We start from the raw sequence: 70,354 nt of genomic DNA, 5'->3' as shown, positions 1-70,354 counted from the left end.
GGCTACGCATTCCTATAGACTTAAAAAGGTACTAATTCCAACAGCAGCCACTCTTCCCTGCATGATGCACTTATCAAGACTATCCACATAACTGGTATTTTGCATGTCCTGATTAATTTGCAACATGCTTTTCTCTTCCAATTTGCAAGTACCAACCATGACGTGTCTCTTGAATAGGGCACAGCTACGATCTTCTGCATTTCGAAGCATTAACTTGTCTTTCTTTGTAGGAAGTATCAGACTCCGGGAATGTATTGTCTGTGGCATCCACCTCATTTTTCTCCTCCTTACTATCTCACTCTTCTCATGGTCTTTTGTGTCTCAGAAAAGATTGTCTTTAACTGGATTTTATTAACTTTTGTAATGCCCATGTCTCAGGACAACCACCAAAGAGACCACTGAGAGCCAGATGTTCTGAAATGCAAAAGCAAGGCCTTATTCAGGCGGGCCCCCGGACCTTGTCCTATGCACCCATACAGCCGGAGCTTAGGAGGACACCCTGAGCTGAATTTTTATAGGGCTTTTAAAGGCAAAGACCACAGATTTACATCAACACAGCAATCAGCTATTTGAGTGAGATGAGGTGGGGGTTAGAAACATTCAGGGCAATGGAAGCTAACAAGAGGTTCCTGTGCCAGTAGAGTCCTAATTAGCTCTCTGAGGGTAGTTTTATGGCATAGAAAACAAATGCCATCCCATGAATTTACGCGAGTTCTGATTAATTTTAACACAGACAGGTCAGTTCCTGGGACTTAATGTCACCACAGTTCTGCTTCTTTAATTTATGTGCGCTTTTGGGTCACTCACAGTTTATATAAACAACAAGATGGTTGCTGCTTCAGAATGTGGGTGCTTTTTAGCTCCTCCCTTTGAGTAGTCATGCAAAGGGGTTGCCATTCACCACGTCAGTGTGTAAGCACAATGCATCTCGATCAGTGTCACCCCTTCCATCATTCTCTCCATCCCTCCAGACTCAAGAGTAGCACAGAGGTGCACAGACGTGGGGGAAATGGCAAGCCGGAACTCTGGTGTTATTTCCCTTTGACCAGATTTTACTGGCCAAGTAGAGGCCAACAGCAGAGGAGTCTCCTCACGCCCTGCTGGCTGGAGTTCTTCCTTTGAGTGATGACCTCTCTCCACAACAGCCTGGACTTAGCTGGTGTTTTTGCCCCTAGCAGAAGCACTGTGACCACAGCCACAGCGCCCCCTCAGTCTCGCCCCACCATACTCCAGTCAGGCATGGAAGCATGTTCATGGGGTCCCTGCACTCCTGTGGTAGGTTGGCGGTGCTCATCAGGGAGGTGCTCCACTCTGGGCTTCAAGGGACGAGGGAGGTGACCCCAGTGTCCACACCGGGGCCCCAAATACTCATCTCTGTGCAGATGTATTTTTGTATTATTTTCTAAGAAGACAGAAAATAAATATCTGCCTCAGAATTGGGCAACAGACCAAAGGATGAGAGGAAAAGCCCAGCCTGATGAGCACAGGAATTTACTCAGCCTTTCTGCACAGCGTCCGGTGGAAGTTGCCACCCCAGCTCCCACCTTCTCTTATTTTATGCAAGCATGTGTGGCAGCCAGCAGAGGGCAGAATGAGTCAGACGCAGAAGGAGCTGTGTGCATGACGGTGCTTTCTCCTAGTCCTCACCCCGCATGCCACGGTCTGTGGACCCCTGTCCCATTGTGGCTGGCTGAGTGTTGCTGCAGTCTGTCATTCATGGAACTGTGGCCCTACTCTGCCCAGCATTCGGAGAACTGCTCTTTTTTCTTTTTTCTTCCTTTCTTTCTTTCTTTCTTTCTTTCCTTCCTTCCTTCCTTCCTTCCTTCCTTCCTTCCTTCCTTCCTTCTTTCTTGGAGGAGAACTCAGGGCATGGAACTCGCTTGGTTTCCTTGTCTAGTTGGCATTCTACTGACTGCATGACCATCCAGTATTTAAATAATTATTTTGGATTAGTCTCAAGGACTTTTCTACCTGAGCTGGCTTTGAACCACAATCCCCTTATCTCGGCCTCCTTAGTTATCAGGACTAAGGCATGGGGCACTGACACTCGGCTCTACCCACCCCCACCCCCTTATAACAATTCCAGCAGGTTTCACTGTTCTATGTTCACATATGCATACAAACTAGTTGGACCATCCTCATCCCCATCCCCCTCCCCCCTGCTAGTCCCCCTCCTCAGAGCCTGCTTTACTTTCTTCAAAGCATACCAGATATTGATCGTGGAAGTTCATTCTTGTTATTTGTGCTAGTTGTTTCTAGTGAAAGCTGCTGTAAATAGGAAATCCACGAATGCTGGATCACTGCTCTTAGTAGTTCCTGTCACTATCTGGTGACACATTCATCAACTGATCAATAAGGAACCTTGCTTCATTGTTAATTAACTAATAGCCTATGAAAGGTATTTTACCATATTTTGTCAACCAATCCACATTAAACATGTACCAACCAAGAGCACAGCCTTTCATGTGTGAATCAAGCAGACCTAGCCCGGGTACCACCCTGCAGCTACAGCACTTTAGCAGTGCAGTCGGGCCCTACATTAAACAGTGAAATAGACAATTACAGTACTATGGTATTTAAACCACAGGAACAACAGATGTTAATACTTGGTGAGCAAACCAGACAGAACATCAATTTGCTCAGCCTTGCTCAGAAGTGTACACCTTGGAGGACTCACAGTCTTTTTTGAATCACATGATAAAAATGTCATGATTCGCTAGATGCCTATAACCTGAGCTACCCAGGAAGCCGGGATCTGAGGACTGAAGCTGGAAGCCAGGCTGTTCCTTTAAGAAGGGATACCACTGAGATACCTGACCTTTAAAAAAAAGCTTGTGTGCGAGTGTGTTGCTTTAAAATAACCTTTCTGTAGCTAACTTGAGGAAGATCTTAAATCAGAAACAGGAGAAGAAGAGAAGTAGGCAGCTGGGGTTTAGAATTTGGTGAGACTTGGCCTAGACTATTTCCATAATATCCCCTATGGAACGGAATTGGTGTCTTTTTTCAAAGACTAGACTTTCCTTAATCACCTTGAATGTACCTAGACATATTTAACTAGCACCTATTGGAAACCAACCCTGCAAAGGGCTTCTGGAAAGCAAGTGTGAGTAGACCACAGGTTCCCTCCTGAGGCCTCAGGGAAGCCATAGGTTCTGTTCCAAGAGAACTCTCACCGCAGCCATCACTCTGGACAGGATGATTCCAAGGACAGATTGTCTTTGGGGTAAAGTGAGAAGTCTGAGGTTGGCAGTGAAATCAGAGAAGGCTTCTGGGAGGAGGTCACACACATCACACCACAAATACCCCGAGACAGTTCCAATTCAAACTGTGTGGCCTTCTACTGTTGATCTGTTTATTATCAATTCATTTTGGTGACACCTCGTGAGAGAAGTGGACATTCTTTCCTCCTCTTCAATCATGCTTGGTAGAAACAAAGAGAAGAGCTTGCCAAGTACTAACCCCACACAGCTTGCTTTCCTGAGGACGCATGCTGCTATGCCGCACAGGGCTGGGTCTTTACAGTGTGCTTTTGTTTAGGCAGTTTGCATAGGATCTTTCTTCAGGTTACTTCCCAAGACCAGGTCAGTGGGACAAGGATACTCAACATTCTGGGTCCAACCTTTCTCACCATATGAAATTTCTAGCCCGGGCAGGGGCGGGAGTGTCATTATCTTTTTGATTCTATTTCTTACTCTCAGCCAGAGGTATAGCCAGACCTGAATCTTGTTAGAAGCAAGAGAAGTGGATTGCTAGAACTCTATAGCAAAAACCACTACAGACAATAAGCCACGATCATGCAGGGCTAGGGCCCCAGCAAACCTTTCAGGGCTGTCCTCACCTCCAGTACCATACTCAGTGCTTTGGACATTAAAAAGCAATTCAAGGCCAACCAAAATTTTTCCAGCTATTGTCGGATTTCTTTTCCGATAATAGAAAAATTTCGTATGTGTACGTGTGAGAGACAGAGGCAGAGAGAGACAGACAGAGGCAGAGAGAAAGTGAATGAGGGAGGAGAGGCAGAATCCCAAACGCAGCCTGGAACCTAGCTGTGGGGGGCTAACTGATAGGGAGACCTTTCTGGAAAGCAGCATGCTCTCAGGTATGCAGTGTCAGGTGACTCACCACCATGGACAGTGCCCCTAGGTCTTCCACCACCATTGGCTGCCCAATAAAACAGCACTGCAGATCTAAAAGCCCTGCAGGCAGACAGGTTCAGGGAGGAAAAAAAAAATCAGAAGAGTTGTTGTGTGTGTGTGAATGTATTTTAAAGCAAAGCACATGGTTGAAGAGCTGAATGTTAGAGAAGAGATGAGAATGTGTATGTTACAGTGTAAGCACCTGTCTGTGGCCAGTATTTACCTGTATTCTGGATACAGCTGACCCCCTGCCCCTGGGGACAGCGTCTGGGAGGATGACAAGGAGTGGACCTGAAGTTAAGCAGCAGACAGCCCATGAGGGGTTGCAGGGCAGTGAAACAAGCTTTGGGCTCCAACCGCCCTTCTCACTGGGTTGGTTTCTCTGATCTACAAAGATGAAACATATCTCCTGATGTACAGTTTTCAGTATAAAGATCCTTCACACCTTTTGCTGTTGTTGTTGTTGTTGTTGTTGTTCATGGGGCTTGAACTCTGGGGCTGGGCACTGTCCCCAGGCTCTTCAGCTCAAGGCTACAGCCCTACCCCTGGAGCCACAGCAACACCACTTCTGGTTTTCTGGAGGTTAATTGGAAATAAGAATCTCATGGACTTAAATGCCCAGGCTGACTTTGAACTGTGATTCTCAGATCCCAGCCTCCTGAGTAGTCAGGATGACAGGCGTGAGCTACCATGCCTGGTTCTTTCACATTTTTCATTCATGCATCTATTTCTGGGTATTTTATTGTAAATGATGTGTGTGTGTGTGTGTGTGTGTGTGTGTGAGAGAGAGAGAGAGAGAGAGAGAGAGAGAGAGAGAGAGAGAGAGAGAGAGAGAGAGAGAGAAAGAGAGAGAGGCTGCTCTGGATTGCAACCTTCCTATTTAAGCTTCCTTCATAGCCAGAATGATAGGTGCATTCCTCCATACTCAGTTTTGTCTGTTGAGCTGGGATCTTATGGACTTTTGCTTTTGCACATTCTAGCCTGGAACTGTGAGCCTCCTGATTTCCATCTGCTAAGTAGCTAGGATTAAGACATGGGCCACAGCACCTGTTTTTTTCTTCTGTTCTTATGATGATTATTACAACATTTTCATTTTTATTAAACATTTTAAATCTCAAGATTAGAGGGCTGGGAGTTTGGCCTAGTGGTAGAGTGCTTGCCTAGCATGCATGAAGGCCCCGGGTTTGATTCCTCAGTATCACATACATAGAAAAAGCTGGAAGTAGTACTGTGGTTCAAGTGGTGGAGCTCTAGCCTTGAGAAAACCCAAGAACAGTGCTCAGGCCCTGAGTCTAGGACTAGCAAAAAAAAAATTAGAAAAAATACATGTAAATAAGTATCAAAATACCTTCCAAAAACATAGTGGGAAAGCATATGATAAATGTGACAACTATACATGAATAGAAAAATTATGATTCAATGTATGTTGGTTTAAGGCATATGCTTAGTGAAAAAATACATTTCCCCATATATATGGTCTGGTTAGAGTTGGTCAAAGACATGCACCATATATAGAATGTATAAGTAATCATTAACCTTGGCACATAAGAAGGTGCCAATGTGAGAAGATTATCAGGGTCAGAAATAATAATAGACAAATACAGAGACAACCGGTAGGCCTTAACTAGCCTTCACTTTCTCCTATTCAGAATCCAGTTTGTTGTACTTACTTGTAGTCCTGCTTAGCATCTATGCCTCAAATCCAGCACCAGGCATGTTGCTGTGGGCCTGCATAGACACAGGTTGCAATCACCCAACAGCAGCGCTTTTGCCAGACTTTGCCGTGAACTTTCCCTTTGTGGCCCCACCTCTCTGTCTACACCCACGGGTCCCATGGTGTGACACTTCTGGTGCTCCAGGTGAGCAGACAAGATCCCCTTCTTTTTCCTCCATCACTCTCTCCCTTCATAGTACAAGAAGTGTCTGTCTTTCCAACACAGTTATGACACAGAGAACCGAATGGTGCACAGAGATTTTATATTGTTAGATTGTATAGCTCAGAATTAATACACAAATGAAAGAATCTTCAGTTTCCAGAAAAGAGTGCTTTATAATAAAAGAAAAGAAAGGCAAAAAATGATTTAGACAGAAAGAAAACACTGCTCTGTTAGAAGGATAACAAACTCAGAGAGGTTTGGTATGAAATTGAGCGCCAGGAAAGAGATCTAGAAAATCTGTCTTCAACATGTGGTGGCCTGACAGTTGCACAAGTCATTGTCATGATACATGTAACACACTATTCAATTTATATATTCTATTTATGCATACGTACCACCTATGTATGTAACTTTATAGCTGCTACGGAGAGAAGCCATTGTCTTACACGTGCTAAATAAATACTCTGTCACTAAGCTATCCCTTTGGCCTTCCCTTTATCATGAAGTTATAAAGGTTCTGATCATGAAATCTTTGTGCCTAAGAATAATACAGGCACAAAAATGTTACAATATGAATGAATGTTTATCGACCAGTAGTGTATTCCATAGAGAATGCACCAGGCCTCAGGAGACATTACTGCGGGAGAGTGAGGATCATATACCATAACGGAATGTATCCTGTCATTGTTGTTTTGCTTTGTTTCACAAACATCAGGGCTGTGCTCGTAATAGGTAAGTGCCCAACCACTGAGCCACAGCCTCAGCTTCTCCTATGATTCTTTCATTTTGCTTGAGCAATAAGCTTTAACAAGGATTTGCAAAGTCCTTGAAAAGTAATACTTTATTTCAAGGCCCAAGTTGGCCTCAAACTGTGATTCTCCGCTCTCAGTCTCCTGAGTAGCTTGGATTATAGGCTTGAACCTTTGACACTTGATTCTGGAGGGTTCTGTCTTAACAGATATTAAATGGACAAATTTATATCAGTGTAATATATATATATAACTCAATCATTAAGTGTGTTTTGGGGGGCTTTGGGGAACATTTTTTATTCAACATGCAACTGATCTATCATTCCATAGATCCAATTGTGTGAAAACTCGTTTATAGTTAATTTTTTATTTATTTTATTTTTTGGTATCTTTTTATTACATTTATTGTATTGAGGGGTTACAGTTACATTCATTGGGTAGTGGCTATATTACTCCTTAAACACCAATACCCCTTCCCATGCTTTTTTTCCACTTTCCCTCACTTGGTTTAAGAGTGAGCAGGCAAATCATTGAACTAGAATACAACCTCAGGAACATGTCCAAGTGTTTTCAGAAATTTACTGTATCATAGTCTTGATCACTGCAGAAATAGTGTATTAGAGTGAATGACCAATGATTTAGGAACAACCATTTTCTGTCTGGTGTTTTCCACAAAAATAAAGTTTTAAATGTGGACTATAAAAGCAGCTGTTGGAACTTACTCAATGTACTTGATTGGATTAGGAGAGTCTGAGCATTAGTCACAATCCCAAGTACGCATTCCATGTGAAATTCTTCTCCACACTTTGGTTGGCCATTATTCTTAAAATATTGTACTTGTAAGTTATCAGAATCAAAAAAGAATGCCTGTGTCAAGCCCAACAGAAAAGAAAAGGAGGAATTGCAAGCAGGCAGGCAGGCAGAAAGTAAGGAGGAAAGGAAGGAAGGATGGGGAGAAGAAAGAAAGAAATAAAGGAAGGAAGGGAGGGAGGGAGGGTGGGAACTGGCAAGCAGGGGACTTGGAAGGGTCTTATGGTTGCCTGATAGTTACTATGTACTATCACAAGAGACTGCTAAATCCACAGTGTTGAACAAAGGCCATTGCCATTTTTCCTTGAACATTTCCCCCTCCCTCAGCCCTTTCCAATTTACAGTTTACTATGGCACATGTAATCCCTCTGCAGTGAGACTCCAAAATAAACTGTCTGCTTGCTGTTTAATGTGACAATGCTAACTGGTTGAACCTTTGTTTTATGTTTCAAAACTATCAGATAGATATGCTGTGTTCATTTGGCCCTGAAATGCATTCTCTTTCTACCCTAAACTTAGAAATTTAGAAGATTTTTCCCATTAATGGGCTTTATCATAGGTGTTTTATTCTATCACAAATCATTACATTTTACACATTAGGAGGCTTTAGGTTCTAAGAAGTTGTGGTTCAAGTTTAAATATATATATATATATTATGTAATATTACTGTCATAAAGGAAAAGGAAATCACGTCATTTGCAGGAAAATGGACGGAACTGGAATTCATTTTGAGCAACATAAAGCCAAGTTCGAAAAGTCACATACTGTGTTTGCATTCATCAGCCTAAAATGTCAATGATGGTGGTGGTGGTGTTGATGATGATGATTATGACAATGACGACGACGACGACGACGACGGATGAATGTTGGGGAAGGGGGGTCATCAAGAGGGGGAGAGGAAAGAGAAAAGAGTGACAAGAAGAGGATAGAAGCATCCCATATCCACATCTGTCCCCATCTATGTGTAGCCACATCTGTATCTACATGGACACAGCATAATGAGATTCACCAAGCACTGTTGGGGAAAAAAATAATAAAACAAGGAGGAGCATGCTGGATTTCCTTCTGGCATTTCGCAAATACAGTATGTTTGGCCTAGAGCTTTCTGTCTCCTCCTAAAATGATTTGTAAGCCATCCCATCATTTGCCATTTCATTGTTTAGACTAGAAACAGATGCAGCCATCTGTTACTCACCTCACTAATAGCCTTGTCACAGTATTTATGCACACATTTCTTCTCACACTCCAGATGTTACAAAGTCTCCCTTAGAAATCACTGGTAAGAGAACAAGAGGAAAGTCCTCCCTTCTCCCTGCCATAGCCTCTGGAAGACATGTGCTCTGACCCATCTCGACATTTTGTGGGCTGCATCACCTGAGAACAGTGAGTACCTCCGGGGGAATAATTCAGCTAAAATCGCTCTCTGTAACTTGATATAAAAAGTATCATCCTAGCCAACATGCAAATATTCCATTGTGAAAGCAATAGTAGTAAAATTTTAGGAGGGCTTTTTGATGGAGTCCCAAATAAAGACAATCCATTGAATGTATTTTCTTCTACTCTGATAGTTTGCTTGGAAATTTTAAGTCTCCTAATAAGCAACCCATTTCAAACTTTCAGCCTGGACTGCGTGACTGCTTACCATTTTGGCAGTGTGGAAACATGTGTGTCCATCCACTAGGCAGACCCCTCCGGGAGTGTGGGTGGGTTTGGGCTCGGCACCCTTCTTACATGTTTATCCACTTCAGTGCTTTTTGAACCATCAACAAATGAATGGTGCTTCTCTCAGTCTCCTTTGGGACTTTGTCCTAGCGGTTTTGACAGACATAATGGCTGTTGGGACACTCTCTCCCCTGGGATATGGGGATACCTGCTGCAATCACACCCCGCCCCCATCCAAAAGTGGCAAAGGAGGGAAAAGGCACATGGACCAAGTATTCACTGAGTACAGACGGAGACCAGCAGAGGGCTCAGACCCTAGAAGCCAGTCCCTGCAGCCCACTGGGAAGACCCCCTAAGAGAGTGAAACATTGCACACTGCAGCTCTCTAATTACACTATGAAGTAAATCACTTATTTGAGGTAACAAGAGAGTTACCATAGTTCAAGACAATAAAAGAAGCTTCCCTTATTTCTAGAATCGGGGCAGTCAAACAATTACTATAGATCTCAGCTTTGCTATTCTCTCACAGTAGGGGATTTGGTGGGCCTGGGTCCACAAGGCTGGGGCTGCACTGGGAGAGGCTTCACAAATGGACATGCCCTGAACTATAGGAAGAAACAAGCCAGCCTGTGGCTTCATGGTGGGGTGGCAGTGAGTGATCAAAACTTCAAGGGGCATGAAACATGGCCTACTGATAGAGTGTTTGCTTAGCATGCACAAGGCCCTGGCTTCAATTCCTTGGTACCACATACACGGAAAATATCAGAAATGGCACTATGGCTCAAACTGTAGAGTGCCAGTCTTGAGGACACCCCAAGGACAGTGCACAGGCCCTGAGTGTAAGCCCAGGACTGGCAAAACAGCAACAACAAAACACCAAAAAAAAAAACAAAAAACAACAACCCCAAAATGTAGACTTCAGGCTCCAGCAAGTTAGTGAATGAGCCATAGGAAACTGATATTGAGCTAGCAGTTGGAGTGGAGAGGATCTTACATATTAGTTCATGTATGGAATCCAGTCAGAGCAAAACTTGGTCTCAAAATAAAACAAAACAGAACAAACCAGTGCAGTAGCTCGTGCCTTTAATTCTAGGGACTCTGGAGGTTAAAGGCCAGTCAGGCATAAAGTTAGTGAGATCCTCTTTCTACCAAGAAAGCTGAGCCCGGTCAGATAAATGTGAGACCAGTTGGGAAAGTAGCTGCAGCAAATATGCACGGGACCGTGGCTCAAGTGGTGGAATGCCTGCCTTGTACGGGTGTGAGGCCCTGAGCTCAAAATCCAGCACTGCCAAACAGACAAAGGAAAACCACAGCGGCAGAGCGGGCGTCGTTTTGGTGTCCAACTGCCACACCCACCCTGGCCATGGCCCAGGACGCAGAGGGCTTCCCCAAGTCATCTGAGCAAGGGTCAAGTGAAGCAAGGGAGGTGAGCAGCTCATGGACAGTTGTGCAGACAGCAGGGACAGCATGTCCGGTGCAGGCCAGGGCCTGCTGGGGCTCAGGGCAGCCATGGGAGCCGTCCAGAACCTTGGGATGGAAATCTGTGCCTGGGTGTGTGCCGGCCCTCGGCGTCCGGGGCACTGTGTCCACTGCATGGAGGGATGAGCAGAGCTTCCACCACATGACAAGGCCAAACCGTGCCATCTTCCCTCCGTTGTCTTCCTTTCCAGACACCCTGAACCAGAACATCCAACAGTCTTGGACATTTTTTACAAAGAGAGCAATAGACATGATCATGGCTATTTTTAAAGCCAGCCAGACTCAGGCAGGAAACCGCACTCCATTTATTAGCTTGGGGTCGCAAACTCCAGCGCCAAGTTAGACTCGCGTGCGCATTGGGTCAGCGGTGAGAAATGCAGGCAGGCTGTGCACCCACCATCCTCCTTGGGCTCTGTCCTCCGCACCTCCAGAGGACCCCGAGGGTCAGCCCACGGCTTCCCTCGCCCTGGGACCTAGGGGCGCCCAGGTCTCTGGAGGAAGAGACACAGTATGGAGGAGGGAGAGCTAGGCCTCTCCAGCTGAGTAGAAGATGCGGCTGGGACAGGCTTCACATGTGGTGTGGAGTGTGGGGAGGGGGTGACTCTGTGAGGTGGGGGGGACACTTCCTGCGGTGCAGAGGCACCAGCCAGCCAATCGGACCAGGACAACACCCTGGGGGGGGGCAGGGAGACAAGGGGCCCTCCAGCACAGAGAATAAAGGGGTGAAGAGGGGGAGGAGGGGGGGAGGAGGGGAAAGGGGGAAATAAAGGGGGGAGGGGAGGAAGGGGGAAGGGGCTGCAGGCATCTGGCTCCAGGACCCCTCCTTGCACCAGGAGTCTGTTTGGCTGTCTCTTTCTCACTGTAACTTTCACTGTTGCTTTACATTTCAAACAACCCTTCTCTGCTTTAAACGGGTTCTGGCCCTTTAATTCTTTCATAGAGCTATAAAACAGACCAAATCCCAACCAGATGACATAGATGTACATGGCATTGGTGCCAGCCACAGATCTGAAGGCTGCTTCTTTTTTTCCAAGTTCTGGGATTTGAACTCAGAGCCTGAGCGCTGTCCTTGGGCTTTCTCAAGGCTAGAGCTCTACCACTTGAGCCACACAACCACTTCTGGTGTTTCTAGGTATGCAGTACTGAGGAACTGAATCCAGGTGTGCCTGCATGCTAGGTAAGCACTCCACAACTCGAGGGGTGGGGGGTGGAAGGTCTTTAAACTCCTTCCAGGAAGTCACCATGCTCTGAAGCTAAGTGGAGCCAAAACTAAGCATTCTGCCAGTGGCTAGCACTGTCCTCTCGAGCGGTGCCTCTGGAACACTGTCCAGAGCTCAGCTGGTGCAATGCCATGGCCACGGTGAGTGGTCTCCAGGGGAGGCCTGGAGTGCCTGGACAGCAGGGACAGCAGACACAGAACTCCTGTGCTCAGCATGTGGCCGTCTGGTGCCTTCCCACCCAATCAGTTGTGATACGTGGCTGTGGCCATGTCGTGTGGAGTGACTACAGCGCAGGAGGTGGAATTCAGAAGGCATAGTCCAGCAGGAAGGTGTCTTATTCACAGTCAGCAGCCAGTTGGAGTACAGTGAGTGTGGTTATCTCTACTTCTGGGGGCACACGAGTCTCTGGAAAGGTCTGGGCTGGTCAGGCTTTGGGCCCAGCCTCCATCTGTCTGTGTCTAGAAGTAGGGCCTGTGCCTTCCAGGCTGCTGGCGGACGCATGCACAGAGCCTTGCTGTCATGGGGAAAGAATGCGCAGGTCTGTAAACTTGCTATTTTTAGGCCTCTGTGGACTTGGGCCAGTTCCCTGGTGTAGTAATACCCACATATTTTATTGAATAGGGCTTTGAAAAATTACAACACATGCCTCAAACGTACTCAGAAAGACAAGCAGGTTAAAAATGTCACACAATGAATTCACCAACACGGATGACCAAGCCCCAGACTCTCTTGGTCTTTTCATGTTCTCAGGCTGCCTGCTGGCCCCTTTACCATTCTGGCCCACAGTGGCCATGGGTCGGGTCTGCCTGGGGTGGTCCCAGGCATGGGAACTCAAGTGTGGCATTCTTCCCCTATAGCTTATGAGCCTGTTCTCATCTCTGGTTCTGATTTGCTATGTATAGAAACACACAACAAGTGCTCATTTAAGCAATGATGAGAGGTAAAGATGTCTCAATTCAAGTCTTGGCTTGGACAAAAGAACTGACTCCAAAGGGTTGAGTAGAGAATAGAGAACACTTAGCAAAATAGGAAAATCAATTGGCTCCTTAGAGTTGAGGAGAGGAGAGCTATTCCCTTCCATTAGTGGGAAAACTAGAACTGAAACTGAGACCACAGAACAGTGAGAAGCTCCACTGGTTGCCTTTCTACCTCACTCAGAAGAAGAGATGATGAGAGGTTTGGAGGAAACTCTAGCTTCTTCAAGAGTCCCAGAGAAATAGCAGTTGCTCAGACACCTGGAGGATGGGTATGAGGAGCAGTCACTCTTGTAATTATGTCGTGTGAAGTCATTCCATCTTCATGTAGTCAGGAGGAGTTAGAGGATGACACTCATCCTGCAGATGAGAGAAGAGAGGCCAGAGAGGTTAATTAGCTCAGCAAGGCCACCTGGCTCCAGACAGGGCCATAGGCTCCTTCTAATTAAGTCTGAGGCTAGGAAAGGGCTGTAGGCTCTGAGAGAGGCGGAAAGCAGAGGAAGCATTCTGAAATGTTCCCTGAGCTGGAAAGCCAGATGTATCCCCTATGCCTGCCTATTTGGCTACAGCCATAGTGTACCCGGTCCTGGCAGTGAGGTGGTCCCTGGGCTGTCACTGAGATGTGGCCTAGGGTGGAGAGAGGTGCAGGACAGTGGGACTGACCCACAAATGTTCAGGGGCAGCGGCGTGGGTGGGGTCAAGCTGAGTCCGTGGGCAGAGTAACCTGGGGTCAGTGTCACGTGTTCCCTAGCACTTTGGGGCCCACTGTGGTCCAGCTCAGGGGTGGCTCATGATCAGAGCAAGAGCTGCATGGTGCTCCTGGGCTTTCCTCTCTCCCTCTGCCATGCTGAAGTTCCTGCTGATGGAGCCCTGATGGACAGTTTTATCTCCTACACATTTTGTGGCAGAGCCAACACTTGGCTAGCCAGACCCTTTCCTTTAGTCCTGGGCTCTGACTAGACTACGTTCTTCAGTCTTCCTCATTCTAGGCAGGAGCACAAAGCCTGAGTCAGGTGCAAAGGAAGTGTAGGCACCTTGGTGTCTGGGCCTGACCTGCTCCTTCCCTCCCTTGTTGGCCTTCTGCAGAGCAAGCAGAGAAGCCCCAGGCCCAAAGGAATAGTCCTTCCACGGGAAGTTCATGACTCGGGGCCCCAGCCCTTCTTTCAAAGCGCTGTCCCATCTCAAATGCACAACTGGCATGTGAATGAGAAGCAACCTCAACATGTTACGGCAGGTGCAGACTCCAGTTTATATGGTTTTTGTTTCATTTTCCTTTTTGCCAGTCCTGGGTCTTGGACTCAGGGCCTGAGCATTGTCCTTGGGTTTCCTCAAGGCTGGTGCTCTACCACTTGAGCTACAGCACCACTTCTAGCTTTTTCTGTGTATGTGCTACCAAGAAATGGAATCCAGGGCTTCATGCATGTGAGGCAAGCACTCTACCACCAGGTCACGCTCCCAGCCCAAGTTTATGTTCCTTTGAATCTTCTCTATGGTTACTACTGATTTTCAACTTCTGTCAAGAGGCCCCATCCTATTCCTTCATCCTCACCTTCAAAACACTCCCTCTTAAGCCCAGCTTGTTAAAGCGGAGTGGGATTCTTAAAGCACGGCTCTTGGTGTAGCTCTGAGTGGCTTGCAGAGTGCTACGCCACGACAGTAGGTTTTCCCATGCCTGGCCATCACTGCCTGCCTCGTGGGAGTTCTGCTGTTCACTGGGGCCTCGGCCACTGAGAAGCCAGGTCAAGCGTGAGGGACTCAAGACCAGGTCAGCTCGGACATCCCAGGTCACTGGCCACCCATGCCCGTGGCCCCCTAGATCTTTTATAACTGGGTCAAAATAACCCGTTCTTGTGTAGGTTGGAAAGTGCTCCAATCTACAGCCACCCAGAACCTCATGCCATGACTTTCCTCAGAAGTGGTCTTTATAGATGCCCCTAGGAGGTGAAATGGTCCTAGGTGTAGGGTGGACTGCACACCCCGTGGCTGGGGTCTGTATGAGGAAACGGCAGGTCTCAGAGGACATGAGGAGCTCCGGGCAGCCCAGGCCTGGTGTCCACGCCCAGGCTTCCTGCATGTGACCAGCTCCTCCCATCAGAGAATCTGGGCACTGGTGGCGCATACCTGCAATCCCAGCTACTCTGGACCCTGAGATCTAGCAGACTGTCATTATAACTCAGCCTGGCCAGAAAAGTCAGGGAAACTCTCCAGGAATAACCAGGATAGAGCAGGTTCATGTGCTCTGCACGGGAGGTTCACTCTTGGGATCCGAGGGCTGAGGTTTGAAGGCGGCCTGGGCAGGAAAGGCTGGGAGATTCTTACCTCTAATAAACTACTCAGAAAAACCTGGAAGTGGCGCTGTGGCTCAAGCAGTAAAGCACTGGCCTTGAGAAAGGCGAAGGTCAGGGAGGGGACTCAGGCCCAAAACAAAACAACAACAACTAAAACAAAGCAGGCTCAACAACAACACAAACAAAACAACAACAGCAACTAAAACAAAGCAGGCTTATGTGCTAGAATGCCAGTGCCAAAAGCAAGTAAGCTGAGCAAGTGGGAAACCATGAGTTCAAACAGCGGTACAACATATATATACACGTGTGTGTGTGTGTGTGTGTACTGCTGACCCAGATACAGTAATGTATACTTGTAATCTCAATATGTGGGAGGCCAAAACTAGAGGATTGTGAGTGAAGGCCAGTTACATAGCAAAATACATATTCCTATTTAAAATATTTCAAATACAAAACTAACAAAGCCCGTACCCTACTTAGCAAATACCACTTGGTGCTGATACATCAGAGCTGAGGTAGTGGAGCACAGGTCTGGAAGAAGCAAACAAGGACAAACTGGGTGGTTGTCCTGGAGGGTGGCCAGGGCACTGCCACATTTGTGCCCACTGACCACAAGGGCCACAGAGACCCAGAGCTGGTACAGCAGAGGATAGGCACTCTTCTGTGGACCTTCCATTCTAATGAGGCTCACGGTACCTCCCCTCCTAAATGGAGGCTAGCGGGGAGAATTCTGTCTGCTCAGATAATCCTGACTGCTTGTGGAAGTGGCATTACTTAGAAGCAGTGTCTTCATAGCCATCACCTGGTGTGGACAAGAGTTGTCTGGGTATGTCTGCGTCCACTACAATCCTCACAGGAAAAAGCCATGTGGCAAGGGGTAGAGACCAGCGTGGCTTGTCTACAAACCAAGAAATGCCAAGATCAGAAACCTCAGAAAAATACAAGGAGTGGTGCCTCCCTGAAAGCATTCTGAGAGAACATGGCTGTACCCACTCTGGAACCAGGAAGGATTAAAGGTGGCCTTTGAACCACCCAATTTGTGGAATTTTATTATATAGCCCCAGGAAAAGAACAGACATCAATGCTAAGAGAAAGTGAAGAAAGATGTAGGATTTTTAGAATGAAGTCTGCAACACCAAGAGAGCTACCCATTGGGAAGCCACTAAGATGTGAAACAGGGAGGGTAGAAAGGAAGCCACGTGGGTGTCTGGAGGAAGAGCAAGTCAGGCAGCTAGAAGAGAAAGCACAAAGGTCTGGGGAGCAACAGTACGCTCCTGTGTTTGAGGTTGGTTCAGGTTGGGTTAGGTAGTGGAAGAATTGGAAGAGAACTGGTAAGGTCTTACAGGGAGAACAAGGCTGTTTTATATTTTTCAGGGTGAGAAGAGTGCCACCAGAGAGCTTTGAACAGCAGACTGGATTTGATGGTTTTCTTTTTTTCCTCCCGCAAACAACATCTCAAAAAAAAATTTAGTAATAATATCTCAAAAAAAAAAAATCACTCGATGCTCCGGGCACAGTGGCTCACGTCTGTAATCCTAACTACTCAGGAAGCTGAGACCTGAGGATTGCGGTTCAAAGCCAGCCTGCGTACTAAAGTCCAAGAGACTCACCTCCAATTAGCCACTAGAAAAGGGAAAGTGGGGCTGAGGCTCAAGGAGAAGGGCGGTAGACTTGAGCTGAAGAAGAGCTCAGGGTCAGCGGCCAGGCCAGGAGTTCAAATCCCATGACTGACCAAAAGAAAAAAATCACTCAGTGCTGAAAGGGGGCCAGGAACGGATTGCAAGAAAAAAAAGCAGCTGGGCGGGTGGGGAGAAGACTTTAAAACAGGCTAGTGACGGTGCTAGTGGGAAAGGGAGAAAGGAAGGGGAGAGAAGTCTGGCAGCACAGCCAAGACGACTGCCATGGTCATCAAGGTCCAGAGGAAACGAGCCCGGTCTCACTTCAAGGATTCTGGCCCGTGGAAGCCAAGAGTTGTTGCAAAACAAGGATGGATCTGTCTGCCTCTGACATTTGATGTAACTCACTTAACGCACGTGCTCCGACCCTGGGGTCGGCGCCCCGGTGCTTCCCGAGGGGGACCGGGGTCCAGGGAAGGGCTCGTTCCCGTGCGCAGACGTGGGCGCGCAGCGGGGCTCCCCGCGGGGTGGCTCCCCGGGGCCCCCGGAAGGCCTCGGTCCCGCGCGCAGGCGCGCAGTGGGGATCCCCGCGGGGAGGCGCCCCGGGGCCCGGGCCGGGGTCCCCGGAAGGCGTCGGTCCCGCGCGCAGACGCAAGCGCGCAGCGGGGCTGCCCGCGGGGAGGCGCCCGGGGCCCGGGCCGCGCACACCCGGCGCGCGCTCGCGCCACGTGACGGTCAGGTGTCCACCCCGGAACTCCCGGGGCGGCCGGCCTCGGGCCCGGAGACCGGTGATGCCGAGTGCAGCCCAGGATACCGGCACTGGGCAGTGCGTCGACTCCTGCGGAACGGAACGGCCGCGAGCAGACGGGGCAGGAAGGAGGCGCCGGGACTCCGCCCTTCCCGGCCCCGACGCCCTTGGGCGGCCGTGCGGACCCGGGAGAGCGCAGCGGGCCCGGCCGGCCGCCGGGGAGAGCTGGGACAGCCTCTTCCCTCCCGGAGCCCGGCCCTTCCCAACCCGCCGGCATCCCACGCCGGCGCCCGGCGCGCCACGGAAACTTCCACCCGGCGGCTCCGCGCCCGTGCGCACGCGCGGCGAGGCGCGGCGCAGACGGGACCCTGGCGCTCAGCGCGCATGCCCGCACGCCAGACTCACCCCTCCCCCGCCGGCCCAGCCCTGTCTAGTCTGGAAGGGTCCCCGCCCCGCCGCGCGCCGGGGCACGCGCAGCGCGCAAGCGCGGTAACCAAGGCGGCGCTGTCTATTGAGGATTTGAAATCGCGGCGCGTGCGCACTGCGCGGCGGCCGGCGAGGGAGGCCGCGCCTCCTCCCCGCCGCCCCCGCCCTCGGCCTCCCCGCCCCTCATTGGAGCGGAGGCGGCGGCCCCTCCTTCCCCCGCGCCCTGTCGCCGCCGAGGGTGTCTTTTCGCCGCCGCCGCTGCCGCCGCTGCAAGAGCCCGGAGCGCGGGGTGCGGGCGTGACGGAGGGCGCTGCGCCCGGGTCCTTGGGCCCGCCCCCTCGGCCGGTCGCCGCCCCTCCGATGGCCTCTCCCGGCGGCCCGAGTGCCACCCCACGGTCCCCGCGCCCGCCCCGCGCCCCGTGAGCCGTCCCGGAGCCGTCCGCCCGCCGGGCCGAGCGCCGCAGCCGCGCCGCGGCCTGTCCGGCTCCGCCGAGCCCGGCGCCGCGCGGCCCAGCTCCGTCCGTCCGTCCGTCCGTCCGCCCGTGCGCGCGGCCGGCCCGGGGCGCGGCGGGGGCGGGGCCGCGGCGGGCGGCGCGGGCCCCCGCGGGGGCGGCGCGTGGATGGATCCGCGCGTGGCCTGGATCCAGCCGGAGCAGAAGGGACCGGCCAATGCCCTGTGGATGCAGATCTGGGAGACCTCGCAGGGCGTGGGCCGCGGCGGCTCGGGCTTCGCGTCCTACTTCTGCCTCAACTCGCCGGCGCTGGACACGGCGGCCGCGGCGGGGGCGGCGGGGCAGCGCGGCGGCGGCGGCGGCGGAGGAGGAGGCGCCGGCCTGGGCCCCGCGCGGCCCGCCGCGTCCCCCCCGCCGCCGTCCGCGCCCGGCCCCGCCGCGCTGTCCCCGGCGCTCCTGACGGCGCTCGGGCCCGCGGCCGAGGGCGCGCGGCGCCTGCACAAGTCCCCGTCGCTGTCGTCCTCGTCGTCGTCGTCCTCGTCCAACGCCGAGTCCGGTACCGAGAGCCCCGGCTGCTCGTCGTCGTCCTCGAGCGGCGCCTCGCTCGGCCGGGCGCCGGGCGGCCGCGCCTTCTTCAGCTTCGCCGACGGCGCGCCCGGCAGCACCCCTGGCACGGCTAACGGGCACCCCGGGCCGCACGGCCCCGCGCCCGCCGGCTCGCCGCCGCAGCACCAGTTCCACCCGGGTCGGCGGAAACGCGAGAACAAGGCCAGCACCTACGGCCTCAACTACCTGCTGTCGGGCAGCCGCGCGGCCGCGCTGAGCGGAGGGGGCGGCCCGGGGGCACAGGCGCCGCGGCCCGGCACGCCATGGAAGAGCCGCGCCTACAGCCCGGGCATCCAGGGGTGAGTGCGCGCGCGCAGGCCGCGGCGTGGGGCGCGGGGAGGGGGGGTGGCCCGGGCCGTGGGCGCACGCCGCCGGGGCCTCCCGGCACTCCGGAGGAGGAGGAGGAACCGTGGGACCCGGGCCCGGCGGCGCGCAGAGGCGTGGCCGAGCCTGGAGGTCGGCCTGGAGCTGATCAGACCCACGGGGGCCACCGCTGTTGTGGTTGTGGTTGTGGTTGTGTGTGTGTAAAGCGGAAGCCCTTTCACGGGAAGGCAGGGTCTGGGGAGGGGTGGCTGAGTCCTGGGCCATCCCGGTGTGAAGCCGCGCGCCGATCTGTCACTTGGCGCAGGACAGCATGGAGAAGCGTCTGGGGCTTTTACGCAGTGGACGGTGGCACGCCCCACGCGGGTCGCTCTGTGTCTCTGTTCTTTGGAGGTGGACGTTGAAGTGGGCCCACACAGCCTAGGGGACCTGAGAAGTTCAGTGCCAGCCCGGCGTGCCCCCCAAAACCCTGACAGGAGTGGACAGGAAGCCAGGGAGCCGTCTAGAATGGCTCCAGGAGGGGCCGCGTAGAGCAGCGCTCTTCCTTCAGCCCCTTTGCCATGTGTCCTTTTTGTTGATTTTTTTTTTCCTTTCCTGGGTGTCTAGAAAAAAAAAAAGTTCAAGTTGTGTGTCAGTATTTTAAAGCTTAGGTCATGCTTGTGTGTGGTTTCTTGGTGAAGGAATTCCTAGAGCATCCATTAAGGTGGTCACAGACCTTCCAGTAGGGGGAGAAAAAAAAAAAAACCTCAGGATTGCCAGCCTTAGGATTCCTTCACAAAGTTAACTTTTCCCTTTTAGAACTTTGTTACTTTTATCTGAAGCGTGCTGGAAACACTTAGGTTGATACTGTTTTGAGGTGTTCGCTACATGGTAACAACAGCACATCCTGCGACTTGTTTCCCTTGCTCTGGGTTTAGGAGTGTTACTTTTGTCAAGCTTTTCCTGGAAGCCTGAGGGATGTTCGTCAGGTCTGGGAGGAAAAAAAAAAAGATCCAGTCTCCTCAGTCCCCTCTCCTTCCATTGCAGAACCCTCCAGCGGTGGGGTGCAGGTCCTTCCGGATAAATGGCAGTAAATTTTAAGGGATCCTTTGCTGGGACCTTCAGGTTACCAGCCTGTTACATAACTGGAATAGATAGGAGGTTTTAGCCCCCGTTTGTTCAGCGTGATATTTCTGCCTTCCCCAAGCAGTGGTAGCTTGATGCCCTTTGGGCTCTTGGGATTTACTGGTTAGGAACCCATAGGCTATTTGTCAGCCTGTGTGTGTGACCTGGTGGCTCTTCTTGGTACCTGGGCCGCTGTCGGCAAGTTGCAGTGCCAGGATCTGGGGCCTTGGAGACATAACTCTGATTTTGACCCCCAGATGAGTCGACTCTCATCTGAGTGCCCCGTGCTTGGTACATATAGCACCAGATGTTCAGATTTGCAGTCTTGGTTTCCGTCACCCCTGTGAAGTTGTCACTGACTACTTGTCCCTTTGGCTCCTGTGTCCCTCAGATTTATCCTCCTCCTTAAGTAGGCTGTAGCCACTTCTGTGGGAGCCCATGCAGCCAGATTCCTGCCCTTTACTTGCACTGACATGGGGAGGGGGCCCTCTGTAGCAGGCTCACTGCTGCCTCAGGGACCTGCAGCTGCTTCTCTGGAGCTTCCCTCCACTCTTCTCTTTCACTGTGTCCCCTGACCATGCCGTGCCTTTTGAAACCCAGCTCACAGACAGTGTAGTGTGGAGATGAAGTGTGAGCTCCTGTGCCGGCCAAGTGGACTGGTGTGGTCATTACATAAGTGGGAGGAACTGTCCCTGACGTGTTTTGAGCCATTTATTTATCTTTTGCCTGGTCACCCTGCCTTACCAGCGTAGGTATCTTGTGTTACACCTCTGATAGGAGCCTGGGAGGTGAGTCCATCTCCTGCTGTCTCGGCCTAGAGGAGAAATCGGGGGGGGGGGGGGGGGGATCCACTTGGTACCCACTTCTCTATCCTGGCTGTCTTTCAGAGGGGTCAGGGGACCAGCAAATAAGCAGTGTCAACTAGAGGTAGCCCTGACTGCTGCTTCCATGTGGCCTCTTGGTTTATATGAGCTATCTGGTGCTGAGCATATGCACCAACTCACCCAGAGGTCCTGGCAAGGCCAGTACTGAACCTTTCCATATGGCGTAACCTCCTGAGATCAGAGCCTGCTCGCGGCAGTGAGGGACCTTGATAGCTGCTCAGAGCTCCTTATGGGTCCAGATGCACATATCTGAGAAGATAGAGTCTTTAGACCCGGAGAGAGGCTCGGCTGCTCGACCCAGTCTGTCTTGCCCTGCATCATTCATTCTTTTCTGGGGAAGAGTTTTGTGCCCTTGGAAACTGCTTGGGGGACCAGGCTTAGGAGAAGGCTAGATTGTTTTCAACTCCAGTTAGGATGAAGAGTAAAAACCCCGGGGTGACCGAGGACAGGGACTGATGGGAGGATGAAATCCTCCTTCTAGAGAGCACCCAGTGGCCCGGTGCTTACTCAGGTTTTGGCCTGAACTCCCGAGAACTTTTGCTTTGAGAAAGGAGAGTAAGGTGTGAAGGAGATGAACAGGCGAGGCCGTCCTGGACTTGGCCCCAGGAAGAACTCACTTGAGCTTTGGGAAGTCTTTCCAGTCCTGCAGATACCCTACAGTCCTAGGTCCCAAGCAGCTCAGCTCACTGGCATTGTAAGGGCTGTGTCAGCCCAGGTGTGCCTGGAATGAGCTGCAGTGGTGAGCAGCTTCTTTTTATAGTTCTGTTGGAGGCAGTTAGTGTGCCTGTGTCTGTGTCTGTGTGTATGTATGTGTGTCTGTGTGTCTGTGTGTCTGTGTCCGTCTCCATCTCCATTTCCTGGGTCTTGAATTCAGAGTCCCAGTGCTGTCCCTGAGCCCACCCCGGATGTCAGCATTTGCAGGACTGCTCAGTGGTACCCCGGCTAGGGCTCTATGCGTGTTGTCTTTGTCGGAACCCTTATGAGGGAGCCACAGGTTGGCAGAGCTCCTCCTTTGCCTCCACATCCACGGCTGGCTTAGAGAGACACCAGTCGAGCCCTGGGTTCTCCTGCAGGACCACTCGGGAGGCCCTAGCCCAGTGGTCATCACTTTGGTGGCCTTTTTTCCCTTCCGTCTCTCCTGTGCGTATCAGGCCTGCAGGGGAAGGTCGTTTTCTGGCCTGTCTCAAAAGGGTGGTAGTGGCACTGGAGGGTCTGGCTTGATGGGTTTCAGTCTCCAAGACTCTGGAAGTGGAAGGCTGGGAGCTGCACGGGCCTGGAGGCTGCGGGGGAGTGGCCTTTGAAGAAAGGCCCTTGACGTGACCTTCGTAAGCAGTGCAATGTGTGAGCATGATCTCAGAGAATCATCAGGTGATTCCCCGCCCCCTAGCACACACAGCTGGTGTGGGATATCCACCTCACTCTTGAGCTTGCTGTGCTGTCCTAGGTCTCTGCTGCTGTATGATCATGTGCCACACACTTCCAGTTAGACACCTGCTATTTCCTTGGGTCATGTCAGAGATGGTTTGCCTGAATCTTCTCACTTTTGCAAAGCTGAGGTATCAGCTGGTTGTGTTCTCATCTGGCTCAAGAGTCCACTCAACAGTACCATTCTTACTGGCAGGATTTGTGTCTTTGCCTTGGCTTATGTCCCCTCCCCCTTCCATCCAGCAAGGTGCTTTCAGTCCTTTCTAACATCTCCCCACAGATGGAGGAAGGCTCACTGGCTTGAGCCAGTCCCCTCAAGGTTGTGTAGTGATGAGTGATGTGGCATACCCGTCTCACCAACCCATCTCACCACGGGCCTGGGTTTGTGTACTGTCTATCATTGGTGCAGGCCTTCTACACAGAGATGGCTCTGATGTGGAAACAAGCTCAGGGGCCAGGGCAGTGGATGTCTTCGACACTTTCCCTCCTGATTGGATGGGCCTTGGCTGTGATGATGATGACTGTTGGTATTTAGTGCAAGTCCTGTCCTGTGGCTTGATTGCCACTCCTGGAACTGAGTTACTAAACAGACCATGAGAGAAATCAGAAGTTTTTGTGCCTCTTATTGATGACCTGTTCTTTAAAATATGGTCAGTTAAGGAACGTTTTCAGGGAAACCCCAGGACTCCCGAACAGTGCCATTTGTGTGGTGTCCTGCGTTGGTCTCCTTAGAAAACAATCTTCCTGTGCAGGTGGTGTTGCCTCCTTCCTAGCTTACACTTCCAGTGCTCAGTTCACACCAGCCACTGAGCGAGAGGCTGGAAGGAGGACCTATCAGCACAGCTGGCAGCTGAAGGGGGGCAAGTCTGCAGCCTTGTCAGAAGCAAAGAAAACTTGGTTGTTTGTCTTAGACATTTTTCAAGATTTGGTTGTCAGTCTGAAGTCATTTAAGGTAGGACAGTCTGATGTAATGGATCCATCTTTCTAAAGAGTAGTTTAAACAATGATATGCCTTGCAATATTCATAAAACTTCCACATTACATTTGACGGTATCCCTCTTTAATTTTAACTTGTTTCTTCCTACAACATTAATGCCAAAAGAGAATAAGAAGACTCACGGGGCCATCTGGTAGGTGTTCTTAGTCACTGTGTTCTGACTTAGGTGCTATGTATCCTTTGCTGGCAGCCTTTAGGGCTGGACTGGCACCTGAGCTTGCATGCCCATCTCTGCAGAGGTTGAACTGTCTCCTAGCTGATAGAGCAGACCAGATGGGAGCACTCTGAGGGCCCCTGGCTGGGAATTTCCTGGATTATGAGTCATACCCTTTCTCTGGGCTTGCACTCTTTTTCTTTCCCAGTCAGCTGCTTTGGGCAACCACTTAGCTCTGCTGTACTTGAGATTGTCTTCATTTCCTAAGTAATAGCCCGTGGGGTGTGTGTGTGTCCATCCATCCATGACCCTCAACTTTCTACAGTCTTTGGCACCTAAGTGAAGGATGGCTAGGGTACAGTAATTTAAGGGAAATGTACAGTGGAATTGCTTGTGTTTTTTCCGAATTCCCTCTCGCACATTGGAAGCACACATTTGGCCATGAGGGCTTGCTTCTTTCACTTGTGTCACTCTTGGGTCTGGCTTCTTAATACTTTAACATCTTAAACCCACCTGTTTCTGTATGTGAAAAGCAGAGCCTGTACTCTTGCTGAAGCAGCTCAGATGGGGCGGGGACGCACTCTGAGCTGTCATGTGAGGGCTTGACAGGCTGTAGGTCCCGCCCCTTTCTTCTTTTCTAAGGAAATGGAAACCAAAAGTTAGGATTCTCTTGCCAACAGGAAAAGCTTTACCCTTAGATTTTGAAACTACAAATAACAAAGATGTTGTTTTTGTTTTCTTGGAGGGGGTTGAGGGTGTCAGAGACAAGAATTGGAGATCATGGTTGATATGTGGGGATTTCCTCCCCCCTCCCCCATTGCACTGAGAGATGTCCTTGTGATTTTAAAAAGCGTGAACAGTGTCCTCGTAGTCAGTGTTCTTCAGCCTCTTACAGCCACTGCCTTGGTTCTTCCCTGGCTTCTGGGCACCACATCAGCTGGGCATGCAGGCTGGGCATACCTCGTTTAAGGTTAATGATCTTTTTGTTGTGTTGTTAGTGAAAGGAAATGAAGTGTTATTTCTTTGAGTTCTAAAATAGTGTTCAATGGAGCTCCAAGAACGACACAAAGGGAGCTGAGAGCAGTAAGCTAGAATAGCCCTGTCCTGCAGTGTGTCCTGAGAGGAGGGGGCGTTGTGTGTCTGCTGTTCCATGCAGTGTCTCCTATACATCTGTGGCCAGCTCACACGTGTAGGGTGATGGATGCGTTTGGAAAATGGAGCTGAAATATGTTGCTGTAGCCATTTTGTGGTGCTAGAAACCCGCAAGGGGCATTGCATACAACATGCGAGTGGGCTGCCCAGAGCGCCGCCTCTGGCCCCTCTTTGATTTTAGTTAACATGCAAATGGCCATGTTTGCATATTGCTGACCTGGTGTAACGTGAAGTTTCATTTGAAGTGCTGTGTTTCATTCAATAACGATTACTGAAATAAATTAAAACTCAAGCTGGGTGCCAGTGGCTCCTCCCTAATCTAAGTTACTAACATGAGACCGAGATCCAGAAGGCAACGGGAGAGATTCCATCTCCAAAATAACCAGAAAGGGCCAGGTTGGAGGTATATCTCAAGTAGCAGAGCACTAGCCCAGAAAAGCAAGTTGAACCTGTGCAATTCTACGAGTTTAAACTCTGGAATCATCAGAGAACCCAAAACAGAAAAAACACCAAATCCAACCAACTCAAATAGCAGTAAAACTGTTGCTGATGGGAACGCTCTAGACATTGGAGTTTGAGTTGCCCATGCAAATCCTTTTGAAAAGGCTATTGTTTTGTGTTTCATGTGTGTTTTCCTGTCCTCTGAACACAGGACATGTACAAAATGCTTATAGGCAGAGTTTTAGGGAACATCCTTGAAGGCGTGGAATGGCTTAGTGCAACATACAGCTGATGCCCTTGCTGTTTGCACCTGTCTGTTGCTGACAGTAGTAGCCTGGGGAGTCCCTTTCCTGTTCACACAGCTCTTCCTGTCACCCGTGCCTCATCCTTAGAGGCTTTTTGGGGCTCTGGGCTTTGCAAGACTTTTTCCTTTGAGTTTCCCAGCTCAGCTGTGAAATTAGCCTGACTTAGATGGATCTGGTGAAGGGGGTTGCACTGTCTCTCTGAACCCTGTCGAGTGAGGGAGACACCGTGATGACTGGGGAGCGTGGAGAGAGAATCACTGTTGAAGTGTGTTGGTGGAGGGCCATTTTCCTGAAGAGAGGGGCAGAGGCGGAGCTCAGAGGCGGAAGGTGCCTGGCCAGGAAGGGGTGTCTGCGAGGATGCTCAGTTGCAGGGCATGGACTGGAGCTTGCCCGAGGAGAGCCTTCACCTCTGAAGGATAGGATGGGACCGGTGCGTGGGGTTGTTGAGTGAGGGTCAGCAGACAGTGAGGGGCTTGAACCTGGGGAGGGGGTGATGCGCACAGAGCCTCCTCTGATAGCGGGGGGCCAGCCTCTCCCCTTTGGTGCTCGTTGGTGGTGTCCTCCAACACTGGCTAGCTGCTATAGTAATCATTTCCTGTCCTCCTCAACCTGCCTAAGCTGGGGGCCTGCTCTCACCCCTTCTCCATACTTGTCCCCCTTTCTCACAAATGAGCAAGTGGAGCAGATTATCCGCCAGGATGGTAGAGCTGGAGGGAGTGGCCCTTCTACCACTGGAAGCAGCAGAGGGGTTTGTGCAGGGGGACGATGATAAAAGGGGGGCTGTGACACCGAGTTCCATCTGGCTCCTTGGGAGAGAGTACGGATGCTCTCATGAAGCCTGTCCGGTCTCCAGAGGGGCCAGCTGCCCAAGGTGGACAGCTGGTGCCTGTCTTTCCCCAAAGGAAGGTCGAGAGTAGCTTCTTACAGACTGTCCTGGGGGACCCGAATCTCTCCATCCCTGGCACCTCAGGCCGGAGAGTGTCTTTTCTTAATTTGCTTTTTTATTTTTTGAGACATTCTGACTTCATAGCTCAGGCTGCTTTCTATTCCCTACGTCCCAGGCTTGTGTCAAAGTCTAGATCCTTCTGCCTCTGCCTTCTGAGTGCTGGGGTTATAGGCACGTACCCCACTCTGCACCCTGTGACTCTTCACAGTGTGAATGAACACTGGTGAAAGCCGTACTGTGTGACACATGATTTCTAATTCTAATTGCTTCAGAGTTAGAAAATATTTTAAGAGTACTTTACACTAATGTTAAAATAAAGGCATTGTTTTTATGAAACGTGTTTTAATGCAGAAGTTTTAAAGTCATCCCATCCCTCCATCTAGAAGTAACCCAAGTATAATTAGGTGATTACAGTTGGTAATCTTTTTAAGTGCACATGATCCATCAGCAGAAAAAAAATCACTAAAATCGTGTTATGTTTGTTGTAAATTCGATGAACTATTTTGTTTAAGAAAGAGAGATGTGGGACAGGAGTTTGGCCTAATGGTAGAGTGCTTGCCTAGCAAGTGCAAAGACCCGGGTTCGATTCCTCGGTACCACATACATAGAAAAAAAGCCAGAAGTGGTGCTGAGGCTCAAGTGGTAGAGCTCTAGCCTTGAGGAAGTCCAAGGACGGTGCTCAGGCCCTGAGCTCAAGCCCAGGACTGGCAAAGAGAGGAGGTGGGGGGGGGGGGGAGATAGATGTGCAGCTCCTGAAGGACACAGAAGTTTCTAAGATATTCCTGAGGCTCAAGAATGTAAGCAAGATGAGATCCTTGAGTGGCCAAGTGTGCAGGAGAAATGGCAAGGAACGCTGACCTGCTGGACGCTCTGCAGGTCAGGGCCGCCAGCCCTGCTGCAGGCTTTCCTCCTCAGGATTTGCATCAGGCTGCCATGCATTATCATGCAGTTTGGCCCTGTGCGGTCTGTTCTGTAATTTACTCACTGATGTTTCCGCGTGCGAGGCCCTGTTCTCTGTCCCTTGTCTGTGTGGATGGCTGAGTTGTAACAGCACCATGTGGGGTGCCAGAGTCCCAGCTTCCATGTGAAGAGACCCAAGAACTGCGTAGCCTACAGCTTTGCAAGGTTTATGGTGTACAGGTGACCTCTGACCCCTCAGGCACTCTGGGTTCTGATGGAAGAAAACAGTCTGCAGCTGACCAACTTTGGGCACACCCAATCCTTACGTTTCTGGGGGTTCACCAGGGTGGTGATGCAGCTTTATGCTGCTTGTGTACTCTCATTGAGTTTTGCAGGGCCCCTCCATTTTCCTCACAAGGTGTCACAGGGTCCTCTGCATTGCTCTGCTGTGACTCTTCTCTGCCCTACTTTTCTTGTCTGGTTAGAAGCCTCCATTTGTATCACCTTGTATGTTTGTTGACCGCCCAAGTTTTCAAACAAGAGCTGCTATGAGTGGGGAGGGGGCGTCCTGAAACCCATCCTCTGCCTGCATGGCGGTGTGGCGGAGGCCTCTCAGCTGTAGAACTGTGCTGGGCAGTGTTTCTCACATGCAGCATTGTTGGAAACTGAGGCGACACTAGTTCCCTCCAGGTGGACAGTTAGTTCTGGCTGCCCATCTGTCCAGCGTCCCTCCAGCCAGGGCTTGCCTGCTGCTGTGTGGATCACCTCTCAGACCCTTCCGGGCTCCTGATGCTGGCACACCCAGGCCCTCCCCTACCACTTGGCTACATTGGTATTGGGTCTGCTGCTGCTGCTGCTGCTTGTTTTTATCTTCCTGGGACTGAGAGTGTCAGGATGGACTGCTGTCATCTTGTCCCTGGCACCGCTTTCCTTGGCTCGTGGTCAAGCTTTCTTGTGGCCTCTCACTCAGCTCCTGTCTTCTTTCACTATGCTTTTTTGACATGCCCTTTCTCAAGAACCAGGCACTGTCTGTAGAGCCAGTCCTGTCCGTCCCGTTCCCCCCCCCTCCCCCCCCCCCCCCCCCCCCCCCCCCGCCTTTAGTTTAGTCCCTCTGGTTCATTGTTCTGTGTTACACTGGGTTAACTCCTCCCTCTCTCCCTTGCCCCTTCTTATTCTGCAATTGCTTGTCTTTATTCTGATGTGTAATGGGATGTTTTTACTGACACACCCTCACTGTGCTCTACAACTTTCTCTCTCTGCCCGTGTCTGTGTCTGTCTGTGTCTGGGCTGTCTGAAGTCTGGCTGAACTGTGTGAGACCTGCTGGTGCCCAGGAGCGACAAGCAATGCTGTCCCTGGCGGGGTTGATGTTCCACTTCTGCTGGGGTCTAGACTCTGTGTGGTGAACGATTTCAGCCTGAGAAGTCTGGGTTTCCCCATGTGCCTGTCTCACCTTGTAGTTGGCCTCTAGGGATAGGGACTTGCACTATTGGCTCTAGCACCCAGACATCTGTTGCTTCCTGAGTCTCACCTCACACTGGGGTTCTGTCTGCACTTCAGGTCTCCCTGCCAGCTCTGGAGCAGCCTCCCACAGTTTGGATTTCCTCACAGCTCCTTTTTGCTTTCTTTGGTTATTCACTTTTTTTCTCCTGCGCCACAGGTGGTTCCTTCTCAGTAGGACAATTTGTATGTGTGCACACGTGTGTGTATATGTGTGTGTGTGTGTGTGCGTGTGCGTGCATGCATATCTGCTCACACACACTGGTGCTGGAGCTTGTATTCAGAGCCTCTTGCCCTGTTCAGGGCAGGTCAACCTCCAGTTTCCCCTTGCTGGTTAATTTGAGTCTTGGATTTGTCTGCCTGGGCTGGCTCTGAACCACAATCCCCAAATCTTGGCTTCCTGAGTGGCTGGGATTGTAGGTATGAGCCAGGGGTGCCTGGCTTCACAGTAGAATCTCAGTGAGAACCAGTTTGTCCTCCTCATTGCCCCCTCCCTGCCCCCTCCCTCAGTATGACTACAGTGTGAGTACAGAGGAGTGAGTTACATGTGTATTCTGTCCTCTTTGCTTTCCTACTTTCCTTTCTTGGAGTTTTCCAGTTTGTTCAGTTTGTCCCCTTATATTTTTCTCCTGTCTTTTTGGTGGGCCTGGAAGTCAGCGCTGGCTGCCACCATCACCTTGCCGACCATTCTGCTGGCTGTGTGGCTGAGGCAGGTCTTGGACTTCTGGACTGTTTGTGGAACAGATGCCAGTGGTAGTCGTCAAGTTTGTGCCCAGTGACATTTGTCTACAGGCCTGGACAGGGCAAGCAGGTATTGAAAGCTGATCAGAACGGTACCTGGACACCATTACTAGTAAATTCACACCTTTTTCTCACGAGTCTGGCGCCACCTGCAGCCTGGGTTGGCACAGCTCTCTGAGCTTCACAGGCAGGGCTGAGTCAGTAACTGTGCTCCCTGCTCACCGAGCTTCCCTCTGCTGCTTACACACCAGTGTAGGTCTCCAGGGCTCACAGTCACTTTCAGGGGCCAGGCTTTGCAGGCAGAGTGGGCTGGCTGACCCACTGCCTTCTAGACTGACTTCCTATGCCAGGGGCTGGATATGGTAGCAGCCCTGAACCTGAGAGCTGGGCTGGGAGTGGAGTGTAGAGTTGGAGAACAGGGAGCTCAATGGTGAAGACTTGTGGGATGTGGCAGCTGAGCTGGAGGAGAGTCAGCCATGCTGGCCTGTATGCTTAGGGCCTCAGGAGATGGTGAAGATTTGAGACAAGGCACACTGGGGTCTGCCCAGCCTTTGGGGATAAGGTTAGTGTGGGAGTTGGTGGAGCTGAATGATAACAGTTTAGGCAGGGCAACATTGTACTTACTGAAGACACTTTGGAAAAAGTAAAAGAGAAGCAAATTATTTTGCTACTGTTAACATTTGAGCACATTTGTTTCCATTGTTAATGCTACTGGAATAATGTAGCAAGTGCATCACTTTGTATTTATTTGTTTCAAACTAATCCGGAAATGTTAGAAACACTTTTTTTTTTTTTTTTTGGCCAGTCCTGGGGCTTGAATTGAGGGCCTGGGCACTGACGTTAGGCGTTCTCAGGGCTAGCACTCTACCACTTGAGCCACAGCCCCACTTCTGGCTTTTTCTGTGTGTGGGGTACCAAAGAATCAAACCTAGGGCTTCATGCATGCTAGGCAAGCACTCTACCACTAGGCCAAGCTCTAAGTCCTAGAGACACACTTTTGAATAAAAGAAGCCAGTTACAAGAATACATGCACTGTAATTCCATTTTAATGGACACCAAAAGTGGCAATATTAATCTGTGGCATCAGAAATCAGGAAGGTGGTGAGAGGAGAAGATTTGTGGATGGGAGAGGTGACAAAGGAAACTCCTTTGAATACTGATGTTATGTTGCTGATATGGGTCCCCCATGGCAAATTGTTTCAGGAGTCAGATGGTGAATATTCTAGACCTTACAGCCTGTAACAGCTTCTCGTCTCTTCTGTGATAATGCCAAATAGCAGCAAAGAACAGGTGTAATAGTGAGCTTTGGTTTCAACACACTTACCTGTAAGGAGGCAGAGCTGGATCTGGCCTGTGGGGTGTAGATTTGGTTATGTTTGTGCATATATCTGTATAGGTTAAAGTATTAACAAAGCAGGAGAAATAGTAGAGAAAAAGCAAGAACAAAAGGAAGCAGAGTTCAGTGATCTGCCTGACGCTTCTCATGGCTGAGGGCAAAGACAGTGTAGTATTTAGAATACTAACATTGCTTTTTAAAAGTTATTTTTTCATATATTTTTTATTGTAATTAATAGAAGGGTTACATGATATTTTCCAGATAGATGGTGCATTCATTCCCATACATTGATACCCTTTCACATGTCTTGGTCCCCATTTCCCTCCCCCCCCCGACCCCCACCCCTCATCTTGTTTTCCCTTGTTCCCTATCCAATTTCAGATAAAAGTTATTTTTTCCTAAACAACTGGAAAATCATACTTCTAGTTGACTTTGTGAAAGAACTCAACTCAGTAAGAACGTCTGTTGAAGGGTCTCTTCCTCAAGACCCCAGTGGTCTTGGTGCTTGCTTAGCTTTCTCCTCTATAGAATACACAAAATACAAGTGTTTGCTTCAAGAACTGGAAAGAGATAACATAAATGATGGCATGTTGATTCTTTGTAATATCCCAGAATCCCAATGTCCTCATGCTCCTTCCTCCTAATTACATACAGAGCCTCAACAGTGGCTCTGGTATGTATCATCAAGCATCCAATGCGAGGACTTCTGAAAAGATGAGAAGACTTGGCTATTTTAATTTTGAACAAGGTCTGGATACTCCAACTAGCAAAGGCAGCCCTGGCTGCCTTCCACACTGGGCTTGGTTTCCTCACAGGCTCATAGAGAGGTCCTGCAGGAGGGCAGAGTGGTGCTGGCTTCATGGCAAGGCCGGTGGCAGGTGGCCCTGGGGTAGCCAGGAAGGGCAGTCAGCATGTGGCTTGGTGAATACCTTCCTGACCTCTCCCAGCGCCTGTCTTTTCTCTTGGCTGCAGCGTGTGTGGTGTTTGCAGGTCCCTTTTGCATCATGGATCCCTTCAGATGCCAGTATTAGGAGGCTGTGAACCCCCTAAATACTTGGGGTGCTTCTTGTCCTGTTAAAAGATGTACTAAGTATTAAGGAGGGCTGCCTGCACCCAAGTTTGCCGTAACCCACAACTGTGGAGAACAGTCTCCCAGGCTTGTGATGGAAAGTGGCTCAGGGACATGGTTCTGAGAAAAGTTAACCTTGCTCTGTCCTGTCCCTGCTAGTTTCCATAAACCTTGCTCTGGGTATCAGTGCCCTGGCGTTCTGGAGTGCTGGCGCTTGCTTCATCCCCACCTGGTGGTGCACCTGGTTTGCTTACAGCTTCTTACCCGCAGGAATTTTCTTCCTTAGCCCTGGGTTGCCAGGAGCACAGATTTCTGGTTTGCATACCTTTGTCCTGCTTTAGCTACTGGAAACACACACCTAAGCTCTTGCTTTCTGTGCTGAGGGGAAGAGAAGTCTGCTGTGGTGTTCTCTCCCAGGATTGATTGGTCTCTGCCTTCGCTCCCTTTTGCAGCATGTCTGGATTTGCTTTGCTCAATAGTTGTGTTATGTCTCACATCATGCACAGAGGCACCCTTGCTCACCTTGAGATTGGGCTCTGGAGGGCCTGTGGACTGGAACTGCTCCATGCTCCCTAGGTCTGATCTCAGAGGGAAAGCTGGGCTACTCAGAGCTGAATGTGAATGGACTGTGGTTCCCGTATTGGCAGGCTGTTCTAATCTTTCTAACCATAAGTTGGCCTTGTCTGTCCTAGGGAGTTAGCCCCACCTCTCCACCTGACTCCTGCCCAGTTTGTGCTGCTCACAGCCCCTGGGCTGTCAGGCCTCCCAGCAGTTGGCTCTTCTAGGCCCTCACCCTGCTCCCCATTCACATTTGAAAATCACATGCCTGCAGCATCATTCAGAGCCCTGTGCGGGAAGCACCAGAGGCCCCTGCCCTGGCGGGGAGGAGCTAGGGCCAGTCACTGGCAGCGACTCCCAGGAGTTCTGGGAACGTGGACCGTTCTCACAGTGCCTAGCCATGTCCCTCCACTTGCTTTAAAAGCCGTCAGGATTGAAGGTCTGACTCGTGTTTTCCTAATTGTGTAGATACTAGTTGGTATGTAACACAATTGAAAACCAGATAAAATGATTTATAATGAGCTCATTAGCTGCTCCAGCAGCAGGCTGCCTTGAAGCGGTGGTCCGCCCAACCCTCTGCATAGGAGAGTAGTTCACTCACCCGGTGTGGTACGTGGACATTTGCTCAGCAGCCCGTTCTGCTAGTTAGTAAAGAGGAGAACACAAATCCAGCCCTCCCCAGCAACCCTGGGGAGTCCGAATCAGTTACTTTACTGTAACTGCATCAATGCATGTGAAAATCTACGAAGGACAGTGACATGCAGCCGCATTTACTGACTGATGCATGTATTGTTTTCTGGAAGAATACGGATTATGAATATTGGGACTGAAGGGAGGGAGATCTGGTTTCAGAGAAATCACCGATCTCGAAGCTTAGGAAGGAAGAGTTGGAGGAAGGGAAAAAAAAGAAAATGAAGTAACAATTGAGCACAGTGTATTCGACTGTATTTTATATTATAGTGTGAAGCACTGTGAACAGAGTTGAATCTAGTTTATAAATCACTGAGCATTTGGAATTCACCGGATTTGTGAGAGGAGTTCTGAGGGTTGATCCAGGCAAATCCAAGCACTGAGGAGAACCTTGATGGTTCAGGGTTTATGGAAACTAGCAGGGACAGGGCGGCCATAGTCCAATAGAGGCCAGCTCTTAGTGAGGAGAGGATGCCAGAACATGATGACAGAATGACACAGACGAAATCCAAGGACACCCTTAAAACCAGAGGAGGGTGGCTCTTTCTTATTGACCTTTCTTTTTCCTGAAGAAAATGCTGAATGAAACCTGACTTCTGACTGTCCACTGCTAGAAGAGTAGATCTGAAATCTAGAGGCACTGCTTAAGTGGCAAAGCCACGGTGGGTTTCTCACACAGACGCTGGCACACTCTTACTCATGGGTTGTTTTGTTCTTTGTTGCTTCTACAGCTATTTTAAGGCCCCCTTGCTTCATCAGGCTGTGGGCTCTGCCCGAGGCCCTTTGTTTTGTGTCTTTACCTTCCCTGGCACAGCTGTTACCTTTCCATCCAGTCCTGCTTGAGTTCCATACCTGGCATCCTCTCATCCCCCTATCACAAAGAATCAATGAAACAGTCCATCAGTCCTGCTAGCAGGGGGGCACCAGAGTCTTAGGGATGGGGGGTGGGGCTGCAGAACCCCAACCCACACCTTCATCCTGTCCTCCCTGGCTCAGATTCAAATTTAGACAAATGAGAGCCATATTAGCTTCTAAAGGCAGAAGTTCGTGAGACCTACTGTACATGTGATAGTCTTTACCTTTTGAATGGATTGGTAGTCTCAGGAAGTGATCTAATTTTTAGTAGAACAGAGCACCAGAATGTAGTGCTTTTGTGTTCTTTTCTCCAGTGACTTCACGGTTTCCCTCATTTTTGGAATAGGAAGTCATTGAACCACTCAGGCTTGTTCCTCGTGGTTCCGCCTGGAACCTGTCTTCCAGATTGAACTCAGGTGGGAATTTTCTTGCTTCCTGATAGCCCCCCCCACCCCCTTTCTGCACTCTACAAAGCTAAACTAAGGCTAAAACCCAAGACACGGTGGAAAGCCACCACTGCAGGGCTGTGGCAAGCTCTGTTCATGTGTCCTCTCCTGGCATGCCCACAGCCGGGTGCCTCAGCAGAAGAGAAGCTTCAGTCATGGAGTATCAAGACAGGGCTCCCTGCAGTTAACAGTAGCAGTGTCTGAACACATGGCACTGGGTTGCCTTCCTGCCCAAGCTTTGTCACTTGAAACTGGCTGCCTTGCTCTGGGCTCCCTGGATATTCCAGTTCTGACACAGTGGGCAGAAGCTGCCACACGGATCCTCAGAGCCTAAGGGCAGGTGAAGAACACTTGTCTGGACAACCTGGCTAGTAAAAGGGCTGTGTGGGACTCCCCCCTGGCTGGGTGACGCGATGTGTAGCTTTACTAAGTCTGCAACTTGGCCGGTAGAACTGCTGGAGATGGGGGCTGCTGATCAATCACTGTTGAAAAGAGGTAGACGCTTTATTCCACAAGTCTTGCAGCTGGATCTGTATTTTGAAAAACTACTTCATGTAATGCCTCATAGTTACCACCATTTTTTTTTTTTTCAATCTTGTTGATCCTAGGGCTTGAACTCTGGGCCTGGGCGCTGTCCCTGAGCTCTTCAGCTCACGACTAGCACTCTACCACTTGAGCCACAGTGCCACTTCGGTTTTCTGGTGGTTCATTGGCAATAAGAGTCTCACAGTGCCCAGGCTGGCTTTGAAACACAGTCCTCAGATCTCAGCCTCCTCAGAGTAGCGAGGATTACAGGCATGAGCCACTGGCACCCGACTGTTCCCACCATTGTGCATCTAACAACCTGTGGCTGGTCACATCAGAAATGCTATGGCTTGGGGAAGTGTTGAGAATTACATCATATAGAATTCCTTCCCAGAGACAAGCCGAGACTGTCCAGCAAGTGAGGCCTCTCACCACGGGTGAGTTCCCACCAGTGGGGTCCTGGAGGTGCCACTAGCACTTGCTGCACCTCGAGTCTCCTGTGGGGAGTATGCAGTGCTGACTTCAAGTTGGTCTCTGGGGATGGAGTGGAGGGTGATGATCGTTTAGCTGCAGATTCACATCACACGAACGCCACACTGTGAAATAAGATCACACCTATAATCCTAGCTTCTCAGGAGGCTGAGATTCAAGAATCATAGATCAAAGCCAACCCGGTCACTAAAGACCAATTAACCACTAGAAAAGCCAAAATGGTGCTATATAGGGCTCTAGGGCTAGTAGCCTTGAGCTGAAGAGCTCAGGGGTAGTGCCGAGGCCCGGAGGCCAAGCCCTGTGACAGACAAAAAAAAAAAAGATATGCCCTGTACCACACAAGCTCTCATTTTAGTATGACACTGACCATGTTTAAGCTTTGTGTTGAGTACTTTATTATTCAATTTACTATGGAAGTAGCTGGACTAGATTGGTTATGAATTCTGGGATTAACCTGTATATGCTTTTGCGTGTGTGTCTGTGTGTATGTATGTGTGTGTGTGCGTGTGTATGTGTATGTGTGTATGTGTGTGTGTGGTATGTGTGTCTATGTGTCTGTGTGTCTGTGTGTATGTATGCTGGGGCTTGAGCTCGGGTCCTGAGCATGCATCTTAGCTTTGGGCTCAAAGTTAGCCATCTACCATTTGTTCCGTAGTTCCCCTCATGGCCCAGAGGTTTTCCTGATGAGGCTGATCAATCCGATTCACCAGCCTCCCTTCTCATGGCTGCTTCTTCAGGACACGTGGGACATGAAGTTATAGAAAGTCAATTATTTCCGTCATGTCAGCCTAGTGGAGCAAAGAGAAAAACACAAGAATTACAGAGTTAAGCAGAACCATCCTTTCCATTCTACTCACAGATCAGTAACAGATGAAAACAGAACATTTCTAGCACTAGGATCCTTCTTGTAATATGGTCCACCGTAGTTTTCCTTTGATTATGCACTTTATGAGAGAAAAGAAGGGATCCTAGTGCTAGAAATGTTCTGTTTTCATCTGTTACTGATCTGTGAGTAGAATGGAAAGGATGGTTCTGCTTAATTGTAACTCTTGTGTTTTTCTCTTTGCTCCACTAGGCTGCATGAGGAAATAATTGACTTTTATAACTTCATGTCCCCGTGTCCTGAAGAAGCAGCCATGAGAAGGGAGGTGGTGAAACGGATTGAAACTGTGGTGAAAGACCTCTGGCCAACGGCTGACGTGGGTATCATGCATAGCTCATGCAGGTCCATTGAATGCCCTGTGATTGCCCCAGCTCAGTGGACACACAGACCTATCTCTTTCTCTGGCTCTCCTGTTAGTAGGCATGCACTTTCTCCACTTCCACCATGTCCCTGCCGAATGGCCAACTCCGGCGTGTCCCCGCTGTGGTGGCTCATGTACGGATGCCAGGGCCATGGATGCAGGGATTGTGTACAAGTGGTGTGAAAATCCTTGCCTTAAAGTCACCTTCCCCTCAGACATTTTATCCTGTCTCTGCCTCCACTCCTTGTCCCCACACCGAGAAGCGTACAGTGTGATGGGATCACTTTGTAAAGACTGGGAGTATTTCTTAGATGTCACTCTCACGTGCACGGATAAGTGTTCATTGAGACGAGATGCACACACATCGTGTTGTCCTTGGGCACTGGGAGGCTGACCGCCTGGAGTCCCCGTCCTGGCCAGTCCACCTTCCCTACCAGTGGCCTGACCTCAGGATGTTGGACCAGCGTTCTAATGGGAGCTGCTGGCCCGGCTGCAGTGCCCCCGGGGTTCTCAGCACCTTCACTTACAACATGAATGCACTTTTGCATCTCAACTTCAGTGCCAAGGAAAAATTCTGCCCCTGCCCCTTAGTTACGGGCCGCAGACAGGCTCTGAGAATTGAGCTAGTTTGAATTGATAATGGTGAGGACATTCATTGTTTCATCAGTGAATTCTCATTTAAATATTTTCCTTGTGTTTGATATCCTGTAAGCGCAGAAGACATTTCCAAAGTGACTTGAGTTCTTAGGCAGGGGTTTGTGAGGTGTGAAGAAAGTATGCCTGCTCGATCTGTGAGACAGTCCTGCTTTTTTTCAGGTGCAGATCTTTGGCAGCTTTAGTACAGGTCTCTATCTTCCCACGAGGTGAGTATCGGGTCTCCCTGCGTGAGCTGGGCGCTCACATGGACTGAGGTGGGTGGCTCTGTGAGCTCATTAAGGGCTAAAAGCATGTTCCTTGTAACTGGATCTGCAGCTGGAAGTGCCCGCTGAGGAGATAGATGGGTAACACAGAAGGGAATTGGCAGAACATGAAATGCGGTGTTATGGCAGGGGATTGGTGGGCTGGCATTTTTTTCTTCTTGAGCGATTTGCTAGAGAGCACTAGAAACAGGAAGGGGAATAGAAGACTTAGTCTGGTTCCACTGCGGTAGTAGAACAGACTTGAATTAACAATAGAAGCTCATTTGGCTCCCAGTTCTGGAGGCCGTGAAGCCTAGGATCAAGGGGCCATGTTTGGTGAAGCCTTGCTGTATCATAACCTGATAGTGGGCATCACGTAGAAAGGAGAAAAGGGGCTAAACTCTGCCTCTTCACAAGTAACCCCATCCTGGATGGCGGCCCTGGCATCTAGCCAGTCACCCTGTAAAGGCTGTGCCTCTCGGTGCTGTTGTAGTGGCAGTCTTATTTCAGCATTAGTTTTGAAGAGCAGACCTTAGTGGACTGGTTAGTGTGTACAGTGGAGGCTGCTGTGATTTGTGATTTGTACACATTTTGGAACAAGTGACTATAAGAGTTTTGATGACGATACAACTATACTTAAACAGTATTTTGTGAGGGTTTTTGCATGATAGCAGATTGGAAATTCATATGCTTTTTGTTTTCATCATGAAGTTTTGTTTTTTTTTTTTTTTCCAGTCCTGGACTTGAGCTCAGGGCCTGACCACTGTTCCTTGGATTTTTCTCAAGGCTAGAGCTCTACCACTTGAGCCTCAGCACCACTTCTGGCTTTTTTTTTTCTTCTATCTATGTGGTACCAAGGAATTGAACCAGGTCTTCATGCATGCTAGGCAAGCACTCTACCACTGGGTCAAACTCCCAGCCCCCATCATGAAGGATTTTAACTATCCGTGTGCATCATTTATCAGAAGTTTCTGTTAACCCATTGCTACTTAGCATTTGGAGATGGAAGTGGAGATGACAATAGGATTTGGGAACATGGGTTGCTGAACAGATTGGAGGTGCTCAGGGACATGGGCCAGCAAGCACAGGCCAGGCAGACGGCATAGGTGGTGGGTGTCTGGAAGCACGGGCCGTGTCTTGGTTTGGACAGCAGCATGTCCATGCTAGGTGGACTTCTTGTGACCTTTCTGCTTTCTGCCTCTACCATCACCATAGCTTATCTCCCTGAGGGCAAGGAGCTTTGGTGGGGAGAGGGAGGCAGCGAGCCCTGCGCGGGGCGGCCAGCAGTGGCTGATGTGCCTCTCTCTTCTGTCCAGTGACATAGATCTGGTGGTCTTTGGAAAGTGGGAGCGTCCTCCGTTGCAGCTGCTGGAGCAGGCCCTGCGGAAGCACAATGTGGCGGAACCCTGCTCCATCAAAGTCCTCGACAAAGCCACCGTAAGTGTCAAGCCCAGACCTTTGGCCCTGCGGGAGGCCTCTGTACGCTGCATCATCTCCTTGGTATCAGGCACGGCAGGTGCTCGATGGCAGCTTCTCCTTGGTGTGGCTCATTTCCATGATTACCGGTTGAGAAATGTTTAATGATAATCCAGGCTGTTGGCGTTTGTGCGGTCTTCAGCTTACTCCCGCCCTGAGAGATGCCCAGTGCGTGATAGACGGAGAGGAAGGAGGAGAGGAGAAGCTTGAGAGGGGAGCTCCACATTGTATTTAGTGCTGCTTATTCTGGACTGTGTAGCTCAGGTCATCATATGAAAAGAATCAGGAAAAGTAGCCGGTGCCAGTGGTTCACATCTGTAATTCTAGCTACTCAGGGATTAAAGAGCACAGTTTAGAGCTAGCCAAGACAGGAAAGTTTGTGAGTTTCTTATCTCCACATAGCCAGCAAAAAAAAAAGCTGGCAGTGGAACCGTGGTTCAGTGGTAGAGTGCCAGCCTTGAGCAAAATAAGCTTAGGAACAGTGCCCAGGCCCTAAGTTCAAGCCCCAGGACTGGTAAAGAAAAAGGAAAGCAAACTTTCCTGCTCTTCTTACTGCTCGAAGAATGTATCTGCGAATGAGAAAGGACTCAGGGAAAGCTGGAGAGAACCTGACAAGTGCAACTACCTATGATGTCTGTTTGTTCAGGGTTAGAGTTATTGTGATTAGAGAAAGACACAGGTTATTTCATCGGCTTGGGAGGCCATGGTGGGAAGATGGTGGGAATAAGTGAAACTGCATCTCAAATTACAGAAGTGCATAGTGTAGGGATTCACACCTGTGAGCTCTGCATTGCAGGAGGCATAGGTGGAATGACATAGTCCAAGGTCAACCCTCAGTTGAAGTGCAAGAGCCGATCAGAAAAGCAAAGCCCCCCGGAATGGAAGCATACCTAATTCAAGTAGTAAAGCATTTCCTAGGCATGTGCTTACCAGCCCTGGGGTTCAAGCTCCAGTTCTGCCTCCTGCTCCCCCCAGAGATTAGATGGGAAGTTGCACAGGACTTGCAAGTCGCTTGTCTACTAGGAGGCAGTCGTGAGCTTGCCAGCGCTGTGGTCTGTCCTCTCAATTGCACGTTGGTGCAAGTTGCAGGGAATTGCATTCTGTCACTGGTGATCTGATGAGTCGGGGCTCTCTGTTCTCTCCCGTGCCTGATTTCTGTGGGTGCTTTTGATTGAGTTGGGAGGTAGTTTGCCTTTAACTTGGGCTCTGAAAAGCATCCTCACAGAGTGCTTGCACTGTTCCCCACTCTGGCCGTACCCCAGAGCTGTCTGCCTCCAGGCCGGGGTCGGCCTCTGTGCTCATCTGACCTCTTCCCGATGAGCTTTGGCCACCTTCTAAGGTACTTAAGGCCATCGGAACTTAGCGCTCCTAGACATTCTCAGTGGCAGACTCTTGTTGTCTTTCACACTTTATAGCCACGGCCCTGTCCATTTTCCCACACCAGGGAGAGATCTGGCCATCCCTGGCCCTCTGACTTCCTCTTTTTTGACCATTCATGTTTGTGCAGTTGAAGAATATGAAGCCCTCTGAAAAGCTAAGCAGGTGGAAATTTCTCTCAGGTTTTACTTCATCGAGGTAAAGGATCTGAAGAGGGGCTGATTTTCCTGAATTCCAGAGCATTCTGGACGAGGGATGGTACCCGAGTAGTGTTGCGTAACTGCCTAAATCCCTGTGACTTTGCTGGTCTGGCACACAGGGCAGAGTCCCCTCCCTGTGGATGTCATTGTGCTGGTCCAGCTGCTGACCCTTCTCTCACTGTCCATCCCCTCACAGTGACATCTTGGGCTCAGGAGCTCAGGGTGAGATTTCTGTTGAAGGTTTGGAACAACCATTCCAAAATAACTCACAGACAAGTGTGTGTGTGTATGTGTGGGGGGGTGGGCAGAGGCGTTTTTCTTCCAAAACCTCACAGGCAGAAGAGCACCCACCATCAGGTATTGTGGCGTGGCTGTTGTGTATGTGTGTGTGTGTGGGGGGGGGCCTTGCCTCCCTGTAACTCTGGCTGCTCCTCTTCTGCCATTCCCTCTTCCTCCAGCTGAGCTCCAGAGGAGCAGGGGGCTCTGAACACTCCAGGCCCACTAGATTAACTCCCTGCTCAGTCCTCTTCTTGTGAAAATTTGGGTTTCATGATCTCTCAACCCTCCCCCCCTTTTTTTCTTCTAGTCCCGGGGCTTGAACTCAGGGCCTGAGCACTGTCCTTGGGCTTTCTCAGGTCTAGCACTCTACCACTTGAGCCACAGCACCACTTCCGGCTTTTTCTGTGTATGTGGTATCACAGAATGAAGCCTAGGGCGTCGTGCATGCGAGGCAAGCACTCTACCACTAGTCCATGCTTCCGGCCCTCTTAATCCCTTTTTAAAAATAAGAAAGAAAACAAAATCAGTGCGATGTTGGAGACATTCTTATGACCAATGGCTTTTTAAACTGAATCTTTTAGGTTCCTATAATAAAGCTCACGGATCAGGAGACTGACGTGAAAGTGGACATCAGCTTTAACGTGGAGACTGGCGTCCGGGCAGCTGAGTTCATCAAGAATTATATGAAGGTACTGCTGAAGGCTTTGTAAAGGCGGGGGCCTGAAATTACACTGGGTTCACTTCTCAGCTTAACAGGCATCATGAACAGTACGGCCCGCTGTGCGCTGAGACCGTTCTCCTGTAATACCATTCCTGAAGATCCTTTGGGATTCCATAGCCGTCTTTGCGATTTGCTTTTCTTCAGTGGTCATCTCTTGAAGTTGAGCCTTACCAGAAAATGGGTGTGAAAATGCCCTTCCTCAGAACTGCGAAGTGATGCCTGGCTCTGGGTGGCTCGTCGTCCCGAGTCTAGTCCTGGGTCCCTGAAGCTTCCCCAGCCAGGATGTAGTTCAGCTTGGTTTGGCGCTCAGGGTGAGGCTAGGCTTAGCTCGTGAGCACCAGGCCAGTGCGTCTTAGGAGCTCGCAGGCCATGCAGCCCTGTGACCTGAATCCTGGCGCCCTCGGTTCCCCTGTCCTGCGTCAGCGTCTGCTCTGAGGAGTGTTTTCAACTCCTGCCCATGTCCAGCCATCTGCTTTCTGTGCCCCTCGCCTGTGTGTTGCCCCTGGGCGTCTGTGCTAGGAGCCCCCCCCCCCCCCGCACCCCGGTTCTCACATGACCTGCAGGAAGTGGACGCCTTGGTCTCCCAGACCCTTCAGGTGTGCAGGAGGATTTCACTCTTAATGTTCCTCACCAGTGTTTTAACTAACAGTAAATCTTACTCTTTGGAAATTTGCAGAAATACTCCCTGCTGCCTTACCTGATTTTGGTACTGAAGCAGTTTCTCCTGCAGCGGGACCTGAACGAAGTTTTCACAGGCGGCATCAGCTCGTACAGCCTCATTTTAATGGCCATCAGCTTTCTGCAGGTACGTGGTGTGCCCTGACGCTTGGGCGGGGGTGTGGAAGGATGCTGTCTTCCTGTATAGCCTGTACAGCCGTGTTGTCCCTCCCCTCCTGGGTTCTTCGGTTGGACAGAGCTTGACTCCTCCTCTCCCTGCCGCCATGCTGCTGTGACTTCCAGTCTGGATGTAGTAGGTACCCGGGAGTTACATGGTGTCTGTCAGAGCTCAGGAAGAGTTTGTTGCTTCCTGGATGATACAAAGCTGTTTGTCTGCTACTTATCTGTGACTTAACTCTGAAAAAAAAATTTTTTTTCAGAAATATTTTATACCTCATCTGGGCATAATTTAAAACCTTGTGAAATTGATGGAACATCAATATTTTCCCTTGAATCATCTCTGATCTGTATTTCTTGACTACTAAGTATTATGGAAAATCTCTGGTAGCAGACCTGTCTAAGTACGGAACACTACAAGGTTCAGTATTTAGCTGTACCTGTACTTTCTAAAATGTATCAAGTGGTGGCTGAGTTAATTAAAACATTGAGTGCTTGGTTACGCTTTCTAGAACAGGCGTCCCATTCGTTACAAAACCTTGTCCCCGTGTTCCTCCGAGGCATGGTGGCATTCTTCTCTGCCGTTAGCTTTATCTTTGGAATTGTGTGTGTGTGGCGGGGGTCTTGGTCCAGGTCAAGTTGTTTCTCGGTACATTGGCAGCCTGTGGATAGAGCCTCAGCCAGCAGGTCTGGGCGGGCACCGACCATGCTCATCCGTGGAAACACAGCAAGCACTCTCTGTTTTCTGGTTCTCTGATCCTGTGGGTTTGCCTTCTGCTTTCCCCAGAGACCTTCCCTGGTGTCTAGAAACTACTTTGGACTAAAAGCCTCTGTGCTTCATTTTCTGGTTCGGGGTACTTTAGTGGCACATTGGCCACGGCACTGTGGTGTTCTTACGCCATGAATGCCCTGTGTCTCCTGTGGCACTGATGTGTAAGGTCATGGCGGTTGGCTCAGGACCCGTAGAGGCTACACTGAGCCCGGGTAGGGTTGGCCCCGCCGTCACACGCCCCTGTGCCTGGTCTGCCCACCGTCGCCCGTTTCAGGGCTGGGCTAATTGTGGCAGCCATGCTCACTTGATGGCCACAAGAAGGAGGCTGCCAGGCCTTGCCCTTGGCTCACTCCCGGATGAGCAGTAAAGAATAAGGAGGGAAATAAAGGTGAGACAAAACTAAGAAGGCTCAACTGGTATGGACTGAGGAAATCCTGAAATCCTCAAAAGCCAAAATCTCCCGAGCTCTAAACGTCCTCTCTGTTCCTTGGAGAGTCGCGTGTTTACAGGTTTTCCAGTCAGGACTTGAGTGTCTGTCTAGTGGCACTGCCGATTGGACACAGCCCAATAGAAAGACCCTGAGCCCAGCACTCCTCAGCTCGTGGAGGATAACAAGGGCAATGGACGGGCTGCTCTTTAAGAACAAGAGCTGCATGTGGGCACACAGGCCTGGCTGCCGAGGATCGTGTGGCTTACACCAGTGACACTCGGGACTCGTCTAGGGACGCAGGCTCAGGGTCAGAATGAGGCCATTACGCGCACAGTGAAAGCGTAACACTGCATCAGGGATGATGCTGATCTGTATGACAAGCAGGATATGCGTTTGCTATAAATATTGTCAGGCGATGCTAATTATCTCTATGCACAGTAAAAATGGATCATTTCACTTCCTTGCTGAACGGATGGGTAGTGCTCTTCAGGGTCACACTGCCCCCTGCTGGTTGCATTTCAGAACGACGCTATTAAGGCGCAAGATAGCATCCACCATCCATCCCGATGACTAAATCAGGCTAAGCAAGCATGACAGCATTGGGCAACTTGTGGCAAATGAAATGTCTGTATACAGGTCCTCACTGTGCGGATTGCCAGAAGTGATGACATGTACGACTGCCATCTAGGACAGGCTACGGCTCAGGTCTCTCTGTGCTGGAGTCGGCCAGCTATATGTTGTTTTCTTTAGAAAGTGACATGAATCCATACAAATCGTGACTGCATTGCTTTTACAGTTGCATCCAAGAATCGATGCCCGGAGAGCTGATGAAAACCTTGGAATGCTTCTTGTGGAATTCTTTGAACTCTACGGGAGGAATTTTAATTACTTGAAGACTGGTATTAGAATAAAAGAAGGAGGTGCCTATATCGCCAAAGAAGAGGTCATGAAAGGCATGACCACTGGGTACAGGCCATCCATGCTCTGCATTGAGGATCCCTTGCTGCCTGGTAAGGCCAAGAGGCCTCTCAGCCCAAGGGCCCAGCTCTGGGTAAAGCTTCCTTTCTGGACAGTAGGGTTCTTAGTGACACGCCCAGAAAGCCTTATCTTCCTACTGCGATTACTGTCTTTGAAAGTGTTCACATTGGGTATCAACCAGAATTAAGAACAGAAGACTCCGCATTTTTCAGGTTCAGAGGTGTTGCCGACTCACCACGAACTCGTCACTCCCTAGAAAGAAGCTAGTAAGATAGAAAGCAAAGGGTCCTGTCCTCTCCTTTTTGGACATTTCTTCATTTTTTTTCCCTCTGTGGATATTGCCATTTGTTGCTGTCATTTTGTTTAAGTAATATCTACCATACGGACAGATGACCAGCTTGCCTCTTGACTTTAACAGTATGCTCGGGCCCCTTCCCTGTGTAGGTAGGTTACATTCCAGGGTAAGGACGCCCAGATTGAAGAGGCCAATGTAGGCTCTGTCAGCTATATCTGCTGGCACATGTAGGACAATATTTATATATCCAGACCTGTGGCAAGAGTCTTCTTTCTTACTTTTATTTTTTGGCCAGTCCTGAGATTTGGACTTGGGGCCTGAGCACTGTCCTTGGGCTTTCTCAAGGTTAGCGCTCTACCACTTGAGCCGCAGCATCACTTCAAGCTTTTTCTGTGTATGTGGTACCAAGGAATCAAACCCAGGGCTTCGTGCATGCTAGGCAAGCACTCTACCACTAGGCCAAACTCCTGGCTCAAGAATTGTTTTGAATCTATGCCAACCCAGTGAGATTCTTTGATACACATGTAAATTTTAGCTTACATTAAAAAAAAAATCACAGCAGAGTTAAACACACTGTTATTTATCAATCCCACAAATGTTTATTGAGCATTTATTAGGTGAGACACTGTTCTTACTGTTGGTGATAGAGTCATTGACGGACAGGTGACAGAAAAGGTGGAGAAGGCCAGCTCCAGGTACACTGCCCTCCATGTTGCTTTCTGTATGACTCACTGTGCCGTCCATTTGTCCGCCAGACTGTCTTCTCGTGGGGTGAATGTGCAGGACTTTCTCCCCCTCACTTTCATCAGTTTTCATCTGCAGTCAGTTTCTTTTTATTATTCTGCTTCTGTAGATTTTTGTTTTCATATCTTCAAATTCAGTAATAATTGTTAGTTGTATGGCTCCCTGGGTGAGATATACTTTATAGAAATGTCCTAAAGACAATGTGCTGATGACTGTTGGTGTCCTGGTCTTGGAGCATTTATTTCCTGGCTGCACTGGGTGCAGTGTCTCACATCTGTGTGTTTATGTTGTGTGGTCAAACTGGAGACTTCCATTGTCCTCAATTGTTTGCTTAATTGTAGTTAAAAAATGAAGAACCGTGTTATGACTGGGTTATATTTAAATGTAGAAAACATAAAGTGCTAATATTTAGTATATTCCTCTGTGAAGGCATACTGCCCTGTTTTGTGCAGTATGACACCTGTGGATTTCCTGTAAAAATGAAGCTGACTGGTCTGTTTGACGACTTTAGTGATGGCCTCGTTTGATTGGATGTGAATTCAGTGTTAACACCTGAGGGTTCACATCTAGGACTTTCTTCCCCGAAGGATTTACTATCTGCAGGTTCCATGATCACAAGTTAAATGTCAGTGCGCCCAGAGTCCGCTCTCAGCCCTGCCTGCAGTGATGCACAACTCCCAGGCCTGTAGGTCAGCGCTGCTGGCTCCCTTGTGACCGTAGCAGTCATGGCCGCACAGAATCCGATGCACACTGAGCCCGCCGGCACGAGCTGTGGGTACTGCTGGTGCATCCGCAGGCGCTACTTTCCTTGCATACTTGTGCTGGCCTGGCCAGGCTCTGCTGGTAGAGCCTGGAAGTGTGCTGGCGGTGAGAGTTGGACTCACAGTAGTCTGCATGGAAAGAACAGACACACCAGGATACTAGCTCAGGCCTGCGAGGGAGTTTGACAGGTGCCTTTCCGTTTCAGGGAATGACGTTGGCCGGAGCTCCTATGGGGCCATGCAGGTGAAGCAGGTGTTTGATTATGCCTACATCGTGCTCAGCCATGCTGTGTCGCCCCTCGCCAGGTCCTATCCCAACAGGGATTCCGAGAGGTAACGGAGAGACCGCATCTGTGTTCTGGCTCCCCTCTCCTTCCTTGGGCGGCCTGCTTCCCTGCCGTCTCTTATCGTCCTGCCCTAGAAGACTGGAGCAGTTGATAAAGGAAGGTGTTTCACAGATTCCAGTTGGCTCTGCTGGGCTGGTAGATGACGTTCTCATCGGGGTGTTTTGGGTTGGAAGGCGGTGGCAGCGACTTGGAGCTGTGTGGAGGTCTGAGGTCTCAGCTCTGTCCCTTCTTCCTCGTGGACGGCTGTCCACTCTGCATTTCAGAGTATTTTTTTGCCCTGCGCCCTGCTCTGCTGCTGTGGTCTGGTGGGGGAAGAGTGGGCCTGGAGAGGAAGAGCAGTGCTGTGGAGGTGGTGCCGCTCTGCTTCTTCCACTCCCGTTCCCGGCTGGACCATGGAGTAGAGAGGCTTCAAGGCCTGCCTTTCCCCATGGTTCTGGCTGCAGCATGCTCTTCACACCAGCCGTACTAAGGGCCAGCCCTGGGTCTAGTGTGAGCCCTCCGTGTCCTTGGCACTGGGGCACGGAACCGACGGCCCGTGATCATCATGGGTGGAAAGGCTGGGACCCCCTGCCCAAGAGCCGTGTGTGGACAGGGGAAGGGACTGGCACCTGTGCACAGACACACGCAGGGCCTGGGCGCTGTCCTGGGCTTAAGTAGAAAGCAGGCGCTCCCCAGGGGTTCAGCTCCTTGGACCTGTCACACGGGGCTGAAGCCACACCTTGTCCTTTCCTAGTACTTTAGGAAGAATCATCAAAGTCACTCAGGAGGTGATCGACTACCGGAGGTGGATCAAGGAGAAGTGGGGCGGTAGGATCCACGCGGCAGCGCCGGCGCCTGAGCTCGGTGAGAGGCCCGTTCAGCCCGGGAAGGCCTGGCCGCCCGCCGAGGATGTCCCTTGAGCTGCCTCCCCCAGTCTGTGACCCCGCAGCACTGTGAGCCCTCGGCAGCTCTGTCCAGAGGAACTGCCATGCGTGCGTTCCACGCATCTGTGGCTCGTGAAGTCTCCAGTGGCCGTACTAGGACTGGGGAGGAGATGAGTAGTGGGTGTTTTGTTCCCTTTCACTAAGCTAGAACATTTCCACATGTAATCAGCATGAGAAACTACAGCGGATTCATGTCCTTTTGTGTTAGTATGTCTTTGAAATACAGTATGTCCCTGTTTTTACAGAACCTCCTTTTTGGGGGGATCCTAATTTTTTTTTCCAGTTTTTTTAAAGCTACAGGTGAAGATGATACAAACTCATGCCGTGGCAAGCAAAAACGGATGTTTTTCAGTTAGGGAAGTGACTCTTGTTTAAAATCAGATGATTTAAGTGCAGCACCCCATTTGTCCGTCACGCTGGGTGAACGGGAAGCCTGGGGAATGGCTCCCATCGGCCCCTCCCATGACCTGTGCTGTGTTCCCATCCCAGACAACAGGGCTAAGATAAAAGAGCGCATCGTCACTTGCAATGGGGAGCAGGCACAGAACCGGGAGCCTGGCTCGCCCTACAGCCAGCGCCTGACTTTGTCCCTGTCCAGCCCTCAGCTCCTCTCCTCGGGCTCCTCTGCTTCTTCCGTGTCCTCCCTTTCAGGAAGTGACATTGTGAGTATGCTCTCGGTCATAGGATGTGTTCCTGTAGACCTCTCTATAGCCCCTCGGTCACCTTGCTTTCAGCGTGTGGCATGTGCATGGCGTGGGCACTCCAGCTGCCCTCAGTCTGCGCTGGGCTGCCCTCGGCATTGGCCTTGAGAATCCCAGTCTTAGTTGCTCACGTGGCCTTTTGGTTGGGAGCAGCAGTAGCACACGGCGAGCTGTGGGCTTCTGAAAGCCGGTTTGGAGGTGAAAAGCCACATGAGATCCAAGTGTGCTCCAATACTTCCTTCGGTGTGCTCGCCTGTGACGTGACGTGACGGGCGGGCAGTGGGGCCTGGTACTGAGAGCGAGCAGTTGGGGCAGGCTTTGTTTGTGGGCGCTCTGGATAGCTGAGAAGCAGCTGTTAGGTTGTCTGTGCTGGTTCTAGGACTCGGACACCCCCCCCTGCAGCACGCCCGGCGTCTACCAGTTCAGCCTGCAAGCACCGACTGCGCTGGTGGCCTCGCTCCCCACCGCTCTGCCCGCGCCCAGCTGCAAGCCTCATCCCAGCACCTCCAGAACGGTGGTCGTGACAACCAGCAGTCAGGTACAGGTGGTCTCGCGTTGAGCATGTGGCTGCAGAGCGCAGGGGGAGAGGGGGATGCCACTGTGAATTAGAAAAAAAAAGACCTCTGGCATCTTTGACAGGCCGAGGATTTTTGCCTCGCTGTGTGTTTTTCTTAGTGGGTGGAACTCACTTCCCGTTCATTCCTCTGTGGAAGACAGTCTCGGAGACGGTTGGTGGAGGCCGTGGTGTCTGACCTCAGCACCTCGCACACCACTGGCTTCTTGCGTGTTAAAGTGCTTTCCGACAAGGGCCATGCTGGGTGTCTTCCTACCCGCCCCTCCGTATCCGGAAGCAGATGCTGTCCTGGGCGATCTGCAGAGAGACTACCGCTGGCCAGTCCTTTGACCTCACCACCCCAGTGGTGAGGCTTCTAGTATCTTAATATGAACCGAGGGAATTTATCCTTTTCTTATTATTTTGGAGACTTTTCCTATTAAACTACATACTACTTTTTTTTTTTTTTTGTTTGCCAGTCCTGGGGCTTGAACTTAGGGCCTGTGCACTGTCCTTGGACACTTTTTGCTCAAGGCTAGTGCTCTGTCACTTGATCCACAGAGCCACTTGGGCTTTTTCTGTGTATGTTGTTCCGGGGAATCAAACCCAGGGCTTTGTGCAAGCTTGGCGAGCACACTCCCACTAGGCCACTCTCCTGGGCCCTATGTTCTACTTTTAAATTTGGATTAAAATTAGAAGTCTGAAAGTGAATTTTGCAAATGCTAAACTTTGTGTTGGGGTCATTTATACACTGCATATGAACTGCATATGAATGAATGCAGCACATTGATTTACTTGAAAGCAAATGAAGCTGGCTTTAGAGATGTGGGCTGAGTTTACACAGCTCCCCAAAACTGGCCTCTTCTGTAATTTGGCTTTGCTGGGGATCCATTCATTCTTCAGAGACAGACCCTTGAGGTTGAGCCACTCAGATGCTTAGCTTCACAGTGAGAGTGTTGGCATGTGAGTGCTTGACAGAGTTTGTGTCTGCACCCAGAAAGCGCAGCACAACCCACAGACATTTAATGCAGACACGTAAGATTCTCAGGCAGTTGTTTAAACTATTAAATTCTGTCTGAACGTATTTGTCTCATCTGGGTCTGATGTCGCAGAGGAAGCTCTTGGCATCACGAGAGCTGAGGGCAGTGCTTTCCTCTTCTGTCCCATGCTGTGACTCCTGTGGCTCTTGCAGAGTCTAGGGATGAGGGCAAGTGGGTGCCGTGGCCAAGGGTGTCACGTGTGTATCTACACTAATCTGTGGCTGGGTGAGAGCCAGGCAAGGTCTTTTTGTCGGTAGGGTGTTTAGACGTTTACTTCCACTGGAACACTTAGGTGAATGCCACCCTGACGTAGGAGCTCCTCTCTCCCTGGAGCTCACGGAATGACTGCTGGCTCTGTGACAGGATTTCTGAGTTTCACAGCCACGCAGCCGGGGTCCTTAGATCCACAGTCACTTGGAGGCCAGAGATCCCAGAGAACAGAACTTGCTTTTCTGGAGCCTCCTTCTCTGGGGAGCAGAGGAAAGTCTGAAATTTCCCTAGCACAAGAGTCCAGCAGAGTGGAGGAAGTGGGGTGTTTGACTGTTGCCCCTGCTCCTCTGTCCCTTGGACAGTTCTTGGTGGCGGCTGGCAGCTGTGGCAGCCATTCCCTTGGGGCCACAGTCTCCCTGCAGAGGTGCTGCTGGCGCCCAGAACATTATGTCTGAGCGCCCCTCTACCATGGGCAAGGTTGGGGGCCTCCGGAGGGAACAAGAGCAGAGGTGGGAAGGAGCTGCAGCTGGCCCTCCTCACCCCCTCCCTGTGTCCCCTATGTCCCCCGGATCAGAAGGGAAGGAGCGTGCTCGTCCAGGCGCAGGTACTCTTCTACAGATCCAGTTATTTTGATGGCTGCGAAGTTTTTAACTGTGGTTTCAGTGAATTTTAGAATTGGATCCTGGGCTCGTCTAGACATAGACTTATTTCCAGTTGCTGGGTCCTGAGAAACGCCGGTGGCCTTATCGCGCCGTATGTGGTGGGTTGTTCATGGGACGTCCTGGGCTTGGTGCCTTCCTGTGGTTAGTTGTGAATGTTTCTCTCTTTGTTTCTAGACCAGGTTTGCTATCCCTCCACCTACCCTCGGAGTGTCCCCTGTTCCTTGCAGACAGGCTGGCGTTGAAGGAACCACCTCCCTGAAGGCTGTCCACCACGTGTCCTCTCCCGCCATCCCCTCTGCGTCCCCCAACCCACTGTCCAGCCCTCACGTGTATCACAAGGTGCGTGGCTCTCCACCCTGCCCTTGGGCAGTCTTCTACCTGTGCTGTGTCCATGTGTCCTCACTCAGAAGTGGTTGTAGAGGGAGAGTCACTGTCCAGTCTTTCATCTCTCTTTCCCAAACAAAACTTGAAGCATGTTGAACTATTTTGACGTGGAATATACTTCCATTGTCTCAAGGCTTCTCAGTTCTTCTGCTGAACTGGTGAGCATAAAGCTGAAGTTTGAAACAAGCCCATCTACTTGTTAAGTTCATGTCATGCTAATGTAGTTACAGTGGTTTTCCAGAAGCAGAGGACAAAACCAAGAAGCACCCTTGGCCTTGCGCTCTTTACCAATTGGTCGCCCTCTTCCTGGGGGTGTTAAGTGCTGGCTGGCCAGGCCCAGTGCACTGTCCTTCTAGCACTCAGGGGAGCCCTGAAGGGCCCGTGGCTTCTGTCACCAAGTCCCCATGCTCTTCATGTGCTTGGAGAATTGTGACCTGGGCTTTCTAGCAGGAATGTTCTGCAGGATTTGAGTTTTGCCTCTGGCGTCAGTAACTGGGTGCATTTGTTAGTGTTGACACCTCACTCTTCAGCCAGGCACCGGTGGCTCACACCTGTGATCCTAGCTCCTCAAGAGGCTGAGATCCCAGGATTGTGGTTTGAAGCCAGCATAGACAGAAAAGCCTGTGAGGCTCTAATCTTGAACTAACCACCAAAAAAGAAGTTGTGTGACTCAAGTGGTAGAGTGCCAGCCTTAAGTGAAAAGGTAAGCAGTAATAAGAGACTCGGAGTTTTGCTCCAGTATTGGCGTGCTAAAAAAAAACCAAAAAAGTGCCCTTTCTTACTCTTCTTTGTCCATACACCAAAAAAAAAAAAAAAAAAAAGGTCTAATATTTATTTTGGAGCATTTGTTCTTTGGTCTTCTGCCATTAATTTCTGGTTTTACTGAAGAGTTGCGTACCCTTAACCATCCTTTAGCAGCAGGATGTTTCTCATAGCACCATGCCCATCAGAAATGGGTTATGGTGGGGCAAGCGTGTTTATTGATTTTATCCCTCTGCTTCTGGAAACTAATGTACTTAATGAAAAGACAAATAAATTGGCAAGCAGAATAGTCTTCATGTTCCACCTGGCTTGTTTCACATCTTAGTTCTTCTGCTAATTGAGCAGGAGGACGGGCACTGTCTTGTGGAACTCCCATGTGTGGCCAGGGCAAGCACCTCCCACTTGGGTGGTTGCGGGTCCTAGACCAGGGCAGGCCTGACAAGGAGCTTCCTTGTCAGAGAGGAGACTCTGGGGTCTCCCAGGTTGACGGCTGCAGGGCCCTGTGGGATGCCGGTGTCCGCTCCGGCTCTGCCTGATGGTCGTCCTCGGTCTCTTCCTGTGGCTCCGGCCTTGCGGGTGGAAGGGTGGGCCCCCTGCCTGTCCTCCAGTGAACCCGGGGCTAGCATGTGGCCCGCAGCCCATGTTGTGTTCTGACACTTCCCCCCGTCTCTCCAGCAGCACAACGGCATGAAACTGTCCATGAAAGGCTCCCACAGCCACGCCCAGACTGGAGGCTACAGCTCTGTGGGCAGTGGAGGCGTGCGGCCCCCCGTCGGCAACCGAGGACACCACCAGTACAACCGCACTGGCTGGAGGAGGAAAAAGCATGCACACACGAGGGACAGCCTGCCCGTGAGCCTGAGCAGATAATGGTCGGGAGTCTGTGTCCACCCCGGACTGCCCCACCTTGGGCGCTGCAGGGAACTAAGACCAGCATCCAGCACCTCAGCCGCGGGCGGGCCCGCCCGCTGCTGATCACTCTGCATGTTTCTCTGTGTGGTGGTCGCGTCCATCTTCCAGAACAGCTGCCCGGCTCATCTGTGAAGCCTTATTAAACATGGACGTGCGCCCGCCTGCCTGCCTGCCCGCCCGCCCGCCTGGGAGCCTCTGGGTTCCAGCAGGCTGGGCTGGGGAGCGCGGGCATGGGTGCATGGGTGCGTGCCGCGTGGCTCGGTGGCAGCGGCCCGTGCGTCTGCACCAGAGCTGTGCAGCACTTCCATTGTGTGTCTGGGCCGGCTCGGGGCCTGGCTCCTGCTGGCCGTGCTGGGGAGGCCCGTCGGAGGCTCTCGTTTTACTGCCCTCACATCTTGTTTGAAACTTTGGAACTGTTTTTCTATGTAAATATCGAAAACTTATGATTTGTGCAATAACTCAGATATTTTTTATTTAATTTCCTATTTTCACATAAGTTATATTTAAGGGAGGAGGGATTTTTTTTTTTTTAAACGAGCTTAGATCCTTTCCCAAGTTGCATTTTCTAAGTTGGGTTCATCACGTTGGCTGGTTGTCTGAGGGGCGTCATATCAAACACCGTAACAGGAGGGGTTGGGGCTTCACGTTTACGTCTTTTCTTTTGGTCAGATGTGGGTGAGGAGGCCGTTGCCCCGGTGTTTGTCCCAGGGCTCGGAGGCTGTCCTGACGGCTCTGTGAGGCCTCAGGCTGTTCTGACCAGGAATTCTAATGTTTCGGTTCTTTCCAACCAGACAACAAATCCAGCATTTAAAGTGCCAGAAGTATAACTTTGTAAGGGGCGAAAAGGTTGTACAATCTTTCAGCAAAATGTGAACCTGGAAGCTCTTGGGCGCACTGCATGGCGTGTGGCCTGTGGGGCAGGGCGGCGTGCCCAGTGTTAGGAATGTGGAGAAAGGAGTTACGTTGATTCCGTTGAGGAATCTGCATAGCAGTATGCATTCGTTCTGTTAAGAGCAAATATCCCCGCAGTCGCCCCTGCTCGGGGCACGTGGGGTGTATCTTCATGTATCGCAGGAGAGCACAGCCCAGCGTGGGCCCAGGAGCGCCAGAAGCATACAGGTATACTATGCAAGTGTATTCTGCCACAACAACCACTGTCTTTGTTACCTTTTTCTGAACAAGAACATATCCATCCTGCCTAACCCTGAATTTTCGGAGCACTACAGTTGTCCTGGGAATTGGTGGCATCTTGCAGGTCCCCGGACTCCCTGGTTTTAAAGTGGGAGTCTGGCCTTGCTAAACACTACAGGTAGGTTGGTCTTGGAAGTCCACTAGTGGAGAATGTCGGGCTAGGAGGCTGGTGGTGGCCCTGCTGTCTGACCGACGTGCCACACAGAGGCTCTCGATGGCCGTGGGAGCAGTGGACACCAGCCAGAATGCACTGTGTGTAGGTCTATCGCTCCACGCAGGGCCCGTCCACCCTCCACTCGCGTTGTCAGGCACCAGAGGCATCACAGAGCGAGCGGAGCAGCACACGGCATCTGCAGTTGAGAGGATTAGAGTCACCCACAATATTTAAAAGTACTTAAATTGTGACCCTATTGATAAAGCGTGTTTATGATCACTGATCCTTAGACATGTACTAATCTCTACACATCAGCAATAGTGACTGCAAACCTACGTGACGAAGCCACCTCGGGCCCGTGCAGGTGCCTGAGGCCTGTAGGTGTGTATTTTAAAGTTTGTTCCCCAGACCCAGGTACCGTGTCCATTCCTGTCCTGAACCAAATGAATTGGCCTGGCTACCACTGTGGTTGTGCGCTGCAGGTCTAACAGAGTTATCATGTTTCAATTTGTGTGTGTGCGTGTGTGTGGACAACAATGTGGAAGCTAAAATTGACATATTTTTATGTAAAGTTTTTCTATTCTTTGATTTTTAATAAACTTCGAAAACCAGTTTTGTGATAGAGTAAGTGCTTTCCTTGCTACCCAAGTGGCTTCCAGCTTAGCTGGTCTTGGTGACACAGGACTCGGGAAGGAGCAGGCGCTGGTCTGGATGCACATTGGCAGGCACGTGGGCTCCTCCTGCCCGTGCCAGGTGCCCATGGGCCCCAGAGGACCGTCACAGGCTGACACTCCCATGGAACATTTGCAGGAACCCATCCAGTATACTAGAAACGGCTAATTGACAGCTCAGTGTCCAGGCCGCATGGCCCCTTTTGTGTGCTACAGTTTTCCACCACGGTGCCCAGCGTTGCCAGGGCGGGCTTTGGGGTCCAGGTAACTCATTCCCCGTTCCACAGACTGTTCCTGTTTTGCAGGACCGGGACTCGAAGAAGTCGGTATGTGACCCTTGTTTTCGTTCAGTGTCTGGTGCTCTACCACCTGAGCCACACCTCCAGTCCCTTCTTTCTGGTGCTCCGGGGAATGAGGGAACCATGAGCGGTGAAGGTCTGAGAGCAGGTCCCAAGCACTGCTCCCCCTCGCCACCCCTGCAGCGCAGGCTTGGACCTCTGAGCACGGAGCTCATGATGCTTGCATTGGGGGGCTCACAGCCCACGAGTGTTTCTACGCCTTTAGGCCAGGGCCACAGAGGGTCCAAAGGGGGTGACCACTCAGGGTCCACATGCAGATGGAGCTGTAATTGCAAGACTGTGCCAGCATGGAATCGTCACCCTTGGGCCCCTCTGGGTTTTCCCGTGGCCTGTGGGAGGCCATGGGCATCCAGGAGGTTCCAGTGTCACAGCCCTGACCAGCCCTACAGCAGGGCTCTGTCGGCCAAGCGGGCCTTGTTCCCTCCTCATCCACACAGCATGGGCATCACTGGACTCTCCTATCCAGAGCTGACTGTCACCACGCAAGGCCACCTCAGCTCCCTATCACCATCTGTCCACTCAGTGCATTGCCAGTTCCGTCTCGTCCCCCTGCAAAGGTACCGGGTGGGGCCTGTGGGCTGACATGTGGCCCCAGCTGGGACCTTCAATCCCGGTCCCACAGAGGTGGTCAGCATGGTGTGATTTACCCTACCCCGGTCCAGTGTGTAAGCGCTGGCCATTCCCAGCCAAGGGAAGCGGCTGAAGCAAGCATCCACTCCCACTAAACAGACACCATCCGATGCGTGCTCGCTGTGTAAACCAGCTCAGGTGTGTCTCACCTACGGAGACAGAGATGGTTCACCGGCTCTGGATACGAGGGATGCAGGAATGCCTGGACAGCGCCATCTTGCCTTACAGGCATGGCTTAGTTTCAGGAAGGCCAATTCTTTACATCAAAGGCCCTGGTGGGGTCTGGGTAAGATAAACCCAGTCTTGAAGGGTCTCCTGGGCAGGGATTGCGGGTCCTGTCTCCACCGAGCCCTGGCCGTGAGTGAGGTCCCCAAGGCACCCCTTCAGAGCATCTCTGCACGTTCAGATCTCTGACGCGGATGTGTAGGTTGGATGCTGCACCGGACCAGCCAAGTGTGTTAAAAGCCAAGTCCAAGTTTCCTCAGCAGACTCGAACACCCGCTTAGTGCCTCAGTGCTCTGAGACCAGCTCACAGCAGCTGCATCCTCTAGGAGAAGCAGGTCAGGGGCAGGAACAGAGGACAGCTACAGGCTGCTTGGTGCTCTTGTCGAGGCATCTGAAGAAAGGCTTTGTCATGGCCAATTCCTGAGAGCTCTGTCAGATGAATTGCTCCTGCCTGAGTTCATGCCCTGAGAAGGTTGAGATGAAACCACGCGGGCTCACAGGTGCCGTGGGTTCTACTGGGCTCAGCTGCACTGCCAGCGCTGGCACTTGGGAAATGGAAGCGCTGCCTCTGGAGTTGCTAGCTTGGAGTTGCTGGGCTCGAATGCCACTCTAGCCCTTAGCTTGTCCCAGTGCTAGCTCCCCAGAGCCCCGCCTGGGACCTTGCCTGCCTTTCTTCCTGCCCTCTCCATTCCCATCTGCTTCAAGAAGACCAGCGCCTATGTGGTAGTCTCACCCACTGTCCTCCCGCCCAACCCTAGCCTGTTACCCCACAACCTTGAGGCCAGGGACAGGAGAGATTCAGGGTTTCACAGGATTCTGTAGGTTAGGGACCATGGTGTGTGGGAAGGGGAGGGGGGAGCATGGGGGAGGCCTGGCAGGGAGGAGGAATCCTCAGACAGCTGTGGCTCCTTCCAATGATGGCGCCATCCCCTTGACTCAGTATGAAATCCCAGGACATCTGTGGTGCTTGTGGAGGTCACTGGGGTGCTGCACTCTTCCCCCAGCCATCTCTCCTCCTGGGCCTACACTGGAGGCCTCTGCTTTCCTGCCAAATACCCGCCGCTCAGCTGATCTGTAGCCAGCGCTGTTTACTGTTATTCTTTACTCAGTCATGTGATAAGAGTTGTGTAAAATTCAATAACAGAGGATCCCCAGAAGAATGAAATGGAAAAGAAGGACTCTGAAAACATCCACAGAAAAGCCAGCCAGCCCAGGTGGTTTGGTGACTGTACCAGCTTCAACAGACTTGCTGTGGGCTGACCTCAGCGTCTGCATTCACCTGCTGCAGCTGGGCGGGTGGGGCGGGGCCCGCACAGCCTTCGGGGAGCTTCAAACCCACACTTAGCCTGCTAGCCAACCTCTGTGGCCCAGCAGCTCTCACCAATCCTGGAACAATGACCTTTCTGCCCCCTTGCAGTGACTGGGTTTCCTCATGGTCCCAAGATGCTTCTGGTACTGCTCTGATTTGTGTGTGTTGCGTGTGTGCTCATATTGGGGCCGGAACTCAGGGTTTCTCTTGCTCAGCTCGTCCATTCACAGCTGGTATTCTACCGCTTGAGCCATGCCTCTACTTCCAACCTTTAGCTGGTTAATTGGAGACAAGAGTCTCAAGCATTTTTCTGTTTGGGCTGGCTTTGACTTTGATGGCAGCCTCTTGGGTAGTTTGTATTGTGGGTCTGAACCTGTTTTGTGTTTTCTTTTTCTTACAGCTATACACAGTGCACCTTTCTTTCGTTTAATGAGATGTGGAGCAGGTGAAGCGGCTCCACAGAGGCCTGGCTGCAGTGTGGTGGTGGATCCTGCACTGGAGAGCACATCCAAGCACCCAGCAAGCCCTGGAGTAAACAGCCTGAGCCCACGTCCTGGGGCCCTGTTGCCTTCTGTGTGCCTGCCTCACCAAAGGAGCACACCTTGCCTCCAGGTATTTACAACAACAGTAGTTAAAGAGCCGGTGTCTGATACAGTCTCAGCTCCACCCTCTTCTCTCACATCTTACTTCTGTCAACTTCTGTGACATCCCCTACTACCTTTCTCACATCACCCCCTGGTGGTCAGGACCCATCATGACATGCGTGGCCCGAAGCTCCAAATCTGCCCCAAAGGAGGGATGACACCCTACAAAGGAAAACAGGAAGGTCCACATAGAAGGAACCGTGTAGACCCTCTCCCTCTCTGCCTGGGGCTTCCCGCTCATTCCAGCTCATTTTCATGGTGTACAAGGCCAAAATTCACTGATCCCGGAAGTCAGGTGTGCATGTCGGAGGACCTGACACCTCCCTAGGGACAGGGTGGCCTTCCTGTCCCCCTCCCCCCCACCGAGTTCTTTGGCTGAGTGACCCCACCCTTGTGTAAAGGGAAATTCTTTAACCACAGCTTTGTATAAGAAGGACATTGGGGGCTAGTGGTAGGGTGCTTGCCTATCGTGCATGAAGCCCTGGGTTCAATTCCTCCATACCACATACACAGAAATAGCCAAAAGTGCTGCAGTGGCTCAAGTGGTAGAGCACCAGCCTTGAGCTAGAGCTCCAGACGGCGCCCAGGCTCTGAGTTCGAACTCCAAGATTGCCCCCTCTTCTTTTATATATTCAAGTTTTTGCTATGTACCTTCCTTACCCCCAAATTGTGAGCACATGTATCTGTCTCACACAACACTGGGTGGGGTACATAGAAGATGGAGGTAGAGTTTCAATGGCTGCTGGACGCTAGCTTCTGTTATTCTCACCAAAGAACATTGTGAGGACATCAGCAATATAGCTTTAGAGAGCAAAAATTGGTTTATGTTGAAGATCTGGGGCAGGGGGGATGGGACCCATGTGTAATGCCTCTTGCTGGGGAAGTGGGATTGCAAGATGGGGAGGGGAGGGGAAGGAGAGGGGGGATAGGGCTAGCTGGGGCAAAGTTTAATGATGCCTTATCTCAAAAAGAAAACAAGCCAGATGAGGTGGGAGGGCTTATAATCCGGCTGCCCAGGATGTGGTGGCAGGAGAATCATCAGAAAAAGCTAAAGCCAAAGGACCAGAGATGAAGCTCATGTGACAGAGCGCTCGTCTAGTGAGTCGAGGCCCAGAGGTTCATTGTCAGCACCCAACCCCCCCTGTCTTACCCCCCCAAAGAGCAGAAACTAGGTTTGCTTTCTAAGAAAACTGTCACCTGACAATAGTCTAGAAATTAAAGAACGGTTATGTTCTCCTTTAGCCATCTCAAATCGCTCCCGTGTGTCTGGTCTGAGGTGCCTTGGTTCTGAGCAGAAGCCTCCCACCCCTTAGATGGTTGCCATGTCACCTTGGTTTCTGTTTTAAGACCCTGCCTGTGTCTGCCTCCCCTTTCCAGCGAGCAGGCCTTCACCTGCTCCTCCAGTATGGGGAGAAGACTGCAGCTGGGCCCAGGGTCTGGCTGAGCCCCGACTCCCAGTCTTGGGGATCTATCCAGTCAGGGTGCAGCCCAGAGCCCCCTCTCCTGCTTGCCCTCCACCTGCAGATCTGGCCCTGTTTTGAAGGCTCTTCTGGTTCCTGCAGCTTGCAGCAATCTCCATGTGAGAAGCCAGGGCACGCTCTAGGCTCTGTCTTGCAAATCTGGGATCCTTCCCAGGCTGCTTAGGGGAATCTCCTCTGGACAGGGCTGTGGGTTTCCTCAGCTGGGCTGGGAATCCAGTTACCATTTAAAAGGAAATCACAGACAGCACGTTCCAGGGAAAGAAGGCCGCAGCCATTTTCTCTTCTGTAAAAAGGAAAGAGGAGAGCAGTGCCAACAGTGGCGAGGGAGAGAAGCCGGAAACACCGCTCTCAGTACCCAGCAGCCACTTCTGCTGCCCCAAGAACTTGGGGGCCTTGAGACTGCTGAAATTAGACTTGACACCACTCTGTAGACTCCAGAGGCTCAGCGAGGGCCTCAGAGGACTTGTGCCCTGTCCTGTGTGCCCTTGGTCATCTAGAGGCAGATCAGGCTCCCAGCCCTCCCTATTCCCACGTGCACTCAGGGAGCACCCCTCCGTCTGTAGGCCCTTCCCTGGTCAGTGGTGAGGAGACAGTGGCAGTTTCCTAGGACCAGGCTTGGGATCTTTGGCACTTGCTCTGTCCCCTCTCCTCCCCGAGGTGTCTGCTCAGAGTTGCCACCAGGAGATCCCTAGAACGACCCTGGGCTGCTCCCTGAGGATGGAGAGGGGATGGAGGTTCTCAGATGTGGAGGCAGGAAGTACAGTGTCTTTGCTGTGTGGGACCCCAGGGGACTTCCCCCATCCGTGTCTCAGAAGCCCCAGGCAGGGGGCTGAGTCCTTTGGACAGAGAGAAGAACTGGAACATCAGAGGCCAGGCCCCTGTCCATGAGGGAAGGGTGGCAGAACAGGGGGACGGTCTTGGGCCCTCGGTGGGGGATAGGGAGGCCGCTCTGGACCTGGGTGGGAAGCAGATTCTGGGCACTGGCCCGTTCTGGTGATTCAATTTAGGATCCCAGTAGAAGAGCAGCGATTTGCTGAGCATCCTATAAATAGAAGGGAAGCTGGTAGTGAATGAATGTTTTGTCAGTGGAAAAAACCCAAACCTGCTTTTCTCTCTCCACTTGTCAGCAGTATAGGCCTCTCTTTGCCGGTGGCTTCTCATGTGGCCCTTCTGTTCTCTGGGTGGGTCTACTCTGCTCTTCTCTGGTGCTTTGGGGATTTCTGCCCCCCTCCCCCAACTTGCCCCACAGTGCTGGGGATGGGATGAGGCAGTGGCTTCTTCAGCAGTCACACACAGCACGCCCCTCACCAAGGTGACCTCATGGTGGGGGGTGAGCTTCCCAGCAGGCCTCGACCCCCTTCAGCTGCCTGGCCAATGAACCCCCACCAGACATCTACCACTTTCCCTCCTTCCCCAGAACCCAGACCCCCTAGTCCTCAGAACCCAGATGGGTTGCATCTGATACTTTGAACCAAATGCGTATAGAGGCTACTTCCCTTCCCCAGTGTCTGACTTTTCCCTGCATTGGGCGACATTATTGAGTCATTCTCCACCAGTTCTGATGTGCCGTGCTCAGTCTAGAAGGCTTAGAACTGGGAGAAGAGAGACCTCCCCACCCCAGCTGTGGAAGAGGGTGAGCAGGGGGAGGGGAGAGACAGTGGTTGATAATCACACCTTACATTGCACTTGCAGACCTCTGAGTGGTTTCTGAAAGGCCAATTCTGGTGAAGGAAGAATTGTCACTTTCACTTTTCAAGCAAAGGGGACACTCTTCCCCCGAGGGGATGCACCGGGATTGATGGAAAATGGAAGTCAGGGGAAGATGTAGCATGGTGGGTACTGGTGTGACCTTGCAAGGGGTGAGGCTGGGAGCAGGGACAGCTTAGAGAAGGCTGGCTTGAGGGAGTCCAGGGCCCTGGGCTGCAGGGTAGATGCTGGCGCAGGATGGCTGGCGGGGAAGAGGTAGGCAGGGCTGTGAGTGGCCAGGCTGCCAGGCCTGGTGAGCTTCACAAACCGATGTTGAGCTTGTGCAGGAGGCAGACACCTGGATTCCGCGTTGGTGCAGTGATTAGGAGAAGGCGGTAGGCGCGTCCTATCTAAGACCATGCACTCAGGGGTTGGAGGCATGGCTCAGGTGGTAGGATGCCTACCAAGGAGTGACGGTGTTAGAGTGCGAATCCTGGTCTTAAACAGCAAGAGAAACCCAAGAAGACACACCTAGAATGGACAGCTGGGAGAGGGTCTGGGGGACAAGTGGCCTTTTCCATGACCCTGGGAATTAGTGGAGGGTGGTGGCCTGCTCCCCCCTGCTGGCTGATGGTCTATGCTGTTTGTGGCATGCTATCAAAGATAGTGTATGTCTGCTGTTCTCATCCCCCTACTTGTCCATCTGGACACTACTGGAACTCCAGACCTCAGCCCCATTCCCTCTAGGAAGCTGGACAGCTCCCAGCTCGACACACTCAGGCAGAACTAATCACTTTTCAGGAAAGGTGCAAACTTGTTTCCCTTCCTGGGACAAAAATCTTAGTGTAAAAAGTCTGAGTGTGTGAGAGCTGTGAGTAGAGGCATGGTTGTCAATACTGTGTGTTCCTCTCATGCATACATGTATCCCCACATGTCCACACAGGCACATGTATTTGTGCATCTACACACAGGCTGTACATACATGAATGTGCAGCACTTATGTTGTGCATGAATGTGTGTATACATGTATCCATGCTATGCTCATGTATCTTTACATGTGTGCACAGGCACATGTATTTATGCGTGTGTTTTATTGTGTATCGGTGGCACCTATGTATGTGGGTACATATATGTGATTCGTGCATGCATGTGCGTATAGGTACCTGCATGTGTTCATGTGTGCATATTCAGGTGTGCACATGCAAGTGTGAACATCTGTGGGCCCCTACCTATATACTTATAGGAATGCAGCTGTGTATGTCCAAGTAGACATGTGTGCAAATGTATACATGGTTATGGACCTGTGAGAATGTAGACACATCCATGTACACATGCATGCAAAGATGCATTGAGGTCCATGTGTGTATGCATGCACATATGTATATGCATGAATGCACGTGTGTGCTCAAATGCAAACATGTAGGAAAGGTCATGTTAAACGCAATCACTGAGAATCTGTCAAATCATTTTCATGATGGACTTATTGGTTTTATTTTCTCACAATTATGTGTTAATCTGAAACATTGTTCAGCTATATCTGTGTCTGACAGGATTTCCAATGAGACCTGTCTGACCCGGGAAATGTCAGCCACACTTTTTCTCTGCCAAGCTAAAGCTTTCCATGTGGACTTGACCTTTCCCTCCTTGACAGAATGAAGAGATGGGGTGCAGTTACGGTGTGTGAATGGCCCGGGCTCCCACAGTGCAGGTCAGGAGTCATTGCCTCCCATGTCCAGTTTACGAATCCCAACATCATTTGTGGTACACACCACTGAGGCTCTCATAGGAACTGTTGTCTCAGGCCTAGATATGGGAGAGCTCACCCCAGACAGCCATGAGGACCTGCAGCCTGTGACAGAAGCTCTTCTCAGAAGGAGCCAGATGGGCGCCCACAGTACTGGAGCTAGAGTTTCTTGGATGGCTCCTCAATGCGTGTTTGCTTTAGTTATGGGCCTGTCTTTGGGCCCCACGATCTCTGCATGGTAACCCCAGAGAGTGTTTATTAGCATGGGATAGTTGACATTTTCTGTAAACTTGAGTATGTTTTATTTCATGTAGTTAAAATTTAAAATATCTTTTTTGTCTTTATGCCTTTTCCGTCCTTTGTTTTTAGGCCTTTTCCGTCCCAGTGCTTGGACCTAATTTCCTATACTTTTTGTTTCTGTAATTAAAAAGTATTTGGGACTTGGATCAACGTAATTTTGGTGAACCTTGTCGCATACAAGTTTCCCTTTCCAGTGCCCTATCTCTAATGCCAATTTAAAAGTTGTTCTTGGTTTGTGAGCAAACAGTGCAAGAATTCCTGGTGTATAAATCTCTACTGATGAGCCTTGCCTTTTCCTGAGTTGGGCACCCCCCCCCCCCCACGTATGCCTGCAATTTGCAGGGCTCTTGATATGGGCAGAGCCTGTTTCTCTCACCCCTTCCTGCTCCTCCTCGTCTTCCTTCTGCTCCTCTTTCTGCTTACTCCTACTCCTGTCCCTTTCCTATTCCTCTCTCTGCTTTCCCTCTTTCTCCTCCTCTTGCCTCTCCTCCTCCTCTTTCTGATTACTGCTTCCTCACCCCCCTTCCTGTCACAGAGGGATCTCTTCCTGATTCTCCTCCTCCTCCTGTTCCTCAATGTACAATATGTGTATGGTTTCATCACATGTATACATTTGTAGATATTTTAATTTAGAGCACAAGCCTTAAGTCATAGCCTGAGAACCAAATCTGGCCAGCTCTGATTTTCCAAAAAAATTTATTTGAATAAATCTGTATTCATTTATTTGCATATGATCTATGACTACTTAGACTACAACAGCAGAACTAAATAGTTGTGACAGAGGCTAGAAGGCCCCCGAAACTTCAAATATTTTATTGTCCGGCCATTTTCTGAACTCTGATCATTGCTCTGCTCTATTAGAGGGAAAACAAATTCATTTAGCCCATTTTTTACATTCCTACTGATCTTGCATATAAGAAATGGGAATGGTTCTTCTTTGACTTACATACAACCAGTGAAAGAAGGAAGCGATTTGTGGAAGTGTATTAGAAAAGTGACTTTTACCCGCTCCTCATACAGCTACTCTGTGTGTGTGTGTGTGTGTGAGGGAGAGCCGGTGTGTGATGGTGTGTATGTGTTGGTTGTACATATTTCAGATTCAAACACTTGACAGAATCTGTAAATGTTGGGCAGCACACACGCAGGAACAAGGCCTGAGTGTTCTGGAGACAACGTCTAGATTTGGCTGTAGTTTGTGTGGGACACAGCCCACAGTCTACAACTGACTGACCCCAATAGCAGATGGGTTTTCTCAGGGGCCATGGGAAGAGCGGTTGGGGTGTCAGTGTTTGGTGTGGGAGGTGATCGGTGGACACGAGGAGGACAAGTGTCAGAGCAAGGTGAGAGACTAAAGATGTCTGAGGAAGACATGGCATGGGGGCCTGTTCCTGGCAGAAGGAGGAAGGTTAGAAAGGAGGAAAACACATCTGCTGACAGCAAACGACAACTGAGGAGTGGTTAGTGACTTAGGTGCAGAACCTTCCTTCAGGCAGGAGACTGGGCAGATGGCAGGAGGAGCTGTACCAGGCTGTGGTAGGTGCTTCATGAGATTCATACTGGACAAGCTTTGTAGTTGTGTGCATAAAGATCCACCTTGAAAGCCTCTTCCACTGTGGTGTGTGTGTGTGTGCGTGCGCGTGTATGCATGCATATCAGTATTGGACTTTGAACTCTAGGTCTAGGCACTGACTCTTAAGAATTTTGTTTAACAACATCGACCCATTTGTTAGGAAATGGAAAGACTTAGAAAAAATCATATTAAGTGAAGTAAGCCAGACTCAAAGGAACTTAGGCTCAATGGTTTCCATCATTTGTCATAATCAGTAGAAACCTTGGGCTCTACTAGCAGAGATCTGCAATAGAGCAAAATCTTGATACATAAGGTCATATAGTATGAAACTAATTGAAAAGACCTCCAGGATATTGAAACAAAAGCCATATAATGAATGATTGCTGTCCTTAATGTACTATGTTATCTCTCATCTCCTTTGCTGTCCCTTGGGTATCTCATATTGTTACAGTATCTCACTTTGTTATCTGATATATTGAATTTATTTGTATTTGGTTATTTGAAATTTGATAGGGAAGGGGGGAAAACCAAGATGGGGGGTGGGTGGTGGGTGGGGGGAGAGAAATGGGGACCAAGACATGTGAAAGGGTATCAATGTATATGAATTAATGCACCTTCTATCTGGCAAATATCATGTAACCCTTTTATTAATTACAATAAAAATATTAAAAACAAAAACAACAAAAAAAGAATTTTGTTTAAGGCTGGCATTCTCCCACTTGAGCCACAGCTCCATTTCCATTTTTTCTGGTGGTTGGTTGGAGATGAAAGTCACATGGACTTTCCCTCTCTGGGCTGTCTTTGACTGGTGATCTTCAGATCTCTTCCACTGATGAATGAGCCAGTGTTGCTCAGCTATTCTCGCTACTAACATGACAAAAGTGCCTAATTTGGCAGCCCTAAAGCTGTTAATTTTCATCATTTAAATACAGATTTAAGCAAACCTTATCAGTGATTCACAGATCTTTTTTTGAATACAGATATTACACATGCATGCATAGAATTTTAATAACGTAGTGCTCACTGATTTATCTATAGGTTGAATTGGTACAATGTTATATAAATAGAATCTATATTTTAATTGCCATGACAAGTCACAAGCCCTAGACAAGAAATAATATGAATCATTTGTACAAATTCAGCAATTGCAATCCAATCTTTGTGAATTTTTAAGTGTTGGTTGGCTTAGAGAGATGTATGGATTAAATATCTAAAATTCAAGCCATAATGGCTTGCTTTCAAAAGGCATATAGAATAACTTACTTTAGAAAATATTGACCAATTTCTCTGTTTCCAATAGACTAGAGCTGATGGCAGTACTTTGAATGTATCACAGTTTGAGGCTACCTTATCAGGCAGCTGTGTGGGATATTTCTTTCCAGTCCTATAGAGGTGATATTTACAGATGGTATTTTTCTTCCAGACCTACCCTAGCTGGGAAGATGAGTTCAGACTGTCTCTAGCTGAAATGGATATGTGAGAGTGGCATATTTGCTAAGGAAGTGTGTGTGTGTGTGGTGTGTGTGTGTGTGTGTGTGTGTGTGTGTGTGTGTGTGTGTGTCTGTGTGGTGGGGACAGGGAGGTTGGAGCTGGAAGAGATCTTAAAAATCCTGACCATGGTAATACAGTGAGTGTGTCAGACTCATTAGTCTAATTCGCTGTGTCACAGCAGACATGACTGGAATCTACAACTGTGACAAAGGACGTTGGTATTTCAGATCCTCATGCAGCCCCTCTCCCTGAAGATGGCACATGTCTCACATCAGAAGCAGTCTGTCCTCTGAGGACAGTGTGTAGTTGCAGAGCTGTCTACCCAAAAGGAGCAGTAGATTCCTCCTGTAATGCCCACCTCGAGAGGGCTCTCAACCCCGTCGGCCTCTTTTATATACGAGAATGCTGCACCCCAAGAAATGAACCAACTTGCCAGAGCTATGACAGTAGAAAGAGGGAAGCTGGGAATTGACATGGGCAGGGAAGTCTGACTCAGGTGCATCTCTGCCTCCACCGATTAATGAGTGACTCCTGGGTGGAAGAAAGTGTCCAGGGGCTGCAGATGGCAGGTGGAGCTCTTTTGCCTTGGCCTTGGGAGATGTGGCTCCTCGGATCTCCTGTGCGTGTCCTGTGCGTGTCCTGCGTGGAAGTGTCCTTCATGAAGAGGCACGGAGGCTGAGATCCTGCCACCTGCTGATGTGATGCTCCACACCTGACTCTCCAGTTGTTCTCAGGTGAAGTTTGAGGTGTTCTCGCTCCAGTGACGCGCTCGTGTCCTTGGAAGAAGGCCGTCTACAGGCCTGGTGACTCTGAAGAGGAGAGCTGCGGTGGAGACCTGGAGGAGGGGACCTGGAGGGTGACTCTGCCAGAGATGGCAGCAACCACAAGAAGCCCAGGTGCCTTCAGCACGACAGCCCTGCGGAGGGCTCCAGACTTCCTGCCTCCAGAAGGGTAAATGAATCGGCCTTTGTTATTTACTCCCTCCTGCGTGGGGTCCTTTGTTACTGCAGTTCTAGAGAGAGAATACCATCTCCAGCATGGGAGCTGGCCACTCACTTGTGGTTACTTGTTAATCGATCATTTCCATATCAGCCTGATGTCTCCAGGGGCCCCCCAGTATCACCACAGTCCCAACTGCTGTTGTCTGCCTGTACCCTCCCACTTGCCCGTTAACCTTGAGGTGTGTGCCTCAAGGCCACCCTCTTCCCTGACCATCTCTAGTTCACTTTGGGGCCCTGAATTGGCCTGTTCTAGACACTTGGTCTTCCTGGGGCCCACCTGAGTTAAGGGCGAGCCTTCTGAGGGCAGGTTTCCAGCTTGGACAGGGGGCAGGCCCAACCTCACGGCAGCATGGGAAAGCCCTCTTTCTCCCCTCCCGGGTGCTACCTGGTTGCACCTGGCTATCTTTACTATTTCTCATTTTCAGCAGGCTGACTCTAGCAACTTCTTTTTTTTTTCCCCAATGAGTTCCAAAGTGGCAGGATAAATGATAGTTATTTTTGCTCACAACGGCCAACTAGTTGGCATGTGATACGTGGAGCGTAGTCATTGGAAGAGAAGGAGTCAGGGAGGCAATGGAGGCAATGGTCTACTTCCTCTCACATCTCTGAAGGGTCACATACAAGGACTACATAGAAAGCAACACACTAGAAAATGCCTGGTGATTGAACCCGAGAGATCTCAGTCCCTGGCTCAGTTGCTGTCCCAGGCTCGAGTGGAGTTCTCAGTGGGGTCCAGTCTAGGGTGTCTCGGCGGTGACGGCCTGGCAGGCGTGGTGTGTGCAGATTCTTCAGGCACACACGTGCCATGTGCTAACCCAGCTGCTGGCTGTGGCAGAGTGTGCCCGCCCGCCTCTGAGGAGTCTCATCTGCAAACCCGACTGCGGGGTCCCTTCTGCTGGAGCCCAGCCCTTCCTGGCACCCCCACAGATGCGTGAAGGTGGCAAATGCATCGTTGCTGAGCTCAAGCTGGAGAGAGAGGAAATGGAGGGCGGTGTGTGATGGGGAGAGCTGCCTTCCGGGGTTATGACGCTGCTGCTTTGGGCTAAGGCTGGATATTTGGGTGGCACCACGGGAGCCAGAGTGTACCTCTGCCATCACAGCTGAAATCCGGGCTAAATTTATCCCACTCCTGCTGCGCCAGATCCAATGTGACTTTGAACTTTAAGAAAACAACAGCTCCTTGGGTTATGTAAGTGCACCACGATGAATGTGAGTTGGAAGGAAGTGACAGGAAATCTCGTGGAGAGAACCCAAGAGTGGAAGAGGTTTTGCCTCTGCTGCAAGGCAGGTGGTGTAGGCAATGGCTGGCGAGTTGGGGAGTGGGTGGTGTGGCCCCTTCCCTTCCAGGCCAGGTCTTACTCTCTGACATCGGCTCTTCCCACAGCTGCTTGTGGACACACCAAAGCTTACCACGGCAGGGCCCATTCAGTCCGTGGTCTGCAGGGGCCTGGGAGATTGGTCTGGAGCACTCACTGCTTTTTGCATGTTGTCATCCCTTCTCAACCTTGGCTGCTTATGTACAAATATTGGCGTAGGGTCTCATGGCAGAGGTTAGGGTTTAGTTAGGTTGGGATGGAGTCACAGCTGGGGCTGGGTGATCATTGATGGAAGGATTGGTCTCCCCAGACAGCGCTTGCTGAAGAACAGAAGCGGTCTGGCTCATTTCTGACTCTGTCGAGAAATCCCCTGGGCCCTGGATGCATGCATCTTGTGGGCCAGGGTCACCTCCACCCGAGCCCCACCTGGCTTCTTGCCTTGGTAAAAATAATAGGACATGCATTTTTGAAAACCACAAAGTGAAAGTTTAATGTATCTTTTCTCTGATAAAGTCAGAGTAGTTCTTATTTCTAAGTTTCTTTTTTTGCCAGTCCTGGGCTTGGGCTCAGGGCCTGAGCACTGTCCTTGGACTTTCTCAAGGCTAGAGCTCTACCACTTGAACCACAGCACCACTTCTGGCTTTTTTCTATGTATGTGGTACTGAGGAATTGAACCCGTGTCTTCGTGCATGCTAGGCAAGCACTCTACCACTAGGCCAAACTCCCGGCCCCTTTAACATTTTTTTCCTAAACTTCAAATGATTATACAGAGGGTTTTCATTTACCAGATCCATTTCTGTGGAGAACACGCTTTGATCAGAATCATTTCTTCCAGCACCTGCTCCCTCACCTGCCTTTCTCCCACTCAGTACATTGAGTGTGGCACACTTCACCAGTCTCTACGGAGGCCATTTCACCTGTCCCCCAGTGCAACAGGCCTCACCTCCTGTGTCTGCCTGTGATTCCTGCCCATCCAGCCAGGCCTTGAGTACACCTGAGCTCTGTGTGCCTTAGTCTGCAGTGGCTCAGCCTTCATCTGTCTGAAGCCAGGGGCAGCATTTCCACGGAGACCTGTTATGGAAAGGGCAGTCGTGGCATGGGGTGATTAGGTGAGACAATGTTATAGCGCAGATGGTGGCTGTGGCAGCTTCCTGGCTGTCCAGCCAGTGTATAGAGAGCCATGGGTGTAGGGTGGG

At 50.6% G+C, this 70,354-nt stretch overlaps 1 protein-coding gene across 2 annotated transcripts; it reads left to right on the top strand.

Moving 5' to 3' along the window:
- Positions 1-18,605: 18,605 nt before the first annotated feature.
- Positions 18,606-55,342, top strand: Tent4a (terminal nucleotidyltransferase 4A). 2 transcript variants are annotated; one of them, XM_090332146.1, is made up of 13 exons: positions 18,606-19,342; positions 36,958-37,081; positions 37,943-37,989; positions 39,342-39,462; positions 41,939-42,046; positions 42,755-42,883; positions 44,911-45,124; positions 47,099-47,225; positions 47,973-48,082; positions 48,652-48,824; positions 49,243-49,401; positions 51,503-51,667; positions 53,153-55,342. In XM_090332146.1, the coding sequence occupies exons 1-13, from the start codon at positions 18,606-18,608 to the stop codon at positions 53,342-53,344; spliced, it is 2,406 nt and encodes an 801-aa protein (XP_090188272.1). In that variant the 3' UTR covers positions 53,345-55,342. The 2 variants fall into 2 exon arrangements, with proteins under 2 accessions (XP_090188272.1, XP_090188271.1); XM_090332145.1 differs by having other exon boundaries at positions 53,150-55,342.
- Positions 55,343-70,354: the final 15,012 nt, after the last annotated feature.

This window comes from Megascapheus bottae, chromosome 4 (genome assembly GCF_031878675.1).
Source record: "Megascapheus bottae isolate mThoBot1 chromosome 4, mThoBot2.hap1, whole genome shotgun sequence".
NCBI lineage: Eukaryota > Metazoa > Chordata > Mammalia > Rodentia > Geomyidae > Megascapheus > Megascapheus bottae.
The sequence above is the reverse complement of the archived record's forward strand: the minus strand, read 5'-3'. Positions and strand labels throughout refer to the sequence as shown.

Bases quoted from the DNA above. Each gene is read 5' to 3' on its own strand.
- Tent4a (XM_090332145.1), top strand. From the start codon at position 18,606: ATGGATCCGCGCGTGGCCTGGATCCAGCCGGAGCAGAAGGGACCGGCC. The intron at 48,083-48,651 runs GTGAGAGGCCCG...TTCCCATCCCAG, and splicing joins AGCGCCGGCGCCTGAGCTCG to ACAACAGGGCTAAGATAAAA. The intron at 51,668-53,149 runs GTGCGTGGCTCT...CCGTCTCTCCAG, and splicing joins GCCCTCACGTGTATCACAAG to CAGCACAACGGCATGAAACT.